Genomic DNA, 71435 nt, shown 5'->3' with positions numbered 1-71435 from the left:
TTGTGGTATAGATTGGAAAATAAAGATTGCAAAATAAATAGTAAACTAGAATTGTAGATTGGAAACTTATATGATGTAAAGTAGACCCGAGGGCCATAGGTTTCACTAGTGGCTTCTCTCAAGATAGCATGTATTACGGTGGGTGAACAAATTACCGCCGAGCAATTGATAGAAAAGTGCATAGTTATGATGATATCTAAGGCAATGATCATGAATATAGGCATCACGTCCGTGTCAAGTAGACCAAAACGATTCTGCAACTACTACTATTACTCCACACATCGACCGCTATCCAGCATGCATCTAGAGTATTAAGTTCATAAGAACGGAGTAACACATTAGGCAAGATGACATGATGTAGAGGGATAAACTCAAGCAATATGATATAAACCCCATCTTTTTATCCCCGATGGCAACAATACAATACGTGCCTTGCTGCCCCTGCTGTCACTGGGAAAGGACACTGTAAGATTGAACCCAAAGCTAAGCACTTCTCCCATTGCAAGAAAGATCAATCTAGTAGGCCAAACTAAACTAATAATTCGAAGAGACTTGCAAAGATATCAAATCATGCATATATGAATTCAGAGAAGAATCAAATAATATTCAGAGATAATCAAGTTCATAAACCCGCAATTCATTGGATCTCGGCAAACACACCGCAAAAAGAGTTACATCGAATAGATCTCCAAAGAGAGACAAGAAGCCATCTAGCTAATAACTATGGACCCGAAGGTCTGTGGTAAACTACTCACACATCATCGGAGAGGCTATGGTGTTGATGTACAAGCCCTCCGTGATCGAATCCCCCTCCGACAGATCACTGGAAAAGGCCCCAAGATGGGATCTCACGGGTACAGAAGGTTTCGGCGGTGGAAAAGGTGTTTCGTTCCTCTCCCCGAAGGTTTCAAGGTATAAGAGTATATATAGGCGAAAGAAGTAGGTCGGTGGAGCTGCGAGGGGGCCACGAGGGTGGGGGCGCGCCTGACCCCCCTGGGCGCACCCTCCTACCTCGTGGCCGCCTCTCTGCTTCCTTGACGTCCACTCCAAGTCTCCTGGATCACGTTTGTTCCAAAAAATATCCTCGCGAAGGTTTTATTCTGTTTGGATTCCATTTGATATTCCTTTTCTGCGAAAAACTGAAATAGGCAAAAAAACATCAATTTGCACTGGGCTTTCGGTTAATAGGTTAGTCCCAAAAATAATATAAAAAGGTATATTAAATCCCAAAAAACATACAAACCAGATAATATAATAGCATGGAACAATCAAAAATTATAGATACGTTGGAGACGTATCAAAGCTCGACTTGTTGCGAAAGGTTTTCGACAAGTTCAAGGAGTTGACTACGATGAGACCTTCTCACCCGTAGCGATGCTTAAGTACGTCCGAATCATCTTAGCACTTTCCACATTTTATGATTATGAAATTTGGCAAATGGATGTCAAAACGGCATTCCTTAGTGGATATCTTAAAGAAGAGTTGTATATGATGCAACCAGAAGGTTTTGTCGATCCAAAAGGTGCTAACAAAGTGTGTAAGCTCCAGCGATCCATTTATGGACTAGTGCAAGCATCTCGGAGTTGGGATATACGCTTTGATAGTGTGATCAAAGCATATGGTTTTATACAGACTTTTGGAGAAGCATGTATTTACAAGAAAGTGAGTGGGAGCTCTGTAGCATTTCTGATATTATATGTGGATGACATATTGTTGATTGGAAATGATACTGAATTTCTGAATAGCATAAAAGGATACTTGAATAAGAATTTTTCAATGAAAGACCTCGGTGAAGCTGCTTACATATTGGGCATCAAGATATATAGAGATAGATCAAGACGCTTAATTGGACTTTCACAAAGCACATACCTTGATAAAGTTTTGAAGAAGTTCAAAATGGATCAAGCAAAGAAAGGGTTCTTGCCTATGTTACAAGGTGTGAAGTTGAGTCAGACTCAATGCCCGACCACCGCAGAAGATAGAGAGAAAATGAAAGTCATTCCATATGCCTCAGCCATAGGCTCTATCATGTATGCAATGTTGTGTACTAGACTTGATGTGTGCCTTGCTATTAGTTTAGCTGGGAGGTACCAAAGTAATCCATGAGTGGATGCTACCTATTGAGCATGCGTTGGTTTTCCCTTGAAGAGGAAAGGGTGATACAGCAAAGTAGCGTAAGTATTTCCCTCAATTTTTGAGAACCAAGGTATCAATCCAGTAGGAGACAACGCACAAGTCACCTAGTACCTGCACAAACAATCAAGAACCTCGCAACCAACGTGATATAGGGTTGTCAATCCCTTCACGGTCACTTGCAAAAGTGAGATCTGATAGAGATAGTAAAATAATTTTTTTGGTATTTTTGTTATATAGATTGGAAAGTAAAGATTGCAAAATAGTAAACGAGATGCGGTGTAAATAAAAGAGATGCAATATAATAAGAAAGCGACCCGGGGGCCATAGGTTTCACTAGTGGCTTCTCTCAAGATAGCATGTATTACAGTGGGTGAACAAATTACTACCGAGCAATTGATAGAAAAGCGCATAGTTATGAAGATATCTAAGGAAATGATCATGAATATAGGCATCACGTCCGTGTCAAGTAGATCGAAACGGTTCTACATCTACTACTGTTACTCCACACATCGACCGCTATCCAGCATGCATCTAGAGTATTAAGTTCATAAGAACAGAGTAACGCTTTAAGTAAGATGATGTGATGTAGAGGGATAAACTCAAACAATATGATATAAACCCCATCTTTTTATCCTCGATGGCAACAATACAATACGTGCCTGATACGTCCATTTTGCATCATGCTTTTATATCGATATTTATTGCATTATGGGTTGTTATTTCACATTATGTCACAATACTTATGGCTATTCTCTCTTATTTTACAAGGTTTACATAAGGAGGGAGAATGCCGGCAGCTGGAATTCTGGGCTGGAAATTAAAGGAGCAAATATTAGAGACCTATTCTGCACAACTCCAAAAGTCATGAAACTCCATGGAATATCTTATAATAAATAATGAAAAATCCTCGCCAAAGATGAAGACCAGGGGGCCCACACCCTGTCCACGAGGGTGGGGGAGCCCCCCCTAGGGCGCGCCCCCTACCTCGTGGGTCCCCTGGTGGCTCTCCGATGACCATCTTCTGCTATATGAAGTCTTTCGATGAGAAAAAAACCAGAAGCAACCTTTCGGGACGAAACTCTGCCGCCACGAGGCGGAACCTTGGTGGAACCAATCTAGGGCTCCGGCAGAGCTGTTCGGCCAGGGACACTTCCTTCCCGGAGGGGGAAATCATCGCCACCGTCATCACCAATGCTCCTCTCATCGGGAGAGGGCAATCTCCATCAACATCTTCACCAGCACCATCTCATCTTAAAACCCTAGTTCATCTCTTGTATCCAATTCTTGTCTCCAAGTCCGAGATTGGTGCTAGTAGGTTGCTAGTAGTGTTGATTACTCCTTGTAGTTGATGCTAGTTGGTTTATTTGGTGGAAGATCATATGTTCAGATCCTTTATGCATATTATTACCCCTCTGATTATGAACATGAATATGCTTTGTGAGTAGTTACGTTTGTTCCTGAGGACAAGGGAGAAGTCTTGCTATTAGTAGTCATGTGAATTTGGTATTCGTTCGATATTTTGATGAGATGTATGTTGTCTAGCCTCTAGTGGTGTTATGTGAACATCGAATATATAACACTTCACCATTATTTGGGCCTAGAGGAAGGCATTGGGAAGTAATAAGTAGATGATGGGTTGCTAGAGTGACAAAAGCTTAAACCCTAGTTTATGCGTTGCTTCGTAAGGGGCTAATTTGGATCCATATGTTTCATGCTATGGTTAGGTTACCTTAATACTTTTGTTGTAGTTGCGGATGCTTGCAATAGAGGTTAATCATAAGTGGGATGCTTGTTCAAGTAAGAACATCACCCAAGCACCGGTCCACCCACATATCAAATTATCAAAGTACCAAACGCGAATCATATGAACGTGATGAAAACTAGCTTGACGATATTCCCATGTGTCCTCGGGAGCGCTTTTCCTTATATAAGAGTTTGTCCAGGCTTGTCCTTTGCTACAAAAAGGATTGGGCCACCTTGCTGCACTTTATTTACTTTTGTTACTTGTTGCTCATTACAAATTATCTTATCACAAAACTATCTGTTACCACTTATTTCAGTACTTGCAGAGAATACCTTGCTGAAAACCGCTTATCATTTTCTTCTGCTCCTCGTTGGGTTCGACACTCTTACTTATCAAAAGGACTACGATAGATCCCCTATATTTGTGGGTCATCAAGACTCTTTTCTGGAGCCGTTGCCGGGGAGCAAAGCGCCTTTGGCAGGTGGAATTTGGTAAGGAAAATTTTATATAGTGTGCTGAAATTTACTGTCACTTGTTACTATGGAAAGTAATCCTCTGAGGGGCTTGTTCGGGGTATCTTCACCCTGACCAGTAGAGCAAAGAGTTGCTCCTCAACCTACTGAACCTATTGAAAATGAAATTCCTTTTGAGTTTCCTTTGGGTATGATAGAAAAACTGCTAGCTAATACTTTTAGAGGAGATGGAACAAAGCATCCTGATGAACACCTAATATATGTGGATGAAGTTTGTGGATTATTTAAGCTTGCAGGTATACCCGATGATGTTGCTAAGAAGAAGGTCTTCCCTTTATCTTTGAAGGGAGACGCATTGACATGGTATAGGCTATGTGATGATACGAGATCATGGAACTATAGAAGATTGAAATTGGAATTTCATCCAAAGTATTACCCTATGCATCTTGTTCATCGTGATCGCAATTATATATATAATTTTTGGCCTCGCGAAGGAGAAAGCACCGCTCAATCTTGGGGAGGCTTAAATCAATGTTATATTCATGCCCCAATCATGAGCTCCCAAGAGAAACAATTATTCAAAACTTGTATGCTCGGCTTTCTGAAAACAATCGCACCATGCTCGATACTTCTTGTGCTGGCTCTTTTATGATGAAGACTATTGAATTGAAATGGGATTTATTGGATAGAATTAAACGCAAATCTGAAGATTGGGATCTCGACGAAGGTAAGGAGTCAGGTATGACACCTAAGTTTGATTGTGTTAAATGTTTTATGGATACCGATATTTTCCGTAAGTTTAGCACTAAATATGGACTTGACTCTGAGATAGTATCTTCTTTCTGTGAATCTTTTGCTACTTATGTTGATCTCCCCAAGGAGAAGTGGTTTAAATATCATCCTCCCATGGAAGTAAAAGTATCTGCACCTATTAAAGTTGAAGAAAAGACTATCACTTATAATGATCCTATTGTTCCTACTTCTTATGTTGAGAAACCACCTTTCCCTGTTAGAATAAAGGATCATGCTAAAGCTTTAACTGTGGTTCATAAAAGCAATATTAGAACTTATACACCTCCTGAGCAAGTTAAAGTAGAACCTAATATTGTTATTGTTAAAGATCTCTTGTCTGATGATACGTCTCCAACATATCTATAATTTTTGATTGCTCCATGCTAAATTATCTACTGTTTTGGACTATATTGGGCTTTATTTTCCACTTTTATATTATTTTTGGGACTAACCTATTAACCAGAGGCCCAGCCCAGAATTGCTGTTTTTTGCCTATTTCAGTGTTTCGGAGAAACAAAATATCAATCGGAGTCCAAACGAAATGAAATCTTCGGAAACGTGATTTTCTCATCAGATAAGATCCAGGAGACTTGGACCCCCTGTCAAGAAAGCCATGAGGTGGTCACGAGGGTGGGGGGCGCCCCCCCCAGGGTGCGCCCCCTACCTCGTGGGCCCCTCGAAGCTCCACCGACGTACTTCTTCCTCCTATATATACCTACGTACCCCCAAACGATCGGGGACGGGGCCAAAAACCTAATTCCACCGCTGCAACTTTTTGTATCCATGAGATCCCATCTTGGGGCCTGTTCCGGAGCTCCGCCAGAAGGGGAATCGATCACGGAGGGCTTCTACATCATCATCCAAGCCTCTTCGATGAAGTGTGAGTAGTTTACTTCAGACCTACGGGTCCATAGTTAGTAGCTAGATGGCTTCTTCTCTATTTTTGGATCTCAATACAATGTTCTCCCCCTCTCTTGTGGAGATCTATTCGATGTAATCTTCTTTTTGCTGTGTGTTTGTTGAGACCGATGAATTATGGGTTTATGATCCAGTTTATGTATGAATAATATTTGAATCTTCTCTGAATTCTTTTATGTATGATTGGTTATCTTTGCAAGTCTCTTCGAATTATCAGTTTGGTTTGGCCTACTAGATTGGTTTTTCTTGCCATGGGAGAAGTGCTTAGCTTTGGGTTCGATCTTGCGGTGTCCTTTCCCAGTGACAGAAGGGGCAGCAAGGCACGTATTGTATTGTTGCCATTGAGGATAACAAGATGGTTTTTTTTATCATATTGCATGAAATTATCCCTCTACATCATGTCATCTTGCTTAAGGTGTTACTCTGTTTTTAACTTAATACGCTAGATGTATGCTGGATAGCAGTCGATGAGTGGAGTAATAGTAGTAGATGCAGGCACGAGTCGGTCTACTTGTCTCGGACGTGATGCCTATATACATGATCATACCTAGATATTCTCATAACTATGCTCAATTCTGTCAATTGCTCAACAGTAATTTGTTCACCCACCGTAGAATATTTATGCTCTTGAGAGAAGCCACTAGTGAAACCTATGGCCCCCGGGTCTCTTTCTCATCACATCAATCTCCATCACTTTATTATTGCTTTGCTTTTACTTTGCCTTTTACTTTTCACTTTGCATCTCTATACCAAAAATACCAAAAATATTATCTATCATCTCTATCAGATCTCACTTTCGTAAGTGATCGTGAAGGGATTGACAACCCCTAAGCGCGTTGGTTGCGTTGAGCTATTGTTTTTGTGTAGGTACAAGGGACTCGAGCGCAGCCTCCTACTGGATTGATACCTTGGTTCTCAAAAACTAAGGGAAATACTTATGCTACTTTGCTGCATCATCCTCTCCTCTTCGGGGAAATCCAACGCAGTGCTCAAGAGGTAGCAAGAAGAATTTCTGGCGCCGTTGCCGGGGAGGTCTACGCAAAAGTCAACATACCAAGTACCCATCACAATCCCTATCTCCCGCAGTACATTATTTGCCATTTGTCTCTCATTTTCCTCTCCCCCACTTCACCCTTGCCATTTTATCTGCCCTCTCTCTCTCTATCCTCCCTCTCTTTCTCTATTTGCCTCTTTTGCCCGTTTCTTGTTTTCTCGTATGGTTGGAATAGTTGTTTATTTATTACTAACCAGAGAACCTAAGACCTATGGATCCTCATCCACTTGCTAATCTTTTTAAGAAATCCAATTATGATGAACCAATTACTAGTGAGTTTTGTGCACTAGATTATCTTTATGAGGTTTTGCTTGAAATTCGTGAATCTAAAAAGTGTGATGAATTACTTTATGAAGCAAATCACGATAGATCTTTGAATAAAAAGAATTATTGCAATGATTTTATTATAAATTATATTTATGCAAATTGTGCTAAAAATATGCAAAACCCTAAGCTTGGGGATGCTAGTTTTGCTATGTCCTCTACTTGTTGCACTGATCATGATTGGGGTGATTCTTCTTTTGATCTTGAAAATTTATTTACTCCCCATGATGATTATGAGATTGATAATAGTGTTTGCAATAATATTGATAATGGGTTTGGAAGAGTGTCAACTTAGATCCCACATATTTGAATAATGTTCAATCTTATGAAGTTCTCGATAAAAGTGGGTTTGAAAAGGTCATGACTTTAGTTAATATTAATCCCACTATTTTGGAAGAGTGTCAACTTTGCATGCATGTGGATCATGTTGAAAATATTTTATGTGATAGCTATTTTGTTGAGTTTGCTTATGATCCTACATGTAATTATTATGAGAGAAGAAAATATGGTGGTAGAAATTTTCATGTTACTAAATTACCTCTCGTTATGTTGAGATTGCTATTGTTTCTTTCCGCTTCCTTGCATAGGCTAGTTTTTGCTTGCATTGATAATTTGTTTGCCTATAAGATGCCTATGCATAGGAAGTATGTTAGACTTAGATGTGTTTGTCACGTGTTTTATGATGCTCTCTTTGTGCTTCAGTTCTTGTCTTTCATGTGAGCATCATTAAAATTATCAATGCCTAGCTGTTATTCAATAAATAATTTATCTAGCCTCTGTTTTGGTTGTGTTTTTTTGTTTAATTAGTGTTTGTGCCAAGTAGAACCGTTGGGAAGACTTGGGGAAAGTCTTGTTGAACTTGCTGTAAAAAACAGAAACTTTAGCGCTCACGAGAACTGCTGTCATTTTTATTTGGAAAGTGATATTTAATTAATTATTTTTTAAGATGTTTAATAAATAAATTCCTCACGTCCAGAAATTTATTTTAGAATTTTTGGGGTTCCAGATCCTGCGCTAGCTACATATTACTACAGACTGTTCTGTTTTTTACAGATTCTGTTTTTCGTGTGTTGTTTGCTTATTTTGATGAATCTATGGCTAGTAAAATAGTTTATAATCCATAGAGAAGTTGGAATACAGTAGGTATAACACCAATATAAATAAAGAATGAGTTCATTACAGTACCTTGAAGTGGTCTTTTGTTTTCTTTCGCTAACGGAGCTCATGAGATTTTCTACTTTAAGTTTTGTGTTGTGAAGTTTTCAAGTTTTGGGCAAAGATTTGATGGATTATGGAACAAGGAGTGGCAAGAGCCTAAGCTTGGGGATTCCCATGGAACCCCCAATATAATCTAATGACACCTAAAAGCCAAAGCTTGGGGATGCCCCGGAAGGCATCCCCTCTTTCGTCTACTTCTATCGGTAACTTTACTTGGAGCTATATTTTTATTCACCACATGATATGTGTTTTGCTTGGAGCGTCTTTTATAATTTGAGTCTTTGCTTGTTAGTCTACCACAATCATCCTTGCTGTACACACCTTTTTAGAGAGTCATACATGATTTGGAATTTGATAGAATACTCTATGTGCTTCACTTATATCTTTTAAGCTTTATAGTTTTGCTCTATGTGCTTCACTTATATCTTTTGAGCTCTATAATTTTGCTCTAGTGCTTCACTTATATATTTTAGAGCACGGTGGTGGATTTGTTTTATAGAAACTATTGATCTCTCATGCTTCACTTAGATTATTTTGAGAGTCTTAATAGCATGGTAATTTGCTTAAAATCTTAATATGCTTGGTATGCAAGATTAATAATAAAACTTTCTTATGAGTGTGTTGAATACTAAGAAAAGTTTGATGCTTGATGATTGTTTTGATATATGGAGGTAATAATATCAAAGTCATGCTAGTTGAGTAGTTGCGAAATTGATAAATACTTGTGTTGAAGTTTGCAAGTCCCGTAGCATGCACGTATGGTAAACGTTATCCAACAAATTTGAAACATGAGGTGTTATTTGATTGTCTTCCTTATGAGTGGCGGTCGGGGATGAGCGATGGTCTTTTCCTACCAATCTATCCCTCTAGGAGCATGCGCGTAGTGCCGAGGTTTTTGATGACTTGTAGATTTTTGCAATAAGTAAGTGAGTTCTTTATGACTAATGTTGAGTCCATGGATTATACACACTCTCACCCTTCCATCCTTGCTAGCCTCTTCAGTACCGTGCATTGCCCTTTCTCACATTGAGAGTTGGCGCAAACTTCGCCGGTGCATCCAAACCCCATGATATGATACGCTCTTTCACACATAAACCTCCTTATATCTTCCTCAAAACAGCCACCATACCTACCTATCATGGCATTTCCATAGCCATTCTGACATATATTGCCATGCAACTTTCCACCGTTCCGTTTATTATGACACGCATCATCATTGTCATATTGCTTTGCATGATCATGTAGTTGACATCGTATTTGTGGCAAAGCCACCATTCATAATTCTTTCATACATGTCACTCTTGATTCATTGCATATCCCGGTACACCGCCGGAGGCATTCTTATAGAGTCATCTTTGTTCTAGTATCGAGTTGTAATAATTGAGTTGTAAATAAATAGAAGTGTGATCATCATTATTAGAGCATTGTCCCAAGTGAGGAATAAATAAATAAATAAAATAGAGAGAAAGGCCATAAAAAAGAGAAGGCCCCCAAAAAAGGCCATAAAAAAGAAAAGGCCAAAAAAATGAGAGAAAAAGAGAGAAGGGACAATGTTACTATCCTTTTACCACACTTGTGCTTCAAAGTAGCACCATGATCTTCATAGTAGAGAGTCTCTCATGTTATCACTTTCATATACTAGCGGGAATCTTTCATTATAGAACTTGGCTTGTATATTCCAACAATGGGCCTCCTCAAGTGCCCTAGGTCTTCGTGAGCAAGCAAGTTGGATGCACACCCACTAGTTTCTTTTGTTGAGCTTTCATACATTTATAGCTCTAGTGCATCTGTTGCATGGCAATCCCTACTCCTTGCATTGACATCAATCGGTGGGCATCTCCATAGCCCATTGATTAGCCTCGTTAATGTGAGACTTTCTCCTTTTTTGTCTTCTCCACATAACCCCCTTCATTATATTCTATTCCACCCATAGTGCTATATCCATGGCTCGCGCTCATGTGTTGCGTGAAAGTTTATAGGTTTGAGATTACTAAAGTATGAAATAATTGCTTGGCTTGTTATCGGGGTTGTGCATGATGAGAGCATTCTTGGGTGACGAAAATGAAACATGACTAAACTATATGATTTTGTAGGAATGAACTTTCTTTGGCCATGTTATTTTGAGAAGACATAATTGCTTAGTTAGTATGCTTGAAGTATTATCATTTTTATGTCAATATGAACTTTTGTCTTGAATCTTTTAGATCTGAATATTCATACCACAATTAAGAAGAATTACATTAAAATTATGCCAAGTAGCACTCCGCATCAAAAATTCTCTTTTTATCATTTACCTACTCGAGGACGAGCAGGAATTAAGCTTGGGGATGCTTGATACGTCTCCAACGTATCTATAATTTTTGATTGCTCCATGCTATATTATCTACTGTTTTGGACTATATTGGGCTTTATTTTCCACTTTTATATTATTTTTGGGACTAACCTATTAACCGGAGGCCCAGCCCAGAATTGTTGTTTTTTTTGCCTATTTCAGTGTTTCGGAGAAACAGAATATCAAACGGAGTCCAAACGGAATGAAATCTTCGGAAACGTGATTTTCTCATCAGATAAGATCTAGGAGACTTGGACCCCCTGTCAAGAAAGCCATGAGGTGGTCACGAGGGTGGGGGGCGCCCCCCCCCCAGGGCGCGCCCCCTACCTCGTGGGCCCCTCGAAGCTCCACCGACGTACTTCTTCCTCCTATATATACCTACGTACCCCCAAACGATCGGGGACGGAGCCAAAAACCTAATTCCACCGCCGCAACTTTCTGTATCCACGAGATCCCATCTTGGGGCCTGTTCCGGAGCTCCGTCGGAAGGGGAATCGATCACGGAGGGCTTCTACATCATCATCCAAGCCTCTCCGATGAAGTGTGAGTAGTTTACTTCAGACCTACGGGTCCATAGTTAGTAGCTAGATGGCTTCTTCTCTCTTTTTGGATCTCAATACAATGTTCTCCCCCTCTCTTGTGGAGATCTATTCGATGTAATATTCTTTTTGCGGTGTGTTTGTTGAGACCGATGAATTGTGGGTTTATGATCCAGTTTATCTATGAATAATATTTGAATATTCTCTGAATTCTTTTATGTATGATTGGTTATCTTTGCAAGTCTCTTCGAATTATCGGTTTGGTTTGGCCTACTAGATTGGTTTTTCTTGCCATGGGAGAAGTGCTTAGCTTTGGGTTCGATCTTGCGGTGTCCTTTCCCAGTGACAGAAGGGGCAGCAAGGCACGTATTGTATTGTTTCCATCGAGGATAACAAGATGGTTTTTTTATCATATTGCATGAAACTATCCCTCTACATCATGTCATCTTGCTTAAGGCATTACTCTGTTTTTAACTTAATACTCTAGATGCATGCTGGATAGCGGTCGATGAGTGGAGTAATAGTAGTAGATGCAGGCAGGAGTCGGCCTACTTGTCTCGGACGTGATGCCTATATACATGATCATACCTAGATATTCTCATAACTATGCTCAATTCTGTCAATTGCTCAACAGTAATTTGTTCACCCACCGTAGAATATTTATGCTCTTGAGAGAAGCCACTAGTGAAACCTATGGCCCCCGGGTCTCTTTCTCATCATATCAATCTCCATCACTTTATTATTGCTTTGCTTTTACTTTGCCTTTTACTTTTCACTTTGCATCTCTATACCAAAAATACCAAAAATATTATCTATCATCTCTATCAGATCTCACTTTCGTAAGTCACCGTGAAGGGATTGACAACCCCTAAGCACGTTGGTTGCGTTGAGCTATTGTTTTTGTGTAGGTACAAGGGACTCGAGCGTAGCCTCCTACTAGATTGATACCCTGGTTCTCAAAAACTGAGGGAAATACTTACGCTACTTTGCTACATCACCCTCTCCTCTTCGGGGAAATCCAACGCAGTGCTCAAGAGGTAGCATCTGATAATATTGATGGGCATGTTATTCAGTTCTGCAGTGAAACTGCTAGAATTGCTAAACCTGGAGCTAAAGATAAACATAGACCTGTGGTAGGTGTGCCTGTTATTTCTGTTAAAATAGGAGATCATTGTTATCATGTCTTATGTGATATGGGTGCTAGTGTTATACCTTATGACTTGTATAAAGAAATCAAGCATGAAATTGCACCTGCTGAGTTAGAAGATATTGATGTCACAATTAAACTTGCCAATAGAGATACTATTTCAGCAGTGGGAATTGTTAGAGATGTTGAAGTCTTATGCGGGAAAACTACATATCCTGCTGATTTTCTTGTTCTTAGTTCCCCACAAGATAGCTTTTGTCCCATCATATTTGGTAGACCCTTCTTGAACACTGTTATTGCTAAGATAGACTGCGAAAAGAATGTTGTTACTATTGGCTTGGATGATATGATTCATGAGTTTAATTTCTCTAAATTTAGTAAACAACACCGTGAAGAAGAATTGCCTAGTAAGGATGAAATTATTGGTCTTGCTTCTATTGTCATACCTCCTAGTGATCCTTTAGAACAATATTTGCTAGACCATGAGAATGATATGTTTATGAATGAAAGAAGGGAAATAGATGAAGTATTCTTTAAACAGGAACCTATTCTGAAACACAATTTGCCTGTTGAAATCCTACGGGATCCCCCTCCACCTAAGGGTGATCCCGTGTTTGAGCTTAAACCGTTGCCTAATAATCTTAAATATGCTTATCTTGATGAAAAGAAGATATATCCTGATATTATTAGGGCTAACCTTTCAGAGCATGAAGAAGAAAGATTATTAAAAACTCTGAAGAAGCACCGTGCTGCTATTGGATATACTCTTGATGATCTTAAGGGCATTAGTCCCACTCTATGTCAACATAAAATAAATTTGGAAGCAGATGCCAAACCAGTTCGTGATCCTCAACGACGTCTGAATCCTAAAATGAAAGAAGTGGTAAGAAAAGAAATACTAAAGCTTCTGGAGGCAGGTATACTTTATCCCGTTGCTGATAGTCAGTGGGTAAGTCATGTTCACTGTGTCCCTAAGAAGGGAGGTATTACTGTTGTTCCTAATGATAAAGATGAATTGATTCCACAAAGAATTATTACAGGTTATAGGATGGTAATTGATTTCCGCAAATTAAATAAGGCTACTAAGAAATATCATTACCCCTTACCTTTTATCGATCAAATGCTAGAAAGATTATGCAAACATACACATTATTGCTTTCTAGATGGTTATTCTGGTTTCTCTCAAATACCTGTGTCGGCTAAAGATCAATCAAAGACTAATTTTACATGCCCTTTTGGTACGTTTTCTTATAGACGTATGCCTTTTGGTTTATGTAATGCACCTGCTACCTTTCAAAGATGCATGATGGCTATATTCTCTGACTTTTGTGAAAAGATTTGTGAGGTTTTCATGAACGACTTTTCTGTCTATGGATCTTCTTTTGATGATTGCTTGAGCAATCTTGATTGAGTTTTGCAGAGATGTGAAGAAACTAATCTTGTCTTGAATTGGGAAAAGTGCCACTTTATGGTTAATGAAGGTATTGTCTTGGGGCATCAAGTTTCTGAAAGAGGTATTGAAGTTGATAAAGCCAAGGTTGATGCTATTGAAAAGATGCCATGTCCCAAGGACATCAAAGGTATAATAAGTTTCCTTGGTCACGGCAGATTTTATAGGAGGTTCATTAAGGACTTCTAAAAAATTTCTCGGCCTCTGACTAATTTATGACAAAAAGATATACCATTTGTCTTTGATGATGATTGCGTAGAAGCATTTGAAATACTTAAGAAAGCATTAGTCTCTGCACCTGTTGTTCAGCCACCTGATTGGAATTTACCCTTTGAAATTATGTGTGATGCTAGCGATTATGTTGTAGGTGTTGTTCTATGGCAAAGAGTTGATAAGAAATTAAATTTTATCCATTATGCTAGTAAGACTCTAGACAATGCTCAAAGAAATTATGCTACTACTGAAAAAGAACTTTTAGCAGTTGTATTTGCTTGTGATAAGTTCAGACCTTATATTGTTGATTCTAAAGTAACTATCCACACTGATCATGCTGCTATTAAATATCTTATGGAGAAGAAAGATGCTAAACCTAGACTTATTAGATGGGCTCTCTTGCTACAAGAATTTGATTTGCATATTGTTGATAGAAAAGGAGCTGAGAACCCCGTTGCAGACAACTTATCTAGGTTAGAGAATGTTCTTGATGACATACTACCTATTGATGATAGCTTTCCTGATGAACAATTAAATGTCATAAGTACTTCTTGTAGTACTCCTTGGTATGCTGATTATGCTAATTACATTATTGCTAAATTCATACCACCTAGCTTCACATACCAACAAAAGAAAAAGGTTTTCTATGATTTGAGACATTACTTTTGGGATGACTCGCATCTTTATAAAGAAGGAGTAGATGGTGTTATTAGACGTTGTGTACCTGAGCATGAACAGGAACAGATCCTATGCAAGTGCTACTCCGAAGCTTATGGAGGACACCATGCGGGAGATATAACTGCACATAAGGTATTGCAATCCGGTTTTTATTGGGCTACTCTCTTCAAGGATGCCCGTAAGTTTTTCCTATCTTGTGATGAATGTCAAAGAATTGGTAATATTAGTAGACGTCAAGAAATGCCTATGAATTATTCACTTGTTATTGAACCATTTGATGTTTGGGGCTTTGATTATATGGGACCTTTTCCTGCCTCTAATGGATATACACATATTTTAGTTGTTGTTGATTACGTTACTAAGTGGGTAGAAGCTATTCCAACTAGTAGTGTTGATCATAAAACTTCTATTAAAATGCTTAAAGAAGTTATTTTTCCGAGGTTTGGAGTCCCTAGATATTTAATGACTGATGGTGGTTCACATTTTATTCATGGTGCTTTCCGTAAAATGCTTGCTAAATATGACGTCAATCATAGAATTGCATCTCCGTATCACCCACAGTCTAGTGGTCAAGTAGAATTGAGTAATAGAGAACTCAAATTAATTTTGCAAAAGACGGTTAATAGGTCTAGAAAGAATTGGTCCAAGAAACTTGATGATGCATTATGGGCCTATAAAACCGCATATAAAAATCCTATGGGTATGTCTCCGTATAAAATGGTATATGGAAAAGCATGTAACTTACCTCTCGAACTAGAACATAAGGCATATTGGGCTATTAAAGAGCTCAACTATGATTTCAAACTTGCCGGTGAGAAGAGGTTATTTGATATTAGCTCACTTCATGAATGGAGAACCCAAGCTTATGAAAATGCCAAGTTGTTTAAAGAAAAAGTTAAAAGATGGCATGACAAAAGGATACAAAAGCGTTAGTTTAATGTAGGTGATTATGTATTGCTATAAAACTCTCGTTTAAGATTTTTTGCAGGAAAACTTCTCTCTAAATGGGAAGGCCCCTATGTTATCGAGTAGGTCTATCGTTCCGGTGCCATAAAAATCAACAACTTCGAAGGCACAAATCCGAAGGTGGTAAACGGTCAAAGAATCAAACATTATATCTCAGGTAATCCCATAAATATTGAAACCAATATTATTGAAACCGTAACCCCGGAGGAATACATAAGGGACACTTTACAGAACGTTTCAGACTCCGAAAAGGAGTAGGTATGTGGTACGGTAAGTAAACCGATTCCAAAACAGTTTTTAAGGCAATATTTCTCCGTTTTGGAATATTTAGAAAAATAGAAAAATAAGTAGCAGTCCGGGAAGGACATGAGGGTGGAGGGCACGCCCCCTACCTCGTGAGCACCTCGTGTGCCTTCCGGACTCCGTTTTCTTGCACGATACGTATTTTGGTCGGTAAAAATTCACTATATATTCTCCCGAAGGTTTTGACTCCCGTATCACGCAAATATCCTCTGTTTTTGTTTTGAGTTGTTGCTGCTGCAGATTAGAGCAAGATGTCTTCTCAAGAGTCAGTCGGGGAGAGCCGGGTATCTAATCCAGCACCGGAACCAAGGGCAAACAGCGACTCTGACCACTTTGGGCCAGCAACGGAGGAAGAGATGGATGCTGACTTAATGAGGGTAGATGCCATGGAGGATCAAGAAGTCACCTCTCACTTCCGAGCTGGGTTCACGATGGGGGAACTACAGAGCTCAGCTATTCCAATCTCGGTTATCCCTTCCAATGTTAGATTTCTTTCTTATGAAAATATGAAGAGGAGTATCACTTGTTCTCCCGCAGCTATGAAACACCCTTGGGTGCAAGGAGCTTTAGCCGTTACAGGAAAGCTTCGTAAGGAAACAATGGACCTCAAGCAGCAAGTCAACAAGCTCGAGGAGGAGAATCGTATCCTGAGAGGAATCATCGCCAAGAATATTACACCAACAACAAAGAAGGAAATATAATCACATGGGTATGGGCACTCCCCTTGGCAGCTGCCAAGCTTGGGGGAGGTGCCCCGGTATCGTATCACAATCACAACTCCTATCTTTACCATTTTCCTTAGTTCGATCCTATTAGTAGTATTTTGATCTAGTAGAATAAAGTTTATGGCATGATCTAGTTTTGAGTTTTGCCTTATGATCTCTCTATGTAATCGAGTCCGTGAGCTATATAATAAAGATTAGTGTTGAGTGAAGGGCTTGATTTTCTTGCTATGATCTTGGGTGAATAAAAGAAAAGAGAAAAAGAATAAGAAGAAACAAAAGTTCATATTGATCTTATTGAGAGTAATGACTTCACATAGGAAGAGTATGCTGATTTAAAAGTTGTTGGGAGTTGGCAGACATAGCTTTGGTCATCGTTGCAATTAATAGGAAGTAATAAGGAAAGAGAGGTTTCACATATAAATATATTATCATTGACATCTTTTATGATTGGGAGCGCTCATTAAAATATGACATGCTAAAGAGTTGATACTGGACAAGGAAGACAACGTGATGAGTTATGTTTTCTTATATCTGAGATAAAGTATGTTGTCATGGATCCTCCAATATGTTGAGCTTGCCTTCCCCCCTCTTGCTAGCCAAATTCTCAGCACCAAGTAGACACACTACTTGTGCTTCCAAATACCCTTAAACCAGTTTTGCCATGAGAGTCCACCATATCTACCTATGGATTGAGTAAGATCCTTCAAGTAAGTTGTCATCGGTGCAAAGCAATAAAATTTGCTCTAAATATGTATGATTGATTGGTGTGGGATAAATAAGCTTTATACGATCTTGTGATGTGGAAGTAATAAAAGCGACGGACTGCATAATAAAGGTTCATATCACAAGGGGCAATATAAAGTGACGTTCTTTCGCATTAAGATTTTGTGCATTCAACCATAAAAGCGCATGGCAACCTCTGCTTCCCTCTGCGAAGGGCCTAGCTTTTATTATTATATTCTACCTTATGTAAGAGTCATGGTGATCTTCACCTTTCCTTTTTCATTTTATCCTTTGGCAAGCCCAGCATGTTGGAAAGAACCTGATATATATATATATCCAATTGGATGTAGGGGGCATGAGTTATTATTGTTGACATTACCCTCGAGGTAAAAGGTTGTGGGGCGAAACTATAAGCCCCTATCTTTCTCTGTGTCCGATTAAAACTCCGTAACCACAAGTATTGCGTGAGTGTTAGCAATTATGAAGGACTAGATGATAGTTGAGTATGTGGACTTGTTTTTTAGCTCTGACATAGACTCTTTCTGATGTTATAATAAATTGCAATTGCTTCAATGACTGAGGTTATAGTTTGTTGGTTCTCAATAAGGTTTCTGATTCATACTTTTGCATTGTGAATAGATCATCACTTGAACATAAGTAATCATATGACAATATCTATATATGTTGCTGTTATGAGAATAATCATGATGCCTTCATGTCCGTATTTTATTTTTATCGACGCCTCTACCTCTAAACATGGGGACATATTTATTGTTATCGGCTTTCGCTTGAGGACAAGCGAGGTCTAAGCTTGGGGGAATTGATACGTCCATTTTGCATCATGCTTTTATATCGATATTTATTGCATTATGGGCTGTTATTTCACATTATGTCACAATACTTATGGCTATTCTCTCTTATTTTACAAGGTTTACATAAGGAGGGAGAATGCCGGCAGCTGGAATTCTGGGCTGGAAAAGGAGCAAATATTAGAGACCTATTCTACACAACTCCAAAAGTCCTGAAACTCGACGGAATATCTTATAATAAATAATGAAAAATCCTCGCCAAAGATGAAGACCAGGGGGCCCACACCCTATCCACGAGGGTGGGGGCGCCCCCCCTAGGGCGTGCCCCCTACCTCGTGGGCCCCCTGGTGGCTCTCCGATGACCATCTTCTGCTATATGAAGTCTTTCGATGAGAAAAAACTAGAAGCAACCTTTCGGGACGAAACTCCGCCGCCATGAGGCGGAACCTTGGCGGAACCAATCTAGGGCTCCGACAGAGCTGTTCTGTCGGGGACACTTCCTTCCCGGAGGGGGAAATCATCACAATCGTCATCACCAACGCTCCTCTCATCGGGAGAGGACAATCTCCATCAACATCTTCACCAGCACCATCTCATCTTAAAACCCAAGTTCATCTCTTGTATCCAATTCTTGTCTCCAAGTCCGGGATTGGTGCTAGTAGGTTGCTAATAGTGTTGATTACTCCTTGTAGTTGATGCTAGTTGGTTTATTTGGTGGAAGATCATATGTTAAGATCCTTTATGCATATTATTACCCCTCTGATTATGAACATGAATATGCTTTGTGAGTAGTTACGTTTGTTCCTGAGGACAAGGGAGAAGTCTTGCTATTAGTAGTCATGTGAATTTGGTATTCGTTCGATATTTTGATGAGATGTATGTTGTCTAGCCTCTAGTGGTGTTATGTGAACGTCGACTACATAACACTTCACCATTATTTGGGCCTAGAGGAAGGCATTGGGAAGTAATAAGTAGATGATGGGTTGCTAGAGTGACAGAAGGTTAAACCCTAGTTTATGCGTTGCTTCGTAAGGGGCTGATTTGGATCCATATGTTTCATGCTATGGTTAGGTTTACCTTAATACTTTTGTTGTAGTTGCGGATGCTTGCAATAGAGGTTAATCATAAGTGGGATGCTTATTCAAGTAAGAACAACACCCAAGCACCGGTCCACCCACATATCAAATTATCAAAGTACCGAACGCAAATCATATGAACGTGATGAAAACTAGCTTGACGATATTCCCATGTGTCCTCGGGAGCGCTTTTCCTTATATAAGAGTTTGTCCAGGCTTGTCCTTTGCTACAAAAAGGATTGGGCCACCTTGTTGCACTTTATTTACTTTTGTTACTTGTTTCTCGTTACAAATTATCTTATCACAAAACTATCTGTTACCACTTATTTCAGTACTTGCAGAGAATACCTTGCTGAAAACCGCTTATCATTTCCTTCTGCTCCTATTTGGGTTCGACACTCTTACTTATCGAAAGGACTATGATAGATCCCCTATACTTGTGGGTCATCAGTGCCTTGCTGCCCCTACTGTCACTGGGAAAGGACACCGCAAGATTGAACCCAAATCTAAGCACTTCTCCCATTGCAAGAAAGATCAATCTAGTTGGCCAAACTAAACCGATAATTCGAAGAGACTTGCAAAGATATCAAATCATGCATATAAGAATTCAGAGAAGAACCAAATAATATTCATAGATAATTTTGTTCATAAACCCACATTCATCGGATCTCGGCAAACTCACGGCAAAACAGTATTACATTGAATAGATCTCCAAGAACATCGAGGAGAACTTTGTAGTGAGAATCAAAGAGAGAGAAGAAGCCATCTAGCTAATAACTATGGACCCGAAGGTCTATGGTAAACTAATCACGCTTCATTGGAGAGGCTATGGTGTTGATCTAGAAGCCCTCTGTGATCGATTCCCCCTCCGGTAGATCGCCAAAAAAGGCCCCAAGATGGGATCTCACGGGTACAGAAGGTTACATCGGTGGAAAAGTGGTTTTGTGGCTCTCTGCGATCGATCTAGGGTATAAGAGTATATATAGGCGAAAGAAGTACGTCGGTGGAGCTACGTGGGGCCCACGAGGGTGGGGGGCACCTTCCCCTGGGCGCGCCCTCCTGCCTCGTAGCCACCTCACGGAGTTCCAGACTTCAAGTCCAAGTCTTCTGGTTTGCTTTCGGTTCAAGAAAGATCATCGCGAAGGTTTCATTCCGTTTGGATTACATTTGGTATTCCTTTTCTGCGAAACTCTAAAATACGCAAAAAAACAGAAACTGGCATTGGGCCCTCGGTTAATAGGTTAGTCCCAAAAATAATATAAAAGAGCATATTAAAGCCCATTAAACATCCAAAACAGATAGTATAATAGCATGGAACAATAAAAAATTATAGATACGTTGGAGACGTATCAACCATCCCCAAGCTTAATTCTTGCTCGTCCTCAAGTAGGTAAATGATAAAAACATAATTTTTGATGTGGAATGCTACCTAACATAGTTATCAATGTAATTTTCTTTATTGTGGCATGAATGTTCATATCCGAAAGATTCAAGACAAAAGTTTAATATTGACATAAAAATAATAATACTTCAAGCATACTAACAAAGTAATCATGTCTTCTCAAAATAACATGGCCAAAGAAAGTTCATCCCTACAAAATCATATAGTTTGGCTATGCTCCATCTTCATCACACAAAGTACTCAAATCATGCACAACCCCGATGACAAGACAAGAAATTGTTTCATACTTTGGTATTCTCAAACTTTTTCAACTTTCACGCAATACATGAGCGTGAGCCATGGGCATAGCACTATAGGTGGAATAGAATGGTGGTTGTGGAGAAGACAAAAAGGAGGAAGATAGTCTCACATCAACTAGGCGTATTAATGGGCTATGGAGATGTCCATCAATAGATATCAATGTGAGTGAGTAGGGATTGCCATGCAACGGATGCACTAGAGCTATAAATGTATGAAAGCTCAACAAAAGAAACTAAGTGGGTGTGCATCCAACTTGCTTGCTCACGAATACCTAGGGCATTTTGAGGAACCCCATTGTTGGAATATACAAGCCAAGTTCTATAATGAAAATTCCCACTAGTATATGAAAGTGACAAAATAAGAGACTCTCTATCATGAAGATCATGGTGCTACTTTGAAGCACAAGTGTGGAAAAAGGATAGTAGCATTGTCCCTTCTCTCTTTTTCTCCCTTCTCTTTTTGTGGGGCCTTCTATTTTTTTGGCCTTTCTATTTTTTTCCTCACGTGGGACAATGCTCTAATAATGAAGATCATCACACTTTTATTACTTACAACTCAAGAATTACAACTCGATACTTAGAACAAAATATGACTCTATATGAATGCCTCCGGCGGTGTACCGGGATGTGCAATGTATCAAGAGTGACATTTATGAAAAAATTATGAATGGTGGCTTTGCCACAAATACTATGTCAACTACATGATCATGCAAGGCTATATGTCAATGATGAAGCGTGTCATAATAAACGAAACGGTGGAAAGTTGCATGGCAATATATCTCGGGATGGCTATGGAAATGCCATAATAGATAGTTATGGTGGTTGTTTTGAGTAAGGTAAATGGTGGATTTATGGTACCGACGAAAGTTGCGCGGTACTAGAGAGGCTAGCAATGGTGGAAGGGTGAGAGTGCGTATAATCCATGGACTCAACATTAGTCATAAAGAACTCACATACTCATTGCAAAAGTCTACAAGTCATCAAAACCAAGCACTACGCGCATGCTCCTAGGGGGATAGATTGGTAGGAAAAGACCATCGCTCATCCCCAGCCGCCACTCATAAGGAAGACAATCAAAGAAACACCTCATGCTTCAAATTTGTTACACAACAGTTACCATACATGCATGCTACGAGACTTGCAAACCTCTACACATGTATTTCTCAATTTCACAACTTCTCGACTAGCATGACTCTAATATCACCATCCTCATGTCGCAAAACAATCATCAAGCATCAAACTTCTCATAGTATTCAACGCACTTTATATGAAAGTGTTTATTATACCCATCTTGGATGCCCATCATATTATGACTAGTTTTATAGCCAAAGAAAATTACCATGCTGTTCTAAAAGACTCTCAAAATAATATAAGTGAAGCATGAGAGATCAATAATTTCTATAAAATAAAACCACCACCATGCTCTAAAAAGATATAGCTGAAGCACTAGAGCAAAATTATCTAGCTCAAAAGATATAAGTGAAGCACATAGAGTATTCTAATAAATTCTAATTCATGCGTGTCTCTCCAAAAAGGTGTGTACAGCAAGGATGATTGTGGTAAACTAAAAAGCAAAGACTCGTATCATACAAGATGCTCCAAGCAAAACACATATCATGTGGTGAATAAAAATATAGCCTCAAGTAAAGTTACCAATAGACGAAGACGAAAGAGGGGATGCCTTCCGGGGCATCCCCAAGATTAGGCTTCTGGTTGTCCTTGAATTTTACCTTGGGGTGTTTTGGTCATCCCCAAGCTTAGGCTCTTGCCACTCCTTATTCCAAAATCTATCAAATCTTTACCCAAAAACTTGAAAACTTCACAACACAAAACTCAACAGAAAATCTCATGAGCTCCGTTAGTATAAGAAAATAAACTACCACTTTAAGGTACTGTAATGAACTCATTCTTTATTTATATTGGTGCTAAACCTACTGTATTCCAACTTCTCTGTGGTTCATACCCCCCCCCCCCCGATACTAGCCATAGATGCATCAAAATAAGCAAACAACACACGAAAAACAGAATCTGTCAAAAACAGAACAGTCTGTAGCAATCTGGAGATTTCGAATACTTATGTAACTCCAAAAATTCTGAAATATTAGGACGACCAGGATAAAAAGTATATTTATCTACTGCAGTTGGAATTGGTATTTTATCGCTCTCTGGTAAAAAATGAAAATTATTTTCGTGAGCGCATACTTTCTGTTTTTACCATCAAGATCAAACAACAATCACCCAAGAAGATCCTAAAGGCTTTACTTGGCACAAACACTAACTGAAACATAAAAAACACAATCATAACAGAAGCTAGATGAATTATTTATTACTAAACAGGAACAAAACGTAAAGAACAAAAATAAAATTGGGTTGCCTCCCAACAAGTGCTATTGTTTAACGCCCTTAGCTAGGCATTGATAATTTTAATGATGCTCACATGAAACATAGCAATTGAAACACAAAGAGAGCATCATATAGCATGTGAAAACACATCTAAGTCTAACATACTTCCTATGCATAGGCATCTTGTAGGCAAACACCAAGCAAAAACTAGCATATGCAAGGAAGAGGAAAGAAACAATAGCAATCTCAACATAACGAGAGGTAATTTAGCAACATGAAACTTTCTATATTTCCCTCTCTATAATAATTACATGTAGGATCATAATCAATTTCAACAATATAGCTATCACATAACATATTCTCAACACAATCCACATGTATGCGAAGTTGACATTCTTCCAAAATAGTGGGATTAATATTAACTAAAGTCATGACCTCTCCAAACCCACTTTTATCAAAAATCTCATAAGATTGAACATTCTCCCAATATGTTGGATCTAAAACTGACACTCTTCCAAACCCACTTTCAATATTATTGCAAACACTATTATCAATCTCAGATTCATCATGGGGCTTCAATAAATTTTCAAGATCATAAGAAGAGTCACCCCAATCATGATCATTGCAACAAGTAGTAGACATAGCAAAATTAGCATCCCCAAGCTTAGGGTTTTGCATCTCATTAACACAATTGACATTAATAGAATTTATAATAACATCATTGCAATCATGCTTTTCATTCAAGGAACTATCGTGAATCTCTTCATAATTTTCTTCTTTCAGCACTTCATCACAATTTTTAGATTCACGAATTTTAAGCAAAACCTCATAAAGATAATCTAGTGCACTCAAATCACTAGAAATTGGTTCATCATAATTGGATCTCTTAAAAATATTAGCAAGTGGATGCGGATCCATAAACTTTTAGCAAGCGAAGATGCAAGCAATAAGGAGGCACATGGTAACACAAGCAAACAAAAGATCAAACGGAAGAAGGGCGAAGGAAAACACGAATTGTGAAGTGGGGGAGAGGAAAACGAGAGGCAAATAGCAAATAATGTAATGCGAGGGAGAAGAGTTTATGATGGGTACTTGGTATGTCTTTACTTGGCATAGATCTCCCCGGCAACGGCGCCAGAAATCCTTCTTGCTACCTCTTGAGCATGTGTTGGTTTTCCCTTGAAGAGGAAAGGGTGATGCAGCAAAGTAGTGTAAGTATTTCCCTCAGTTTTTAAGAACCAAGGTATCAATCCAGTAGGAGACAACGCACAAGTCACCTAGTACCTGCACAAACAGTCAAGAACCTCGCAACCAACGCGATAAAGGGGTTGTCAATCCCTTCACGGACACTTGCAAAAGTGAGATCTGATAGAGATAGTAAAATAAATATTTTTGATATTTTTGTTATATAGATTGAAAAGTAAAGATTGCAAAATAGTAAAACGAGATGCTATGTAAATAAAAGAGATGCAATATAATAAGAAAGAGACACGGGGGCCATAGGTTTCACTAGTGGCTTCTCTCAAGATAGCATGTATTACGGTGGGTGAACAAATTACTGCCGAGCAATTGATAGAAAAGTGCATAGTTATGAAGATATCTAAGGCAATGATCATGAATATAGGCATCACGTCTGTGTCAAGTAGATCGAAACAGTTCTGCATCTACTACTATTACTCCACACATCGACCGCTATCCAGCATGCATCTAGGGTATTAAGTTCATAAGAACAGAGTAACGCTTTAAGCAAGATGACATGATGTAGAGGTATAAACTCAAACAATATGATATAAACCCCATATTTTTATCCTCGATGGCAACAATACAATATGTGCCTTGTTGCCCCTACTATCACTGGGAAAGGACACCGCAAGATTGAACCCAAAGCTAAGCACTTCTCCCATTGCAAGAAAGATCAATCTAGTAGGCCAAACTAAACCTATAATTCAAAGAGACTTGCAAAGATATCAAATCATGCATATAAGAATTCAGAGAAGAACCAAATAATATTCATAGATAATCTTGTTCATAAACCCACAATTCATCGGATCTCGGCAAACACATCGCAAAAGAGTATTACATCGAATAGATCTCCAAGAACATCGAGGAGAACTTTGTATTGAGAATCAAAGAGAGAGAAGAAGCCATCTAGCTAATAACTATGGAACTGAAGGTCTGTGGTAAACTACTCACGCTTCATCGGAGAGGCTATGGTGTTGATGTAGAAGCCCTCCGTGATCGATTCCCCCTCCGGTAGATCGCCAGAAAAGGCCCCAAGATGGGATCTCACGGGTACAGAAGGTTGCAGCGGTGGAAAAGTGGTTTTGTGGCTCTCTGCGATCGATCTAGGGTATAAGAGTATATATAGGCGAAAGAAGTACGTCGGTGGAGCTACGTGGGGACCATGAGGGTGGGGGGGGGGCGGGCCTACCCCCTGGGCACGCCCTCCTGCCTCGTGGTCGCCTTGTGGAGTTCCAGACTTCAACTCCAAGTCTCCTGGTTTTCTTTCGGTCCAAGAAAGATCATCATGAAGGTTTCATTCCGTTTGGATTCCGTTTGGTATTCATTTTCTACGAAACTCTAAAATAGGCAAAAAAAATAGAAACGGGCACTGGGCCTTCGGTTAATAGGTTAGTCCCAAAAATAATATAAAAGAGCATATTAAAGCCCATTAAACATCCAAAACAGATAATATAATAGCATCGAACAATAAAAAATTATAGATACATTAGAGACGTATCAGTGGATCACTGGACAGCGGTCAAGAACATTTTGAAATACCTGAAAAGGACTAAGGATATATTTCTCGTTTATGGAGGTGACAAAGAGCTCGTCGTAAACAGTTACGTCAATGTGAGCTTTGACACTGATCCGGATGGCTCTAAGTCACAAACCGGATACATATTTTTATTAAATGGTGGAGCTGTCAGTTGGTGCAGTTCTAAGCAGAGCGTCGTGGCGGGATCTACATGTGAAGCGGAATACATAGCTTCTTCGGAAGTAGCAATGAAGGAGTCTGGATGAAGGAGTTCATATCTGATCTAGGTGTAATACCTAGTGCATCGGGTCCAATGAAAATCTTTTGTGACAATACTGGTGCAATTGCCTTGGCAAAGGAATCCAGATTTCATAAGAGAACCAAGCACATCAAGAGACGCTTCAATTCCATTCGCGATCAAGTCAAGGAAGGAGACAGAGATTTGCAAGATACATACGAATCTGAATGTTGCAGACCCGTTGACTAAGCCTCTCTCATGAGCAAATCATGATCAGCACCTAGACTCCATGGGTGTTAGAATCATTACTGTGTAATCTAGATTATTGACTCTAGTGCAAGTGGGAGACTAAAGGAAATATGCCCTAGAGGCGATAATAAAGTTGTTATTTATATTTCCTTATATCATGATAAATGTGTATTATTCATGCTAGAATTTTATTAACCGGAAACTTAGTACATGTCTAAATACATAGACAAACAGAGTGTCCCTAGTATGCCTCTACTAGACTAGCTTGTTAATCAAAGATGGTTAAGTTTCCTAGCCATAGACATGTGTTGTCATTTGATGAATGGGATCACATCATTAGAGAATGATGTGATGGACTAGACCCATTCGTTAGCTTAGCACTATGATCATTTAGTTTATTGCTATTGCTTTCTCCATAACTTATACACGTTCCTATGACTATGAGATTATGCAACTCCCGAATACCGGAGGAACACTTAGTGTGCTATCAAACGTCACACGTAACTGGGTCATTTTAAAGATGCTCTACAGGTGTCTGTGATGGTGTTTGTTGAGTTGGCATAGATCGAGATTAGGATTTGTCACTCCAATTGCCGGAGAGGTATCTCTGGGTCCTCTCGGTAATGCACATCACTATGAGCCTTGCAAGCAATGTGACTAATGAGTTAGTTATCGGATGATGCATTACGGAACGAGTAAAGAGACTTGCCAGTGACGAGATTGAACTAGGTATGATGATTACGATGATCGAATCTCGGGCAAGTAACATACCGATGACAAAGGGAACAACGTATGTTGTTATGCGGTTTGACCAACAAAGATCTTCATAGAATATGTAGGAACCAATATGAGCATCCAGGTTCCGTTATTGGTTATTGACCGGAGATGAGTCTCGGCCATGTCTACATAGTTTGCACTTTTGCTTGCACTTTTGCTTGCTTACTCTTGTTCCTCATTGTTGTCTGCTACCTTTCTTGTACTATAATTTACTTACTACAAGATATTTACCAATACTCACTTTTGAATCACCAGTCTCCCTATCAAGACATACCCTTTTTTCTTATTAAAATTAAATGGCAGCATATTCTACATATGTGTGTTTTTATCATAGTGAGCTTTTGGACGTTATTATGCTGTTCACTTCTGAAGTACATCTTACATGCTTGTTTAATCCTCTGTTTTTTCTCTAGTTTATTGGGAGAATGGATTTTAAATGGCGCACTGCCTATCTTTAATATTCCGTCTGATCTTTTTTAGTCAGCATATAAGTTTTGTCTAAAGTCAAAACATCTCTACTTTGACGAAACTTATAGAAAAAAAGTATCAATATTTACAGTGCCAAATCAATATTGTTAAATTCATTACGAAATGTAGTTTCATGGAATATATATTCGATATGGGAGATGTTGATATTTTTAATATATATTTCGTCAAACTTTGCAAAGTTTGACTTGATCCAAATCTAATACGGAGTACATGGAGTATAAAGGACGGGAGGAAGTATATGATACACATGCTTGTACGTATTGGAGAAAAAAAGATGACGTACAATGTTTAGCCAGTTCTTGTCGAGCTTCCATTCTGGACACTAGGGTTAGGATTTTGGAAAAAGGTCATGTGTTGACTAAATTGAACCCAAGGGACAAGTTAGTGTATCCCTAAAATGTACTCCCTCCGTCCCGAAAAACATGTCGCAAGCATAGTGTAATGTAAAATTTGCACAAAAACCCCTTGTATCTTCGAATCTTTTACAAACAAGTCCTTCTGTCTTCCTCCGCCCGATCTAGCTCCCGTGCATCGGGCCAAGGCCGTCGTCGGCCGATTCGTCGCCTGCGCCGCCCGGGGCCAGCTCCTCCGCCGCCCGGTACCTGCTCCTCCGCCGCCCAGTACCTGCGCCACCGCCGCCCAGGACCTAAGCTGCCGTAATCCACTCCCGCCGCGATCCCCTCCGCCGCTGCCGTGCAGGACCTGCGCCACCAAGATCCGGTGGATCTCGTCCTCCTCAAGCTCCTGAGCGCGTCTGGACCTCAAGCTCATCCTCCTGCTTATCCTGTTCCGCCAGACTCGGGCTACTGCTCCCTTGCTCGAGCTGTCGCCGGAGCTCCCCTGCTGCCCACCTGAGCGATGGTCACCGGTAATTTCCGCCGCCCATCCCCGCCGACGCCCACCAAATCGACGGTCCCTAGACTTTCCCCCGCCCACGCCTAAGCTCCGGTCGCCTGTTCTACTCCTCCATGCCCAGCACCTCCTCTCCACGACTAGGCACCGCTCCTCCTCCAAGCCCACGCGCTTCTCCTCCTCCACGCCCAGCACCTCACTGCTCGCCCAGCAGTAGATCCTCTACTTCTCACCTGCAGATCAAGAGATCAGCTAAGCAGAGTATCAGCCGCAGATCAATTGATCAACAGAGAGGACTATCATCTGTAGCAGTAGTATCTGTAGGAGCAGTATCTTCTGTAGCAGCAAATGATCGATATCAGCAGTATCTGTAGCAAGATCAAAGATCAAACTTTTTTTACATCAGATCAAAGATCAAACTTGCCCGGCGCCTCTGCTCTTCAGGTACAACGATTTTATGACGTTTTAAAACATGAGCAAACTGAACATCATAACATGTTTCAGTTAGGATGACCAATACTGTAAATTTCAGAAACTAAATTAGAACATGTTTTCCAAGATGTAGATATGCACAATACAGTCTGATCTGTATTTGAAATTAGAACTAGAAAACAAGATTAAAATTAGGAAACACCCATATACTGTCAAGTTATGTCGATGCTCCACTTGAGGCAGGGAACTGCACCCATTTTCACTACTACAATATGATAGCCAATGGACAAAAATGTGACATGGGCAACTTTTTGAAATCAAAACAAAAATGGCCAGTAAACTGATAATGACAGTAAACTGTAATTTGTTACAGAGATTTTCCTATTGAAAATATAACTGAATGGACAAAAAAATGGGTGAAAAGATAATTGAAGGCTAGGCTAAAATGGACAGTAAACTGATAATGACTATTGCCAACAAGAGTAGGAAAATGCAAGCTTCTGAGATTTGTTACATAAATTTTCCTATTGAAAAGATAACTGAATTTTGTGTACTGAAAGTTTACAGTGTCCAGTGTAGGAAAGTTTACTGAAATTTGTGGAGTACTCAAAGTGCTTTGAACTAAAAAAATCATCAAAGTTCAAAGCCTAGCTGATTTGAACGGCTCATTCTCTGGGATCATCAATGTGCATTCAGGCTAATTCTTTGAACTTTGATCATCAATCCAAAGAATATATTTATTTGATTTTTAAATTTATTTGGAATTATTTGGATTTATTTAGATTTATTTGAATTGTTTAAATTAATCTGAATAATTTAGTCAAGGCCTTTGGATTAATTTTAATTTATTTGAATCTCACAATTTGGTCTAACTTAGATGATCTTGTCTACTTGGAGTACATAATCTACCGAGTAGTCATGTCCCAGTCATGCATCCATGCATCCAGTAGAAACATCTTGCATACATGATCAGGTGTCAAACTTTTAATCAAAATCTACTGAGTAATTATTGTGCTCATCCAGTAGCAACATCTTGCATACATGATCAGTAGTCATGTCGCAGATTTCTATTTACACTGAATTTGTATATCACCAAGAGCTCTACTAGTTCTAGATTAGATTTACAATGAATTATTTGACCAGTAGTCATGTGAACTCTTTGAATTTGTAAACACTTCCAGACTTGAGCATTCAGAGTTTGCAATTGCAAAAAAAAGGTCCCTTGTTCATGAACTTGTACTGTACACCATGCATTCAAGCAGAAAGAAACAAACAAGGTCTGAAGAAGAATGAATCCCTTCTCCATTAATTTTATTCAACATGATAAGTTCAGGTCATAAAAATCCATGATGTTGCATGAATAATTAGACAGTACACAGGGACAATTAACAGGACTACTCACGGAGACAATCACACATGATCAATTAACAGGATTAGTCCATGATATTCCTTACAGCTCCACAATTTAGATATCAATTAACAGTATGTACACACAACAAATAGCAGCAGATGGATTGGAATTCTTTCTGAAGTAAAATTAACAGGAGCTGGACCACAAACAGCAGCAGATAAATTAACAGGATTACTCCATGATGCTTCACCAACAGAGGAGGGATGTGGACGGCTGACCTCCTGTAATTCCTCAATTTCACCACCGTAGTCGTCCTGGTGCCAGCTGTTGCCGCCAGCCAGGCAGGCCAGCACGGTGGACGCGAAGGCGCCCTTGTAGTTGTGGCCGCTCGCTCCAGTAGACGAGGCGGCGGACGCGTTGGTCGGCTTCGACGCGCTGGCATACGCGACGCCGACGAGCTCCGCCGCAGACGCCTCTCCAGTGACCGTGCCGTGCATCGCCACCACCCGCTGCCACTCGTCTGGTCCCTTTTTCTCCTCCTGCTCTCCCCTATCTTGCCGGCGCCAGTGACCTTTTCCTCCATGGTGGCCGGGATTGGTGGTGGTAGTGGAGAATCGACGGGCAGCAAGCGCCGATTTTCCGGAAGGGGATGGGAGAAAGCTTGGAAATTTAGGGATGTGGGTAAGGGGAGCGGGGGAGCTGTGCGGGGGAGCGGTGGAGCTACACGGGGTAGAGGTGGATCCGCGCGGGGTTGCGGTGGAGCTGCGCGGCGGCGCGGTGTGCTTGAGCTACGCGAGGTCGCCGGCGTTGCGGGGGAGCTAGTGGAACTGAGCGAGCTGGCGGAGGAGACGATTGGACCGTGGGTTCGGTCAGATAAACTTGAAGGACTTTTTCAAAAAAATACCGCTGCGACATGTTTTTTGGGACAGAGGGAGTAATTATTTTCCTTGTATTCTTCTACGGGAATAGTGCGTGCTTGTTCTGGTTAACATTATTCGGACTTGTGAATTTTGGTTGCATTTGGTCAATCCGATTGAAAGCTCTATCTTTGTCTTGATACCTAGCAAAACCATTTCAGTCCGCCAGCCAACCAACGGCGACTTGCCGGCCGCCGCCGCCGCCATGCTCCAGCTCCAGATGCACCCTCTCCTGCTGCCCTGCGCCGGCCCCCACCCTACCACGGCCACGCTCTCCTACTCTCTCCACCGCCGCCTCGCTCTCTCCGCCTCCACCACCCCATTCTCAACGGAGGAGTACCTCATCGTCACCTGCGGTCTCACCCGAGCCCAGGCGCTCAAGGCGTCCAAGAAGCTCTGCCACCTCAAGTCCGCCTCCAACCCAGACGCCGTGCTCGCCCTCCTCTCCGGCGTTGGCCTCTCCCGCCCCGACATCGCCGCCGTCGTCGCAGCCGACCCGCTGCTCCTCCGCTCCAGGGTGGACAACGTCGCCCCCCGCCTCTCTGCCCTCCGCGACCGCCTCGGCCTCTCGGCGCCCGAGATCGCCAGCTTCCTCCTGGTGGGCGCCACGGCCCTCCGGTCATGCGACATCACTCCCAAGCTCGAGTTCTGGATCCCCTTCTTTGGCTCCTTCGGCAAGCTCCTCCAGACCATGAAGAGGAACAGGTCCATCCTGACCACCGATCTGGAGAAGGTCGCCAAGCCCAACATAGCGCTGCTGGAGCAGTGCGGGCTAAGTGTTTGTGATATTGTCAAGCTGTCGACGCCCTGCTCTAGGCTGCTGGTGTTCAACCCAGAGCGGGTGAAGGCGTTTGTGCTGCGCGCCGAGAAGCTTGGCGTGCCCCGCTCCTCGTACATATTCAAGTACGCGGTGGGTGTCGCATGTTCTATCACGGAAGACAAGGTCGCCGCAAGGATGGAGTTCTTGAGGAGCACTCTTGGTTGCTCCATGGACAAGGTGCGTGTTGCGGTTCGCAACAAGCCACACATTCTAGGAATATCCGAGGAGAAACTCCGTCTCAAGATAGAGTTCATGGTCAATGAGGTTGGATTGGATCCAGAGTACATTGTTGAGAGGCCCATGCTGTTTACCTACAGCCTGGAGAAGCGGATGAAACCCCGGTATTATGTCGCAAAGATCCTGCAGGCTAAGGGACTGATGAAGAAAAGTGTCGGCTTCCGGCGATTAGTTGGCTATGGTGAGGATAATTTCATTGCGACATACATGGACAGTCATCAGGACACTGTTCCTGGGCTTGCAGATGCTTATGCAGCAGCTCGGGCTGGGGAAATGCTTCTGATGTCCAGCTTTGAAAGCAGACATTGAAGGTTCATCATATATCTTAGGCTCATAGCTAGCATGGAACATTGTGCCCTGTTCGAAGCATGATTGTAGAAATCATGATTTTAGCCGCAGAACTATGGCAATCTGATTGCTCGTGATGCTATCCATGTTTCAGTTGTGAATTTCTGTGAAGCAACTTCATTGTCTCAGTTTTGCTGCCCTACAACTAATGTATCGTAGCTTCCTGTAATTCAGAAAGTGATGTTTTCACAGCTACATATTCGCTCCCTTGTGCCTTACATTCTGTTGCAGCTTTCAGGTTTCAGCTGACTTTTGTGTTTGCTTATAGGGGTAATTAAGTTCACATTTTTGTTGCAGTCAAATCATTTTTTGCTAAATATGCACGTTTGTTATTGTAGTTCAAATGGAACGGAGGGAGTACTAAATTTTCATTTTGATGAAATGGACAAATTCACCTGAGAAATGGAACTTTGCATCAAAACCTCATGTTAATCTTTTGTGTATAGTTAATCGTTAAACAGCAATGCAAAAACTATGCTTGTTAAAAGATTGATGTAGTGATAGAATTTTCAAAGGTTTGGATCTCATATGTGCCGATGTTCATGTTGACAATGACCTGGGACATGGTCGCCAGGCTTCTATGGCAACGATGATGGTGGGAGCGATGTCGGCGACATGGCAATGGTTGCGGTAGTCGGCTCTTCTCCGGCGTGTTCGCGGTATTGCCTCGGTTTGTTTGTTGCTGTGGAGTCGAAGCTACGGTGGTGGGGCCCTGTGGCATACGATGACTGGCTGCAAGTGGCCCGTTCGGCGATCTTCCGTGGCGCCAGCTTTCGCCTGGTTTTGTTCTTCCGAGTTCTTCATCAGAGTCGGAGCTGCGTTTGTCTAGCTGCAGGTCGACATGTTGTCGATGAGGTTGGGCTTTGCCCTGTGTGTGTCAGTGTTTGGGAGTGGGTTTGGTCCTTGTTATTCCGGTTTTCCGTAATAAACTGGGCAATTCTATTTTACTTAATTAATAGACGAGGCAATCTTTGCTTCCGTTTCAAAAAAAAAGAGTACATTTTTTCATGTAAAATGGAGCATACCTGTTAAGTCTAGCAACTTCAGTCATCAGCGCAGTATTTCGTTTATTTTGTACCAACGTAAACCCATAGGTACAAATCACCCGGAATCAATCTGTGGTTGAGTTGGTTAGGTGGACAGTGGTATCCCCAATCCATCAGGGTTCAAATCCTGGTGCTCGCATTATTCCTGGATTTATTTCAGGATGTCCGGCGATACGCTTTCAGTGGGAGGAGACGTTCCCATCGACGACGAGGCGCCTACGGTGACTTCGTAAATCTCAAGATGATATGCCGGCTCAGTCTCTCGAAGGTGCTCATAGGGGTAGGGTGTGTGTGTGTGCGTTCATAGGGATGAGTGTATGCGCGTGTGTATGAGCGCTTGTGTCTGTACTGATGCTCAAAAAAAAACCAATCAAACAGGGCATGCGAATGACATGGATAACTTTGCGGAAAAAAAACATGTTCAAATTCTATTGTTTTTGACCACACTTGCCCCCGTTGAAGTAATCAAATGGTTTCACCATTTATTTACTCATTTTTTTATCTCTTAGCTACATTAAATTTTCCTCAGGAAACCTGAACGAAAAAACTTTGCAAATTCTATCATTAAATCTTCACCATTTATTTTTTGTGTGCACATAATTGAGTACACCTAAATCGCCGTACTTGGTATGATGGTAGGTCAAAAGTGAAACAACCTAAATCGCTAGCCTAAATTCAGAAGGAACTGCTGGCAGCCAACTTATACACTTTGAAATCATCATGCCACGTTGAAATTGCTAAGGTTTTTTCGAGGGAGGCATGCTTAAGGCAACCAAGCAAAAACGATCTGTTCGCATCCAATCAGCATAGCCCACTGTGCAAGGCAAATACATTGTCCGCAAGGCGTGGATAAGCATCACCAAAGTTTACTTGCCAGAGAGTACAATACGACACAAGTTTTGAGTACTAGATCCATGAACCTATCTAAACAAAACTCACAAGTCCAACAGAGAAATCAGTGTAGCTCGGATACTGAGTACAGGAAATAAGCGTATGCCAACTGAACGCAAGTCACATAAGCAATTGTGCACTGGGTTCATCAGAATGGGACAGAGGGACGCGCACGATTCGATCCTAGTAAACAAAATCCAGCAACCACATGGTACCACATTCATCGACATCGCCTGCGAGTAAGCAACCAGGAAATAATAGACTAGCCGAACTTTTGCTAGAAACTGAAACCTGTATAAATAATAAAAGATGCAAGTGATAAGCACATGTGACACCTTCTAAAGAAATGATACAAGGCTACACGAAGAAATGGGGAGATGCAATCACATAGAAGAGGGGAGCTGAAATGCACACAATATCATATACAAAATTCAGTTGGATGATTGGGCCCACATAAACATTGAGCTAGCTATGTGAATGCTAAACGAATGCGCTATTGGCTGACCACTGCCCTTGTACTCAGGGCACCTCCAAGCCAAAAAAACTGTTCCATTGTGAGGATATAATAGGTCCAAGCATTTAGTGCATAACTGATTGCTAGTTTTGCTAATCAAACATTATTTCTCACAACAACTTAGACATGCTACTAACTACTAAGACCAACAAGCACCTTTTGCAGCTCTAGTTGTTGCTGCCCAAGAGATGAGGTCATAAAGGTTGAGTATTCATGATAAGTATAGCACCAATGGTGCATTAAGCCCAAATGTCGCTCATGTTTAGCTTTAGATATTCACTCCAATATGTTATGTGGATGTTATGTAACAGTCCAATAGGAAAAAAAATCAATTCTAGCTTCACCAAATGATCGAATGACTACTTTTTCAAAAAATTTAAAAATGCAATTTTTAACATTTTCATTGTCAAAATTAATCAAATACTCCCTCTGTAAATAAATATAAGAGTGTCTTCCCCCCACAGGTAATCTAAAGGTACATATGCAGATTACAGAAACACTGTACTAGTGAAATATGTCAATAGTTACTTACGCCCAAGGTCATAACTGTAAACATTCTGTTCAATGCTAATGTGATCCGTGGGTACTCCATAGGTACTAAGAATCTTTACAATTTGGTGAATTATCCCGTCTTCTTTGCAGCATTTGATTTCAACTATCTTGAGATGCTCGATACCAAGAATTGTGTCCTTGGGTTATACTTCCTCTATCCCATAATATAAGAACGTTTTTGACACACACTAGTGTCAAAAACGTTTTTATATTATGTGACGGAGGTAGTAGCATTTTTTTGTTTCAGTCACGTACTCTTCCGATAGAAAACAAAAAAACATTTTACTCAAATTAATCAGAAGCAAATGCTAATAACTTTAAAGACAAAATCTATGATATGTTCACAAGTTTAAAAAAATATTCATGATTTCACAAAATTGAGAGTGATAGCGTATCTCGGTGGTGCAGCAAAATGTGATCCTTTTTCCTAGTGTATATGTATAGCGATTGTTGGATTTAAATTTTCAGTGATAGGTAAAATGCGTATTTTACACTCGCCTCCTTTTAATCCCGTGAGGCCGGGACCCCGCAAGCAAACCAAGCTAGCTTCTCCCTCGAAGGTCCTGCGAATCTTCCATGTCGCAAACGCATTTCTCCAACTCCTCAACCCGGATGGTCTCCATGGCGCTCGGTTGCTCGTATCAGTAGCGACCTTCGCGTCGTTGGTCGGCCTCTGTACGTTGAGCATCGCGTCGGTCGCTCGTATCAGTTGCCATTCTTCTCTTCCACCCTCGGCTCAGGCGGGAAAGCTGCCGGCGGCGAGGTGCGGCGGCGACCCCGGCGCTTCCTGCATCTGTCTCCCCTCTTTGCCACCACGCCGGCATTCCGTGATCGTGTCTTGCACAGCTGTACGGTTGTGCCGCAGCTTCGGCGCCTGCCACCTGTTCGACGGAATGCCTCGGCCGCAAGAAGGCAACAAGAGGGCCGCTCTGGCCCGCGGCGAGGGCATCATCGGCGCCCTACCGGACGATCTCCTGCAGCACGTGCTCTCCTTCCTCCCGGCGCAGCAGGCCGTGCGGACCTGCGTGCTCGCCCGGCGCTGGCGCGGCCTCTGGAAATCCGCCACAAGCCTGCGCATCACCGGTGTCCATGAGTCGGAGGTGACGCCCGTCCAGGAGCTCCGCGAGTTTGTGAACCACCTTCTGCTCCTTCGCTGTCGAGCGCCGATCGACACGTGCGAGCTCAGGTTCGCCGTGGTCTCCGACGACGACGTGCCCCGTGTGAGCCTCTGGATCCGGCACATTATGCTCTGCCAAGTTCGGCTGCTCCGGCTCGATATCTCTCGGGACGGCTATGGTGTTTACTTTTACGTAGACAACCTGCCTCTTGCCTCTCAGCATCTGACGAGGCTAGAGCTCATTGACACAGGGTTAAACGACAGCTTCCTCGATTTTGCCGGCTGTCCGGTGCTGGAAGATCTAGTAATCATCAATGGCTGTTTCGTCCATGTCAGGAGGATCTCTTCAAAGTCTCTAAAACGCCTGGCCATTGCTGATAGCAGTTTCAATCAGCATGCCCGTACTCGTATTTACGCTCCAAGTCTCGTTTCTCTACGACTCGAGGACAACTGGGACAGGACTCCTGTGCTTGACAGCATGCCGTCGTTGAAGGCTGCATTCGTCAGATTTATCAAAGAATCTGTGGACAGGTGTTTTTATTCCGACTCTTGGGATTGCCACAACGAGGACTGTCAAGGTTGTTACGATCTACAGGCTGTTAACTCTCATGACTCGGTGCTTCTCAAAGGTTTATCAGAGGCTGAGAATTTGACATTGATAGATGAACATGACACGGTATGTATGTTTTAACCCCATTTACATTTGCGGTCCTATTATATATCTGTTGCAATATCTATGACCATCTAAATGATGCTTCTTAGAAAGTCATAAACAATGCAACCAGCTAGTAGAGCTTTTACATTATTCCCCACGCTCAAAACAATCATCATGTAATCTTGAGATAAAAAAAACAATCATCATGTTCGCAGTGACGATTAATTTGTTCTCTCTGGTTTGCAATTTCTGCAGTTTATTTTCAGAAGGGATTTGATATGGTGCCCTACATTTAGTAAGTTAAAGACCTTGTTACTCAATGAATACTGGTGCGTGCCTGACGACTTCCGCGCACTAGCTTTTATTCTTGAACACTCACCATTTCTGGAGATTCTCACTCTTCAGTTCTTTTCCAAGGTATATATACTTTGTCAAAATGGGAATTCTTTAACTTGCACTGTAAAGCTACACTATCTATTATCTGATCGGTTTTGATTCAATCTTTTTTGCCTGCAGGGACCTAATCATAAAGTGGAAATAAAAGGAGGTTACAATGCAGTGGAGACCTCAGCTGCAATATCAAAACATCTTAAGGCAGTCGAAGTCAAATGTAACTCGGTTGATGCGGAGGTTCTCAAAATTTTGAAGTTCCTTGGTACACTTAACATATGTAAGCTAACTATCAACAGCACCCCACGCTTTCTACATTTCTGCAGTTTGCCTTCATTTTGAAGTTCCTAGTTTAGTAGAAAGAGTGAATGTTATACCAGTAATGAGAAGCCTGCTCTGCATTTGGTGGGTGGAAAATAACTCAATGTGCTGTTTGGAAGTGTTAACTACAATGGTGTTTAGATTGAAATGCACTGCACAAATGGTAGCACGGCATGTTGATTTTGTTGAACAGTTCTGACATTTTGTGGCTCCTATTCCAGTTGCAATTCAGTTTGTTTACTTATTGGCTTACAATGTCAACATTATGGTCTATAATTATTTGCTAGGGCCATCTGATTCTTCATAATTAGACAGATTGTCTGAAAATCTTGACATGAGTATTTGTTATTAAACCACTGGATGCCATTGCTAGAAAGCTAATCCTAACAGTTAAATCAAGATCTCAACTCTAACCAGATGTTGAAACGTGCAAACTTTTGAGTAATTAGATTATTCTGCAGTTTGACATGTGAAAATATGAAAAATTATGGACTGAATCTTGTGGCCCATTGATTCCTTGTCAAGGAGCTGAAATTCCTTGTTTCCCAAGTGACACCCCCGCAAGCTTCTCATCCTTCCATACATGTACAGGTTTCTAGGGAGAGAAGACCTTGGCTGAAGACATATGGCCTATTTCATCTTAATTACTGTATTAAGGAACGAATGCAGTTTGCAGCAGTGACGAGGATGCGATCTTTTGTTGGACATTCATGTTGGTTCGACTCGGTGAAGCAGCTTAGAAAAAGTAGTGACATGTACTATTTTTTTAATCGCCCTCCCTTGACTGATTTATCTCGCTGAAGATGTATTTTGACTTCTGTTGTTGTATTAATGTGTCGGAACCTTGCGCCATATCTCATACTCGCTCCTTCCCGAATAAGGATGGCAATGGGTCGGGTTTGGATCGGGTAGGACAATATCAAATCCATATCCATATCCATGAAGACAGTCTTTGCCCGCTCATGAAAAAATCCATGGGTGAAAAATTGTATCCATGTCCAAATCTGATGGATATCCATACCCATTGGATATCCATTGGATCCTCTCGAGACATATAAATAAGACATAACACAATATTAACATAAACTCTTCCATTCTTCACCTCATGGCAGGCTAGGCTTCACTTATGGTAAATTAACATCCACTAACAACCTAAGATCATTTAGTATTTTTCTAACAGATGAGAATGACGAGTCATTTAAGGAGGTAAAAATAAGGAGAGGGGTGTTGGAGTATGTTACGGAGGGGATTGAATGTCAACTAAAAAAAGTTACGATGAGGATTGTGTAATTTCTTATGCATGTTTTAGATAAAAAAAATTGTAAAATTGTTGTGGGACATATGACCGTGGGGCAGGGATAGCATATTTCCCCCCATTAAGTCATACTATCGGGTCGGTTTTGGGTATATCCATGGGTACAAGATTATATCTATGCCCTATCCACAAACAATCGGGTCGGGTTTGGGCACCGCCCATGGACACAAAAGCATATCCAAACCCTATCCATTCGGGTCGGATATCCATGGATATCCATGTCCATGGATAAAATTGCCATCTTTATTCCCGAACTATTGTTAGGTATCTATATATATATATGTAAGACGACTAATTTGTGACGGAGGTAATATTTGTTAGTGTATTTATTGTTCATACGGCACTATTTTGTTCCACTAGTGAAACTCTTCAGATTTAAATGATCTGAAACACTTTCTGACTTTGATTCAAATGAAGGATAAATACATGGTTATGGACATAACTGTTATGTGCGAAGTATATACAAATGTGTTGGTTTTGAATTGCTAGAACTCCAAAGCAAGCAAAACCATTCTTGAGGCATCTTTTGGGGCTACCTGATAAGATAAGGGCATCTCTAACACCGATCCTCAAACCATCTCACACAGCCATCTTTTGGGTTCAGATGGAAAAAAGAACAAAAAACCGTGTCTGTTTGGGTCGCCGCCGCGTTGGTATTGGCCTCGGCACGCTCACTTGGAGGTGGAGGCGATGGAGGTGATTCCGTTCAAAAATGAAAAAGTTTACGACCTGTAGAACCGCAAGGACTGGAGTATACAGTAGTACGTACTCTGCAAAACTGCAAGGCAAAGCTGCGGCGGGCGTATATAATAGTCCCATCAAAAATGCTACACTCACGGGCTACTTTTTACTTAATCAACGGACTTTCCTTTTCTCCCTCACTAATCTCACCCCTCCCCCCCTGATTTTCAGGGTGGGCCCGCGTCACCTAACGCCCAATTAGCGCAACCCACGTCCGCTTAGCCCCGTAAAACGCTCGTAAAGCCCCCGTGAATGTAGCATTGCTGTAGTCCCATCAGCCATCACACAAGCAGCGGTAGCCCGTGAGGTTTTGCAATCAAGACACTCCACAACTCTAGTACGGATAGAGATCCAGTGACTTGCCTCTAGCAAGTCATGTTGTAACTGGCTCCCTCTCATCAGCCCTCCAAACAACATCTAACGGACAGCAGTGACCCAAAGCAAAAAAAAAGGCCTCCACACTACACCTGGGCATCCATCCAACACAGCTTAACAAAGAAAATGCTTCAGCCTTGGCCGTTCAGTCAACAGTTTTATGTCAGCTAACAATACAAATGTAACAATACTAACAGCTTATATATGTACTGAATAAAAGAATATGATAGAGATACGAGAACAGTTTTTTTGCAGAGGTAAGCTAAAGTTCCTTTTGGGTCAACATTTTCTGTCTTTATATGGTTCACTCATAGCACTAGTGGCTGCATTGAGTAAATCCTCAATGCATGGAGCAACGGAATCAAGTGCACTTCCATTGCGTGCTTCTCTAGTCCATCTCTTTAAGATATAATGTTTTGGCAATGTCTTTATGTTTCATCAAGTCAAGAACTTTTAGACCATGTCCACACAATATCCCTACCCTATTGAACATTCCACAACTACAAGAAACCTTTTGGGTCAAAGGATCACCTATCACTATGTGCTCCTCCTCAAACAGCAAATCACCATGCAAACTCCCAATGGTAATAGCAAATTTGTTATTTCCATCCAATACTCTACAACATGCAACCAACAAGTGGCGTGTTTGTGGCAATTGAAGATAGTGGTTGTGTTTCAGTTCAACATCAGTAACTTCATAATTTTCTGCAGCTCGATCCAATCTAATAACCATCTGAACTCTACAATTAGTTCTTGTTTCAGCTCTAAAATGTTTTGGCTCACGGTCGGTTTGTCCCTTCCTTCTAATGCCTTCATTGGAACAAACAAATCTGCATGAAGTCGCCTTTCCATCAAATTTGTTTAAGTTGGTGCATCTTTTTCTCACATCAAAACCTATGTGACCCCCATATTCTACCCAAAACATCCAGGCCTCATGTGAATCTCTGAATCTCATACCAACTTGAGGTATCCTTTTGCTGATTTCTGTCATTGCACAACCCAAATTCTGCCAAAAACCAAAAAGACACGTACAATTAGTGGCGGACCGATCTGGTGACTAAGCAATGCAACAAGACAAGCTCATATGCAAAAAAACATTGGTTGTTATTCACAGTACATATACATGATTTGGTTGTTATGCACAGTACATGTCAATTTCCATCAGAGAAATTTAAAAGCTACTTCACATTGCTACTTATAAATTTCCATCAATACATACTTCAGATTTGCTACTTGCCAATGTCAATTTCCATGCTTTCACGGTACTTGTCATTGAAATTCAAAACAATACACAGTATATGTCAATTTCCATCAGTATAATTCAAAAACTACTTGTCATTGCATCAAACAATATTTCCATGCTTTCACTGTACAGTTTTCTTCAGATCTTCTATTAAGAGACACATCAAGCACAGTACTGAATTTCAATGGAAAAATTCTTAGTACAGTTCAATTTAAGGGAATCCACTCAAATCCACTATCTGCACAACCGGTGGCGCTCCAGAAGAACCACGCCGTCGGGGAATTGCTGGTGGGACGAGATGGGATTGCGGTAGGGGCGCCTCACTCACCTGGTAGCTAGAGGGCCGGCGTCGGGGAGGGACGGGCGGGTCCGAGCGACGTGAGCAAGGAGGTCGGCCAGCGTAGCTGATCTACGGCGGCGCTCCTCCCTGGCCCGCGCGGGCGGCGCTCCTCCTCAATCTGCGGCGGCGCTCCTGCTCGATCTGCGGCGGACCTCCTCCCCAGCTCACGCGGCGCTTGCAGCAGCAGCTTCCCGGCCCGTCGGGGCACTCCTCCCTTGCCCTCACGGCCGCGCGACGCTGCCTACCCTCCGCGGCGACGGCACTCGGCTGCTCTGAGCTGGCTCTTCGCGCCAAAGCCATCCTTGTCCTCCTTTTCCCCGCCACAAATCTGTGCTGGATGGGTGCCTGGACATAAGTGTGAGCCTTTTTTGCTTTCCTTCACTGCGGTCTCTTGGATGTGGTTTCAACGGCAGATGATTGGCGGCCAGTTACAACGTGACTTGCTGAAGACGAGTCACTGGATCTCAGTCCCTCTAGTACAGTAGGTGAGCTTCTTCCTGGTGGTAATAACTGCTCTGTGCTCTCCACCACTCCATCTCGTACCCCATCTCGTCCTTGAGCTGAGCTGAAATAGAGAGCTCTCACGCGCTTTGTCTTCTCCGTTGGGGTTGGACGATTCCTTGCATTTGCGCAGCGGCGAGTGAAGCTAAGCCTCGGTGAGGTAAGCTCGTCTTCCACCGTGTTTTTCCCCCCGCTTCTTTGCTTCATTTCGTCATTGTTTTCTTGTGACCACAGCATCGATCCAGCGCGGTGGTGCTCACTACCTGTTCGACGGTAGTCCAGCTATTTTTGCAAGGCCAGGAAAGCATCCATGCCCGGCAGCGAGGATCGGCTCAGCGCTCCTCCAGCACGCCCTTGGCTTCCTGCCGGCGAATGACGCGGTCCGGACAAGCTTGCTGGCCGGCCGCTGGCGCCACGCCTGGAGATCCATCCGCCGCCTGCACATCAGCCCCAAGGACGGGTGGGACAGGCCCCAACATCTCAAGGATTTCTTGCACGCTCTGCTGCCCCCCGGCGACCATGGCGTGCTGCAAAGGAGGTGAGCTGGGGCAGTGCTGTGGCAGCTGTGCAGAATGTACTGGTGACGATGACCATAGCGGCCGCTGCGTGCTTCTTGGAGGCTTGTCGGCTGCTGTGAATTTGGAGCTGGTAGCTCACGCTGGAATGGTATACTTACTTGGAAATCCCATCTTTACTCTCCTTCATAATGTCATCCTAGCCTTCATAATCTGGGTTTGCATGTTTAGGTTATTCCCCATCCACACTCTGCCAGTTACAAACAAGGACAAAATTTTGCAGTCGGCGCCCTCATGTTTTTTATTTCATTACAAACAAGGACAAAATTTTGACAAATCGGGCAATCCTTGGCTAGAAATTTCGGCAGCATAACAGGCAGAAAGAAATGCATGCACAGGGGCAAAGAATTGCCATTTTGTATCTCAGATGGAAGGAAAACACTACAAGCGTGCAGGTACAACGGCTAGTCCATTACATACACCAAGAAACGACCGTTGTCATGAGCAGCGCCAGGTCCCATGTCCCTTGTTCTCAACAGCCTAGTTGCTTGGTCTGCCTCGAGTCCGAAAACAAACCTTTCTCTTCGCGCGCCACCAAAGCTAAAAGCTTAAACGGATTCGGACGACCATCTTCTTTTGCCTCTCATAGCTAGAAGCTCTTCGTCACAGCAAAAACAAAGAAAAGAATTGCCAACACATATGAGTTTAAAGCAAGAAACTACAAGCAATGTCCAGTAGGCTGAGACTAAGCTAAAAAAGTGCAATGTGTGTTCCATAATCTGCACACAACAAAACATATAACTTTCAGTCAGCCATCTAAGGACCCCCTCCTAGTTTGCGTTGTTTCCAACAACAAAACCCATCAAAAGTAAGATCAATCAACTCAGTCCGTTAAACTGCAGAGTTTTCTTAGTAAATTATCAAGAGTAAATAAGAGTTCCTCGAGTAATCATTAGTCACAGGGCATGCTAGCTATCAACGAGACTGAAGGGTTCCGATCAAGCAGCAATAAAAAGACAGCAATGTCCTAGTCAATCTTTAGCTACAAGTGTGCAACAAAAAAAGAAACAAACTTCCTTGTTTCACAAGGGCCGGAATTTTCACAGGCTGAGAAATATGACGAAAACTTGGCAATTAGTCAAACATACATGATCTAAAACAAAATTCTGCTTCGTCATGAACTAGAAAATGGCCACGACTTTTCATTCTCAACACCTAGAACCAGCCCAAGCTCGCTAATATATGCCTCCATGATCCCTTTATCTATCTATGTTCCTACAAGATAACTATTCCCTCCGTAAATAAATATAAGACGTTTTAGAGACTCGACACAAGTCCATAAAACGTCTTATATTTGTTTACAGAGGTTGTACTTTACAAGCAAAAATAATACTAGGCACATCTATGACTAAACTCTAAATAGATAGACCCCAGCAAAAACAATACTATGCCCAACAGATCGCTATCAAACACTAGCATAGTTTATATGTATAGCATATCTAACCTCAAGTAATAATCTGGAAGGGTGAGTGAACATTTCTACAACCAACTGCCACAATCTGAGTTGGTTAATTGGTCTGGAATTTGAATGCAGCAAACTGAGATGGCTTGACCTAAATGTTTGCCTTCTCATCGTGTGCTCTGAGAAGGACAAGAGGATCACATACGCTTACTCCATTAAAAATGGATTGTGTGACTCAAGGTAATTGTGATGAGTCGTTTGCACCACCAGTTGGGTGAGCAATTTAAGGAGAAATGTGCGCCTGAACGGTGCTATCGAACAAACAATTCAAAAAACTACAATTTCAAAATGGGACTTGGCCACACCTATGTCTAGAAAGTGATTCCCCCTTGTACTACCTTCATGAGATTTTGACTTCTTATCCTGACTCAAATCATGACATGCAGATTCTGGGTTCAAACCCCCAATACTACTCTTTACCTATAGAATATAAAAAGTGAAATGGCGAAAATCAAACTGAGAGTCTGCAATTCAAGCACATCACAGTGCAACTTTCTGTCAACTGTCAGACATGGCCATCAAGGCATCATTTACCAAAAACCTAAACAGTTGTGGCTCGATGATCACGTGCCCAGAGCAAGGGGGGGAAGAGAAGGCGGGAGGTCTCACCTTTAATGTTTGTAGCCATCGTTGACATTGGAGAGCTGGACGAAGACGATGAGACCAAGCTGAAGATATTCAAAAGGCGGCCGCCGCATGCGCAAGACCTTGCTGGTTTGGGATCTTTACGTATGTCATATATTTGGGCAGAGAGGAGCTCCAAGTTGATACTTTTGGTTCGCAAGCCCCTGCAAAAAGGTTTTCTTCCAGTTCTAATCAATCAATCATCAATGAAGGAGTGTATATCAACTCAACCAAGAAATTTTGATTAATTATGCATGTGCGCTTCCCTGTCATGCTCCAGCTTTTACTAGTAAAACCAGTTCTGCATCCAACCATACGTACATACATGGTATTGAGGAAATTTTCACATCACGCCCATGTATGCTATGCTATGCTATGCTATTCTATTGAAGTGAAGTATGGATGATTCCAAGCCTTAAGACAAAGACACACCGGCATTGGGTGGCTGGCTGCCATTTGATTTGATTTTGATTATTTGGCTCTAACTAATTAGTCTAGTCCAAGTAAATACACCTTGTTCCTCAATCAAATTTGCTTGGTTTCTCCTAAAGAAAGAAAGAAAGAAATAAACTGCAGACGAGTACATCCATCCATCCAGTTGGAATGCCAAAGTTGCGAACTACTAGTACCCAATTTTCTTGCGTGTGCACACAAATTAATAGTAGTCTGAAATCTGCAGAAACGAGCACCATCTACCACTTAATTGCAGAGCAGATTTGCTACTATCGATATGTTCATTAGGGAAAGATAGCAACTCTACCTTGCTGTAAAAACTCCATTAATCAATAAATCCAGCAATACAAGACCTCACTAGGAGCTTGGCGGAGTCACCAGCACCACCAGCTAGTTAAAACTAACATCCCACCTACACCCCAACAACTCTAGCACCACAACCAACCCCTCAAGCTTGAGATTGTGAGCCATATAAAGGCAATGTTCCAATTTTCAGAAAAATAAAGGAAGATCGGGGTAGCATCTCTTCTTCTCAGATTTAGAGGAAATCCTCAGCAGAGACAAGGAAATAGCACATGGTCAAAGATAAGTACTAGACGCCTGTACGTCACACACAAGAACACGCCACAAAAACTCATGACCTGCTACTCTATGCAGAACACAAGCACTGCACAAACAATTGGTACTCACCATTGGCATAGGTGTAAATCACGCTACATAAGGAAGACCCAAACATGCACATGACACAGTGATACCATGTACTATAACCAGAATCTACAGTGAGAACCAGTACCTACCTATTTAGTGAATCAATTGATATTCACAACATCAAGGAAAGCATACAATTGCAGACTAAGGCATAGCCTAGTGGTGGGAAGGGGCTGATGCCTTCCCACCCACCCAGCTTCAAGGCACAGTACTTGCAATTTGGGTTTGTTGCACCAATTATACTGTAGGGGGTTCCGTTACAGTCTTTCTATAAAAAAAACATGATAGAAGAAGTACACCTAGAAGATCAGAGTTAATTAGCAAGCCAGAGGACCTAATTAGCTCATGTAGCAAGCCTTAACATTCTAAGGCACAATACCTGCTTCATCATTATGCAAGGAGACCAAACCCTGACCAGACATGGCCATGAACGCAGCGCGACCACCATAGCCATGGCTCGATGGCCATGAACGCAGCACGACCACCATAGCCGTGGCTCGACGGCCATGAACTCGACCACCATAGCTGTTTTGTAGCTGATGCCGAACAAAACCGCCTCTGTCGCACAGCAGCAGGACCAACGGAAGACGCCATGGCCGGAGACCGAGCCTACCACCATGAACCTTGCTTGGCACGATGAACCCCTTATCTCCTTTGCATCGGTACTGGCCGAGGAGGAGGTGGTCCATTGAGCCATAGTAGCTGGACCTGGAGGTTATGACACAGCTGGACATGGTAACCACAAAAACAAGTCAAAGATTATCAACAATTCTGTTAAAGAAACATAAAATTTATATTATGATTCAATTAGAAGGGACAGGGTTGCCCAAGAAACTCATAATGCACTGATTGTTTTTAAGGCGTCCTGCCTTAGGCGCTTAGGTAATAAGACGCCCTGGCAGCGCCTTACAAATATGTCCGCCTTAGACGCTTAGGCGTTGCCTAGGCGCTAGAGCGGGTGGTGCTCGCCTTAGGTCGCTTTGCCGCCTTATAAACAATGAATGTACTCATAGATATAGTAGAGCCATAGATTATCTATCAAACATTCAATTGGCTGAGAAACTCGTAATTAACATCTTGATACCAGGCCGTCTACAAAAATTTATTGTCTTGTTAACAAATGCAATCAGCCAATAAAGGACCAAACTGGACCAGCCCCACACACAACCATAAAGGACCAAACTGGGCCTAGAACCAGCTATACAAGTAATGAACTGAAATGAAAGCCGCGACAATATACATATATAAAAATCGATCCCATGCACGTTCACAAATCTGTGTACTCATGCATGTTGCTAATCAAAGAAAATGGCAAGAGTAAGATACACACATTCAGGATGGATTTAAGCTTCACAAATCCATGATTTGCTACACATGGAGATTTGACCATTCCAAACATGAGGCATAGTTAGGAACTCTTCAATTGAACATGACATGCATCAAACATCCAAATAAAAGCTATGTGCAAGTGCAGCATAATGATTCTTACTACAAAAAGGGGAGAAAACATGCAGAATGATTTACTACATATGATATATGAAGCTGGATCAGTACCCAGACACCATTAGAGAGGATAATGCACCACATTTAGTTACAACAAGCATCAGCCGCATACTATAAGGTACCAGCAAGCAAAGACCAAATTAACAATTCTCGCCATAATGGCACGACAGGAGTAGGTACCATACAAATCAACCAAGTATATGGGATCCAATAGAGGCAAGAAAGGTCACCTTTGCCAAAAACGGACTTCCTAGGTGGTCATGTTGAGCACCTTGGTGGGCATCCTCAAAGGGCCCTCCGCCAGCAGTTGCTTGTCCTAGGCACCCTTTAAGGTCACCTTGACCTATCCATGGCGATCCAGGTGATCTGCTTGATGTCATCCGAGGAGCTGGTGAGGTCGATCACCTTCTTATGCACCCGCATCTTGATCTTGTCCCAGGTGTTGGTACCTGATTAACAAGCAAGACATCCTTTTTAGACCAAGTTTTGTTTTCAATATATGATAAAAACTTCAGCGGAAGCGCAGAAATTGCAGCACATGGAGATGCATAACAGTCATAAATTGTTTTCCAATGTCAGGCATCCAAGCATCACAATCCTCTTCTAGAAACATCACTACCTAGTGCCACTATATATAACAAGCACATACATCATCACAAGAGACCAAAATTAAGCATACGCAAACAGGGAGAAATTTTAGTTTATTTACTTTAACCAAAAAGGGTTGTTGCATATTCATCGAAACTGAACATTCTAAAGGGATGGATGGTCCAGTTTTACTCAAAGTTTAACCATGATCACCACTAACACATCAGCATATATACTCATGCTTTCATCCTAGATTATTTCATCATTATACACGGTAGATGTGATAAGGTTAGATAAACAGTGGAGTGGGAACACCACAATCAAGTACACTACCTCTTTGTTCCTATACAGTCCTACATAGACTGGGGCAAAGATAAGAAATATGCTGCTTTTAGAATGGGGGATTCTTTCAGCTTGATTTGAAAGCAGTTCAAGATAACAGTCAGATCAGAAAATGACAGTCTACTATTTAATACAATGATAACAAGCGACCATGTCAACAACAAGAAGAAAATGAGGCTGGGTAAACCAGCACACGACCAAAACAGACCACCCACGGCCTGAAGCACCAATCACAAACAGCAGCACACAAACATGGACAAGGAAAACACTCCAGCACACACAACAAACCAAAAAGCTCAAAAGAAAATCATGGTTAGAAGAAGAAGCTCCAGTGGTGAGTAACAACAGCAAGTAGCCACTATCTGAACATATCAATCAACAGAATCAAAAGAATCACAGAAAAATCATAAATCTTCTCTAGAGCAAAGAACAGTCAACCATGGCCAACAAAAACAGATCTTAGCCACTGGACACAATTAATACTACATGAGCAAACTGACTAATTCGACCAAGGAACATATGTTCACCCGGCATCGCTCACCAGCACCAAGTAAGTAGCGAGCAAACAGCGATTGATCTCCGAGCAGCACAACAACTCCGATGCTATGAGAAACTGAGGTGTAAGGTAACCTGTCATTTTTGTTGGCTAAAACTCCCACTAACCAAGAACACAACTTCGATTGCAGGCTCACGTAAGATCATTTCCCCCTGAGGGGCCAGCAAGCAAAAAGCTGTTCAGTTTACATGTAACAAAGAAGACCAAATGAATAATAAATCCAAACTAGAAAAGGGGGGAATAGAAAGGAAAATAAGCTACTTTATTCGAATTCAATAACAAGAAAGGTTGTCTCAACACCAATCGACAAAAATGGGACATATTTTATGCAGATTCTGAACAATGAGAATACAGAGGTGCAACCATACAAGCATAACTGACCGTCCATGTGCAAATTCAGGCCGGAGGAAGGAGACGAACCGAGTGTAAGGGGAGACGAGAGAAATACTTACATGTGTCCATCCATGGCGTCGGAGCAGCAGGAGAGCGGCGTCCCAGGAGGGAAAGAAGGAAGCACACGGACCACCTGCACGCGCGCACATCAGGGAGGGGAGCGGCTCCAATCGAAACCTGTTCAGATAGCATAGCAACACACACAGTGGTTAGTGGAGACGGTAGAAAAGTTAAACAACAGACATACGGATTGCTGTGGAAATTTGCAGGAGAATCATTGTATGTCGCATACATGGCTAGAATAATTTTCAGGTGCATATACTGCGGCACCCTTTCGAAAAAACACATGTTAAATATGCACCTTTTGAGAACATTTTCATTTGTGGTTCTATATTAGCTGCTGATACAGGTAAAGAAGTGTATCATATATGATGTTAGTCTGAAACCACCATCGCCCATTATGAAAAAAAATAGCTTGAGAGGTGATAAAGAATTATTTCAAGAGTTATTACATGGTCTGGGAATGCAACCGTCTCAGATTTGAATGTGTCTAGAAGATGAATGTATCATCATCATCTTAGAGTTAGCAAAACATCACCATCGTGGTGGTGGGTTGTCAGGTTAGCAACGCTGCACTTTATTAGAATATAAAGAAGGGTATGTTTCTAAAATGCTTAAAATATGGATGTCAGCTGCCCTTAGCTTTGCTTCCAACAGTTTGAATGGAGGAAATGTGAAGTAGTAACCCCACCTTACTAGCGCACATAGCAAGGCCCAAAGTCAGGCGGAGAATGCAGTGCAAGTTACAGAGGTGTATTAGGTGTTGACAATTAAGGCCAACTGTAGGACACATTCAATTTGGCAGTGTCTTGAGCATACATAACACAAATACACATGCTGACGATGTATTTGAAGAAAGCAAGACTACAAATTGTCAGTCAAACAGAGTTCAACAAGTCGTCAGTATACTTCCCTTTTATCCCAAAAAGAAGACTACAAGTTGAAACAAGATAGATTCGTAGGTCACATGCGCATGAGCAGATAGATGCACTCTAGCAAGCTAATGTGGTGCGGTTTTCAGTTTTCTTCTCTCCTCCCGTCTCTGAACGAAGAAAGTTTCAGTTTTCTTTTCTTCTCAGACCTCGGCTAATGTGGTGCCATGCAGCAAGAAAATTCAATGGCACCCACAGCAGAGCATGAGAGGGAGAGGGAGCAGAGAGATACCTTCCATGGCGTCGGCCGGCACTAGGGTCGGAGCAGCGGCGACACCTCCATGGAGAAGAAGCAGACCGTCTTGTAGGTGGTGCAACTGCCTGCGCGCATAAGGGAGGGAGGCAGGGGAGCTGCCAAACCGCATCAGGCTCCAGGCCTTCCATGGCGGGATCTCCATGTCCATGGAGAAGAAGCTGACGGACCAAGACACCTGACCTTCCATGGCTGCCGGGCCGGTGCGTGGTTGTGTCCGGCGCCGTGGTCGTTCACTGGGAATGGGAGCAGCTTGAGCAGAGGAAGGGCGGCGTCCCGAGAAAGATAAGGTTGCCGCCCCCACACTCCTGATCTCCCGGAGCAGAGGAGCTCGCCGACGACGGGTCTGGGCGTGCCGCCTGACCTGACCGGTCGTGGTGGATCTCCCTCCCTCTTCTCCTATCTTGCCTTCTCTTCTCCCGGTCGGGGAGGAGGAGAGGGTGAGGGAGGCCATGGCCGGCGGTGAGGTGGGTGTGAGCGGTGGGTGGTGGCGGCGGTTCCTCGGGAGCGGGATGGGGGGCTGTGTGTTAAGTGTGATCCGTGCGTTGTGGGGTAGGTGGGGGCGTCTCCTTCCCTTTTCAATGGGTGGGAAGGGAAGGGTTCTCCTCAATCTTGATTGGTCGCTGGTGTTTTACCCACGGATCGATCTCATCTTTTTTCATATTCTAATTGGATATGCATATCGGACGGTGATCTGAATAGATGGATGGTGGATACTGTGTTTCCCCTCTTGATTGGCCGGTTCACCTCACCACGGATCGATGACGTGGGAGGAAGTCTACTGCTGTTGTGTTGGCTGGGGGTTTGCGAAACAAATCAAGTTAGTCTACTGCTGTTATGGGGCTTATACCTAGGAGGGAGGGCGTGGATTGTTGCTATGCTCTGATTGGTTGTTCCATGCATCACACGGATCGATCCTTTGGTTTACTCCATGGGTAGCACTGTTTCACATGGATCGTCAGCATCACTCGGGTGTCATCGGTGTGATTGATTAGTGGGGTTGGCTGCTCCATGATTTGTCCTATCCCCATCACCCCACGGATCGATGTCCTGTTCGGCCGATCTCATCCGTCCGTGCTATCCGACGGATCCAATATAACTGTTCATCCACATCTGACAGCGCGCGGATGTCATGGATGGACCGAGTCATGACTCCACCAGGCATAATATTTTCAAGGTTTGTATGAGAGCGGGACCGGGACTGGGACCTGGAATATTTCCGCAATAAATTTTGGCGTGATCTGAAATATTTTGACAGGAATATCTAGCTTAGTCGCACAAACTTGGGAAATATTCTGATTATGATTGAACCAAAGATTCATTTTACATGTGCCTTCTTTATTTTCAAACTTTCCATCCAAACCACATAAACATCCTTTTGTCATCTGTGATAGTATATATCGAGTCACTGATGTTACGTGCAGTTCGGTTTTTATTATCCTGTTAGGAAAAGGTTTGTATGAGAGCGGGACCGGGACTGGGACCTGGAATGTTTCCGCAATAAATTTTGGCGTGATCTGAAATATTTTGGCAGGAATATCTAGCTTAGTCGCACAACACTTGGGAAATATTCTGATTATGGTTGAACCAAAGATTCATTTTACATGTGCCTTCTTTATTTTCAACCTTTCCATCCAAACCACATAAACATCCTTTTGTCATCTGTGATAGTATATACCGAGTCACTGATGTTACGTGCAGTTCGGTTTTTATTATCCTGTTAAGAAAAGGTTTGTATGAGAGCGGGACTGGGACCTGGAATATTTCCGCAATAAATTTTGGCGTGATCTGAAATATTTTGGCAGGAATATCTAGCTTAGTCGCACAACACTTGGGAAATATTCTGATTATGGTTGAACCAAAGATTCATTTTACATGTGCCTTCTTTATTTTCAACCTTTCCATCCAAACCACATAAACATCCTTTTGTCATCTGTGATAGTATATACCGAGTCACTGATGTTACGTGCAGTTCGGTTTTTATTATCCTGTTAAGAAAAGGTTTGTATGAGAGCGGGACTGGGACCTGGAATATTTCCGCAATAAATTTTGGCGTGATCTGAAATATTTTGGCAGGAATATCTAGCTTAGTCGCACAACACTTGGGAAATATTCTGATTATGGTTGAACCAAAGATTCATTTTACATGTGCCTTCTTTATTTTCAACCTTTCCATCCAAACCACATAAACATCCTTTTGTCATCTGTGATAGTATATACCGAGTCACTGATGTTACGTGCGGTTCGGTTTTTATTATCCTGTTAGGAAACTTGCAAGGCTTTCATTATAATAATCCTTGAATGTGCTCATATAAGAACGCTCCATCCATTGAGAAAGGGCAGTGATAGGCGCCGGTGCACCGGCCCAACTTTCATCCGGTCGCTTGGCAGCCATCTGATCTGGCAACTCCAAAGAAGCAGATTCGCCCGTGTCTAGCCAAAAAAACCACCGTCTTGAAGCACTCGTAGATCTGCCGTCGCGTCCGTCGCTGTAGCTCTCCGGCGTCCGCCACGTCCGTCACCGCAGCTCGCCGGCGTCCCCCACGTTCTGTCGCCGCAGCTCGCTACCCCTCACCACAGCTCGCCGCCCCTTGCCGTAGCTCACCGTCGCCGTCGTCACATGCCCTTCCAATCTCACCGTCATTCCCAAAGCCTAATGGCGCTTGCGGCCAAAGCCGGTTCCAGTAGCTCGCACATCCCATTCGAAGCACGACGTCGCCGCCTCCGGCTCACCGTCGTTGTCGATTTTGCAACACTATATTTCAGCAAAAAAAAACAATCTCAGCAACTACGAAAAACAAAAATAGTCAATTGAAGCAAAATTTTAGCCAGTTCCAGCAAAAAAAATTGTCGGTTCCAGCAAAACCATGGGCCTTCGTCGCCGGAATGTAGCAAAAATTTTGGCCGGTCGTAGCAAAAATAAAAGACAGTTCCGGCAATTTACTAGGTTCCAGCAAATAAAGCTCCAGTTTCAGCAAAAAAATCAACAGGAAAAAAGAGCTCCAGTGATTGTAGCAAAAATAATACAAGGTTCCAGCAAAAAAAACACCGGTTCCAACAAAAATCAAATTCAGTAGGGGAGAGCTCCAGGGGTCGATGTAGCAAAAAATATAGCTAGTTCCAGCAAAAAAGAATGCCAGTTCCAACAAAAACACCTCGCAGGCAAATGTCGGCTGACAGTTCCAGCACCATATCAAGCACCGGCGAACCCGCAGGTGGAGCTTTGCACCGCTGGATGCAGCTTGCCAAACGTGTGTTGCAGCTCCACCACCGATGGCTGCAGCTCCCATAGCAGCCGGTTGTAGCTCGCGCCGGTCGGCATGACGCCGTCAGATGCAACTCAAACAAACATCGGTTGCAGCTCCGCCTACCCGATGTTGTAGCTTCCCATACCCGCGGTTGCAGCTCTGCTCCAGCGCTGGTGGTCGCTGTTTCTGCTACCGGTGGTGGTCGTGTAGCACTCCGGTGTCAGCTAAAGAAGTGGATGGGAGAGAAAAATGGTGGGGCGTGTTGAGGAAAGGAATGGCTGAGCTGAGCACCTCCCGTGAAAGAGATAAGGATGGATGCGGAGAAAAGCGGTGCGTGGGACCCATGGCTACAGGAGGGGCGTTGGGTTTGTTTTTATCTCACGAGGCGTGTGTGACCGGTCAAATCTTCGGCCGGCGCGCCATCTGGAAACGTTTACCATTGAGAAATCATCCAGCTAGTTGCGACATGGGTCACAACAACATGATCGGATTGCACATAAAATAATAAAGCATGGCATTTTCATTTTAACTCGCGAATAGGGAGTGGGCCTGAAATATTTCAGGAGTCTGGGCCTGAACGTGGTAGTGGGACTCCGTGTCACATCCCTAGTTCTGGTATGATCCTAGGCTTGCTTTGTGCATCATGTTTAAATTTCAAATGAATTTGAAATGGGGAAAGTTGCAAACCCTAGCACCAAAGTTTTTTCCAATAGGTTCAACTTTAAAATGGATTTTCAATGAACCCAAAATGCTCTCCAAAAATGTTCATGCTCTTTGGATAATATTCGGAACAACAACCAGAGGTGATGCACATTTTTGCTACACATTTTGGATTTTTGAATCAATGCATAAAAATTTGATTTGGAGCTGTTAAATTATATAAATATTTTATTGGCTCCAAAAATGTTGGGAATTGGTGAGGGCCTCTGGAATATTATATCTAGATGCCACAAATATTTTCAGCATTTATGGAAGTGTTTTAACATTTCTTTTGGTTCCAAAACAAATGTTAGAAATAGAAAAAGAAAACAGGAAATAAGAAAAACACCTACCCAGGCCACTTACCTGGCGGCCCACTGGCCGGCCCAGCCCACCTGGCGGCTTGCCAGTCATCTTCAACCTCTGCCAGTAGGCAGAGGGAGAGACCTCGCACGCGGCCGAGCGCGCCACCTCCTGCTTCGCGCTGGCTATCCTTCCCCGAGTCCACCTGCACGCCCAGGAGATGAGGACGACCCCCTCTCACTTTCCCCTCCTTCCTCTGCTTCATCCCCTTCCTCTGGCCCCTCTTCCTCGCGCCGCCGAGCACACCCGGGACCGCCGCTCGCCGTAGACATGGCCACAGGCCACCCCACTACCTGCCGATGAGACCTCGAGCTCCGCACCGTCGTCTTCTTCATCCACGCCGAGCCAAGCAACCGGGGAAGCACCACAACATCGTCCCCGACGTCTTCTTCAACCTCGGTGCCCGGAGATCCTCGGCGTCGATTCGCTGCCCATCGGCCGTCCCCGCGCCCGCCGACCCCTCTGGTAGCCTCTCCGTGAGCTTTCGCGTCGAACCCGTCTCCTCTCTCTCTCTCGTTTATGCTCGCTAGCTCCGGTCCCCACCATGCCGTGAGCTCACCGTCGGCGTCCTCTTCGCCGCCGTCGCTTTAGTTCGCGGTAGTCGCACCCGAGCGCACGGTCGTGCTCCTGGTTACGCCAGGAAGCCGTAGACAACCCCAGTCGGGCTCCTCGTGCTCCGTAGCCCCGTGCCTGTGCACCACCGAACTCCGGCCGCCGCCTCCATGGTCGTGGGCGTCGTTTCCGGTGACCCCGCGGCCACCCGAGCAGCAAGCTAGATGCGGGCGTGTGCCGGCTATCTTCTGGTGGCCTTCACGCGTCCACCCCCCGCCTGTAGCGCATTCCGGTGAAGCACCGCCGCGCGGTTTGGTCGTCGCCGGCCGAACTCCGGCGACTGCCGACGTGGCCTGGTCATTAGGACTAATCCCGCAGCCTAATCCCCCCCTGAGACTGACAGTGGGCCCCAGAGCCAAGTCAAACCCTGGTCAGTGCGGGTTTGACCCAGGGTTAACCCCAATGTCACTAACGTGTGGTCCCCACACGTCAGGTTTGACCTGGTCAGCCCTGCTGACGCCTCTGTGACGTCACACTGATGCAATAAACTATTTTCTGGATTTAAAATAAATTAGGAAATTTCAGAAAATAGTTAAAACTTCTAAAATTCATAGAAATTAAACCGTAGCTCAGAATGAAATAAATTATATATGAAAAATCATCAGAAAAATGCAAGGAATCCATTTATGCTAGTTTTCATGCATGAAAAACCAACTTATACTTGCTGTATAAGTGAAAACGTAATAATGGCATGATATATACTTAATTTGGGGTTTGCATATGAACCCTTGATTATATGGACTTCAACCAAATTGATGCTACATGCATTAGGGCAAATCATAGCATCTTTGAAATGTCACTTCATGCATCATATTGTTGCATATGGTTGTTTATTGATTGCCGGCGCCGTTCCCTCTCGATAGGTTCTACTCCGGAAGGTGTCCCGAGTACCTGTCCGAGGAGCAGTGCTTCTTCGTGGATCTATCAGGCAAGCAAACCCCCTTGAGCATCTCGATAAATCCCACTCTCTCGCTCCTGCTCCTTTTACTGCATTAGGACAACAACGATTCAAACTGCTATTTTCTGCTGCGGTAGCTGAACCCATTCCTCTGCATGACCTGTCATTGCCACAGTAAATAGTTGAAACCCACTAGCATGAGTAAGAGTTGCTTGAGCCTTGATGTGCCTGCTCATCCATGCTTGTTTTTCTTTATGCCAGCTATGCTTAGAGTTGTGTCAGGTCTGATTCATCGGGAATGAATCGGAGTGGTGAACATGTCCTACCGATAATGGCTAAGTGTGTGAACACGTTTTGGTAAAGGTAGCGATGAGAGGCCATGTAGGAGTACATGGTGGGTTGTCTCACTGGAACCGTCCTTAAGCACTGAGTTCTGTGTATGTTATCCAAGTCCAGTTACTACCACACATTGGGTTCCGGTTATCCGGCCCCTCTCGGCTTATTAATCCGCTTGATCTCTGTCCAGGAGTTGCAACTAGTTTCCGGCGTTTGTAGGTAGTGCTACTTGTCTACCAGGTGGTGTCCAACGGGACGGGCTTGGGACAGGCTAGGCACCGTGGCACGGTGTACCAAGTGGCACCCGGATGGTGGGCTTGGGAACCCTGCACACATCGTTTGGGGCCGTGAGCGACACCCCGGCCGGATCTCCTTGCGGATGGAACCCGAATAGGCGATAAACCTGGACGAGAGACTTATGTGGTTAGTCAGGTCGTGGCCGACACCCTCGCCCGGCTTCCGCTTGAAGGTTGTCGAGGTACATGATGTGTACATGGCTATAAGTGGCGAGAGCGTGTGTGAAGAAGTACACCCCTGCAGGGTCAATATTATCTATTCGAATAGACGTTTCCTCGGATATGGAAACTTGGAGGACTTATGTAGTACATAGACAACTTGAAGTGGATACTCTAAAATACGCAAGATATGCGTAAGTGCTATGGATGGCCTTCTCGTAGGAAGACGGGAACGGATCCATAGTGGAGTATTGATATGGTGAACATGTGGACTCGTGTGCGTCTTATTACCTCAAAGAAGTTTCTGATACTCGTAGTATAGGTTAGCCACTGAGTCAAAGCTGGCTTGCTGCTGTTAAAACTCCACCACCCCCCTTTTGTTGATAATGTTGCATATGTAGATAGTTCTGATGTAAGACTTGCTGAGTACCTTTGTACTCATGTTTGCTTATTTATGTTTTGCAGTTGGTTACACTAGTGACTTCGACGAGTAGCTTGTATCCCAGCTACAATCTTGTACCCTTGGGAGGGTCGTGTTTACTCAGGCTTCCTAGTCTTTTCCTTTTGTAGTTGTCTGTACTCAGACATGTAATGCTTCCGTTGCTTGTATGCTCTGAATGATGGGTCATGAGACCCCTGTTTGTATTGATGCTATGTGGCTCTTCTGGGCCTTTATCTATATGAGTTTGAGTTATGTTGTGATGCCATGTTGTACAGCACATACTTGCATGTTATGCGTACGTGTAACGTGTATTGCTATGTGTGGGATCCGACAACCTAGTGGTTTACCTCTGGTAGCCTCTCTTATGGGGAAATGTAGTCTTGTGCTTCCATGAGCCATAGTAGTCCGCTACAGCCCGGTTCACCGGAGTCCTGCTAGCCCAGCACTACTGCTCCGGAACACTTGACTGGCCGGCATGTGATTCACTTCGTTCCTGTGTCTGTCCCTTCGGGGAAATGTCACGCGGTGACATCTGGAGTCCTGTCTAGCCTGCTACAGCCCGGGTTCCCAGAGTCCTGTTAGCCCAGTGCTACAGCCCGGATTCATACGCTGTTGACCGACATGCTCGAGGTTGATTCATGTATGCCTGTCCCTGTAAGTTAGTGCTACTTTGGGTTCACGACTAGTCATGTCGGCCCAGGTTCTCTGTCATATAGATGCTAGCGACACTATCATATACGTGAGCCAAAAGGCGCAAACGGTCCCGGGCCAGGTAAGGTGGCACCCGTGGGAATACCGTCCGTGAGGCCGCAAAGTGATATGAAGTGTAAGGTCATATTTATTCCTAAGTGTTTTGGTGATTGATGACAATGCATTTGCGGACTAATCGTGTGCCATGAGCTTTCCAGACTCTTCTCTGCTAGGCACAAGACGATTGGGTGCCCCTCGAAGACTGACGAAGATGGCGTCTTTTCTACGTTTCTTTTTGGTGGATTTGAGTCGTAGGAAAGCCGTACTATTAAGAGGGGGTCCGCGTTGGAAAGGTTTGGGTGGAATCATCACATTCACGTCTCCTTTTATCCCCTCCTTCTTCCTTGGAGCTTCCTCCGTTTTCCTGCCATAGTTGACTGACTGCTTGTTTGGTTGCGGTAGTACCGCTCCAAGATTAACGGTAGTACCGTGGGCATCCACGGTAGTACCGCGCAGTGGCACGGTAGTACCGCTGGTGCTCGCGGTAGTACCGCTCCCCCGGAGCCTTACTACCGCTGCCCCACCCAGCTAGTGCCGCCCGGTTGCGGTAGTAGGAGCGGATGTAATTTTTTACATCCGCACCTGCCGCGGTAGTACCGCTTTCGCCGTGCGGTAGTACCGCGCTAGGCGGTCAGGCAGTAGTACCGCCCCTCGGTAGTACTACTGTGTCAAGTTTTTGCTACTTCCGTTCTTTTGCGAAAGTATGCACGGAAGTTCCCCTCCCCCCTATCGGGACTTTTTGCCTCACGGTAGTACCGCCCTGATGGCACGATAGTACCGCGCGGGTGGAAGTACCGCCCTAGCTTGCGTCTGTTTCCCTGGCTGGGGGTCGCGGCAGTACCGTAGGGTGGTACGGTAGTACCGCTTGGTTGCAAGCAGTACTATCGCGCGGCCTTGCGGTAGTACCGCTAGCCATGCGCGGTAGTACCGCTGGCCGCGGGCTGGTAGGTGGGTAACGGTTGGATCTTTTCCACACACTATATAAAGGGTCTCCTTCTTCCCCGTTGACTCACCTCTTCCACCATTAAAGCTCCATTATTGCTCCAAGCTCCATTTTCGCCCGATCTCACTCCCTAGCCAACCAAACTTGTTGATTTGCTCGGGAGTGGTTGAGAAGGCCCCGATCTACACTTCCATCGAGAGATATTTGATTCCCCCTACTAATCCCTTGCGGATCTTGTTACTCTTGGGTGTTTGAGCATCCTAGACGGTTGAGGTCACCGCGAAGCCATAGTCCATTGTGGTGAAGCTTCGTGGTGTCGTTGGGAGCCTCCAATTGAGTTGTGGAGATTGCCCCAACCTCGTTTGTAAAGGTTCGGTCGCCGCCTCCAAGGGCACCAATAGTGGAATCATGGCATCTCGCATTGTGTGAGGGCGTGAGGAGATTACGGTGGCCCTAGTGGATTCTTGGGGAGCATTGTGCCTCCACACCGCTCCAACGGAGACGTACTTCCTCTCAAAGGGAAGGAACTTCGGAAACACATCCTCGTCTCCACCGTCTCCACTTTTGGTTATCTCGTGCCTTTACTTGTGTAGCTTATTTGTTTCAGATATCTTGCTTGCTTGTGTTCCTATTCGTGTTGCATCATATAGGTTGCTCATCTAGTTGCATGTCTAGACAACCTATTTTGATGCAAAGTTTAAATTGCTAAAGAAAAGCTAAAAATTGTTAGTTGCCTATTCACCCCCCCTCTAGTCAACCATATCGATCCTTTCAATTGGTATCAGAGCCTCGTCTCTTTATTAAGGACTTTACTGTCTGAAGAGTATGGTTGATACCGTAGACGGAGCGGAGGAACACTCCGGTGTGAATCCTATCTCGTCTACGGGCGATGGGGGAACTTCGGTCTCTCGTGAGGAGTTCAATGTAGCCTTGGAGACATTGAAAACCTCCATGACGACCGAAGTTGAAAGCATGTTTACTAAATTTCTTGAGGGGCTTAAACTATCAACCGCACCGTTGAAAGTGGGGGATCCCGCCAACAAGGTGTCGGATGCTATCCCTGAGAAGGGGGAAGCTAGTAGTGAAAAGGCTCCTTCTTCTAGTGGCAAGAATGGCACCAACATCTTTGCCCATGTGGAACCACCACTTGTTTATGGTGGACCGATTCCTTCCACTCATTTGAATCATGCCGGTCCTCCCCCTAAGATTGTGAAAAATGAGGATTTTGATTCATGGGTTTACCGCTTTAAACGTCATTTAAATCATGTGAACACTAACCTTTGGAGAATCATTGAAGAAGGTTTCTATCCACATGATCCAAGCAACTTCACTCCTCGAGAAGCCGCGGACAATCAATTCAATGAGAATGCTCTCTTCATCATTCAAGATGCATTTCCACCCGAAGACCTACCTCATCTTCTAAGGTATTGGGACTTGGCAAGGTTGTCATCTCTCATGATCTCACGATCGAGAAGGTCATGCTTGTTGAGTCCCTTGCATACAATTTACTTTCCGTTCGTCAACTTGCAATCATGGGCTTTGCCACTTTCTTTGATATCGATACCGTGGCCCTCTTGTGGAGCAAGACTCTTAAAGTAGCCTTTGTTGGGCATGTCGAGAACGGTCTATATGTGATTAACTTTTCGGAGCGACCCACTAAGACCGCGACATGCCTAATGGCTAAAGTTGATGTGGGATGGCTTTGGCATCGCCGTTTAGCCCATGTCAATATGAGATCTTTGCAAAGTCTCCTAAAGGGGGACCATGTCCGTGGACTAACGAATGTTAGTTTTGCTAAATATCGTGCTTGCAGTGCCTGTATCGAAGGAAAGCTACATGAGAAGGCTCACCCTCCCTCGACTATCATTTATTCAAAGAGGCCTTTGGAGCTCCTTCACATGGATCTCTTTGGGCCTCCATCCTTCGATAGTCTTGGAGGTAGGAAGTATTGTTTGGTGATTGTGGATGACTACTCAAGGTACACGTGGGTGTATTTCTTCAAGAGGAAGAGCGAGACCCAACAAACCGTCATTGACTTTGCAAATGAAGCACAACGTCAACACAATGCAAAGATCTTGACAATAAGAAGTGACAACGCACCGAGTTCAAGAACTACACCTTGGATGAATTTCTTAGTGATGAGGGAATCAAGCATCAATATTCCGCACCATACACCCCTTAACAAAACAGTGTTGCGGAGAGGAAGAATCGGACGTTGATGGACGCGACAAGGACCATGATGGCGGAGTTCAAGTCTCCGTACAACTTTTGGGCCGAAGCCATCAACACCGCGTGTCATGCATCCAATCGGCTCTACCTCCGCAAGGGCTTGAACAAGACTCCATATGAGATACTCACCGGTAACAAGCCCAACCTCAAGTACTTCCGGGTATTCGGGTGTAAGTGTTTCATTCTCAAGAAAGGTGTTCGGTTGTCTAAATTCGAGGCTAGAGCTTATGAGGGCATATTTGTTGGTTATGCTACAAACTCTCATGCTTACCGTGTCCTCAATAAATCCACGGGACTTATTGAGGAGACGTGTAACATGGAGTTTGATGAGAATAACGGCTCCCAAGTGGAGCAAAGTGGCACTTGTGATGTAGGTGATGAAATTCCTCCTCAAGCCATAAGAAGAATGGGTGTTGGTTTCATCCTACCCATTGAGGAACCCCTTGTGGCCGAAGGAGAAGGACAATGCTCCACTCAAGTGGAGCCATCACCAACCCAAGGCCCACACGCTTCCGAAGAACAAAGTGAAGGCCCTCAACCTCATGAACAAGACCAAGGGCTAGATCATACTCAAGACGGTGTGGACACACCAAGTGATGCCCAAGGTCAAGTTCTCTCCCCCGAGCAAGTTCAAGATCAAGAACAAGTTCATGACGGTGCTCAAGATGATCAAGTAACCGCTCCTCAACTCACCACCGAGGAGGAATTAGAGCGTCGTGGCGCCAAGGTTGCTTCCAAGCTCTCCACCAAGGATCATCTCATGACGAATGTGCTTGGAATCTTAAGAAAGGGGGTAAGCACTTGTAGACAATTAGCAAATTATTGTGAGCATCACGCGTTTGTCTCTTGTGTGGAACCCCACAAGGTCTATGAGGCGCTAGAAGATCCGAATTGGCTCAATGCCATCCATGAAGAACTCAACAACTTCAAGCGCAACAAAGTGTGGAGATTGGTACCAAGGCCAACGGGGAACCACAATGTCATTGGAACCAAGTGGATATTCAAGAACAAGCAAGATGCCCATGGGATTATCATTCGCAACAAGGCTCGTTTGGTAGCACAAGGCTACTCCCAAGTAGAGGGTATCGACTACGGTGAAACCTTTGCTCCCGTTGCTCGTCTTGAATCCTTCGCATGTTGATTGCATATGCTTGTCATCATAACTTTAAGTTACATCAAATGGATGTGAAGAGTGCTTTTCTTAATGGTCCCATTAATGAATTGGTGTACGTCAAGCAACCCCCCGGGTTCGAGGATCCCTACTTTCCCGATCATGTGTATCAACTCGATAAGGCACTCTATGGCCTTAAACAAGCCCCACGTGCGTGGTATGACCACCTTACCGAGTTGTTACAAGACCGTGGCTTTGAAGTTGGGATAATCGACCCCACTCTTTTTACTAAGAAGGTCAAAGGGGAGTTGTTTGTGTGCCAATTATATGTTGATGATATTATCTTTGGTTCTCCTAACAAAGCTTTCAATGAGGAATTTGCCGCTCTCATGACCTCAAAGTTCGAGATGTCCTCCATGGGAGAGTTGAAGTTCTTTCTAGGGTTCGAAGTGAAGCAAAGAAGAGAAGGAACCTTCATCAATTAATCCAAATACACTCAAGACATGCTCAAGAGATTCAAGCTAAGTGACGTCAAGCCAGCTTCCACTCCAATGCCCACCAAGTGCCAACTTGACTTAGATCCCAATGGTAAAGTGGTGGATCAAAAGGTATATCGTTCCATGATTGGATCCTTGCTTTACCTTTGTGCATCTAGACCGGACATCATGTTGAGTGTGGGAATTTGTGCACGGTTTCAAGCCGCACCTAAGGAAAGTCACTATGTGGCGGTCAAACGAATCTTTCGATATTTGGCTCATACCCCAAACTTTGGCTTATGGTACCCAAGAGGATCAAACTTCAAGCTTGTAGGGTACTCGGATTCCGATTGGGCGGGAGACAAAGTGGATAGGAAGTCCACTTCCGGAGGGTGCCAATTCCTTGGTTGCTCTTTGGTAAGTTGGTCTTCCAAAAAGCAAAGTTGTGTGTCTCTCTCGTCCACCGAAGCGGAGTATGTTGCGGCTGGTAGTTGTTGTGCACAACTCTTATGGATGAGGAAAACTTTAAAGGATTATGGTGTCACTTGTGACAAAGTGCCTCTTTGGTGTGACAATGAAAGTGCCATCAAAATCTCTCTCAACCCGGTGCAACACTTCAAGACGAAGCATATTGAGATCCGGTATCACTTCATCCGGGATCACATTAGGCGAGGAGAGATCGAGCTCAACTATGTCAACACTCATGATAACCTTACAGATATCTTCACGAAGCCTTTGGATGAAGCAAGATTTCGCGAGTTAAGGCATGAGCTAAATATCATCGATTCGAGCAATGTTGCGTGAACCCTTGCACACCCCACCATACTCAACGTGTTGTCCTATTTAGATGTAGGCATGGACATAGGGGGAGTGATGTTCTCTCAATGAACTCTCCCTCCCCCCATTATGTATAAATCAATCAAGTCTTTCACATTAGCCATTTTTGATGGTACTTGTGCTTCAAAGACGAGTTTTGGTCATGGACCCAAGGATAATTCTTCGCGGTGCCATACCAATTGACTCAAACATAGGTGGCTACGGCCACCGCCCTCTCTTTTGGAGAGGTGGTGTCTCGTGGTTGGTTCGTTTGTCGTGTGCCTTTCTAGTTTTGTGTGTTGCGTGGTCTTGTGGTGTTGTGTTGGCCCGGAGTTATTTTGTGCAAAGATCCAGTTTTTCGGGCTCAAAACATGCATCTTCTTGAGCCCACGGTACTACCGCGTCTGGGCGCGGTACTACCGCTTGGGAGGCACGGTACTACCGCACCACAGCACGGTACTACCGCACCACGCGGTACTACCGTGTCTGGGCACGGTACTACCGCGCCGTCAAGGGCGCGTGGGGGGTTATGACTCGGGCAGGGGAGTTCCAACTCCCCATACCCATTCATTGTCTCTCTCTCCACGTCTCTCCCTCTCAAGAACGGCGCCGGATGCCCTCGCCGGATCTCCGTCTCCGGCCACTCTCCTCGGATTCTGACCGGTGGGATCGTTCCCCACCACTTCCTCTTGCCATGGACCAAGGTTTTTCCCCAAATCCCTCTCTTTCTTGGTTGTTTTCTTGCTTCTAGGCTTTTGGGGAGAAACTTGTTTTTCTTGAGATTTTAGGCCAAATCTATGCAAGAGTAGGATGTAGGAGAGTCATGATGCGTAGGAAACATACTTGATATGCTATCTTGTGGTAGTTTTGTCCAACCGTAGTACTGCCGTGTTTTCGCGGGCTTTCTCAGATTTGAACCAGTTCAGATCTGACGCGGTGCGATACTACTGTGCCCGATGTGCGGTACTACCGCTCTTGCGGTACTACCGCTCGTCAGGTGCGGTACTATCGTACAGTGCAGTACTACCGATCCGCAGACGCGGTACTACCGCGCCGGCCGCGGTGCTAAGGTCGTACTACCGCTCCTACACCCGGTACTACTGTGATCTTGCACGGTACTACCGCATCTAAGAGCCGTACTACTCTCTTAGCTCCGCAGCTCTTGGCAGTACTACCGTAGGGATCAAATCTCTCTCTAGGCATGTATCATGTGTGCCTTCTACTTGTTTCACTTGCTTTGTTGTGGTCTTTGCATTAATCTCTCTTGGCCGTTGTGGGTGTTTTTGCGTTCTGTGTCTCAGGTGGTGGCTCTCGCCGTTCCAATCCCAATCGTGACACTGGCTCCAAGCGTCTGCGCAACCCCCAAGATGAAGCTCCAGAGGGCTCCAATGCCCCCAAGCGCAATGTCAAGACCACTGCCAGCATGCACAAGGAACCGACTAAGGGCATGGACGAGATTTCAACCACTGAGTATGTCGAGCGCCGAAAGATCAATCCCTATGTGAATCCTCGGGCTATCCTCAGAGGCACCGAGTTGTTCTGGACCAAGCAACAGGCTCTCATCTATCTAGATGTGATCAAGAACAAGCAGAATACCTACATGGATGTTAAGTGGATAGACATGCATCACCTGCGGAAAGACAAGTTTCGTGACTATTTTGGAGAGGCTCTGGACTTGGTGGAGCAGTTTGCTATTGAGCCGATGATCTCCTTTCACCTTGACTATGACCCTGAGCTTATCTGTCAGTTCTTTGCCTCAGTGTACTTTCATCCTGGGGAGGAGCGGAGGATGACTTGGATGACCAATGGGCGTCAGCTGTCTGCTACATGGAAAGAGTTCATGGATCTGCTGCACATTCCTGATGATGGGCTTCACACCCCCGTTGGCGTCCGCCCCCATGCCAACTCTGAGTCTGCCAACAAGAACCAGCTTCAGCCCTTCCTTGTTGAGAAGGTACTCCCCAATGGGAAGTCATCTTGGGTGTTGAACTCCTTTCTGGATATCATGCATCGCATCTTCCGCAACACTCTGTTCCCACGCATTGGCGACAAGGACAAGGTTCATGCATATCTAGTGGACATGTTGCTCTTGTGTGCAGAGGCACGTTCTTCTCAGACTCAGCCGCTTGATGTCTCTCACATCATGTGGTGTGAGCTTCGGTTTGTGGTGTTCACTCGCAAGGTACCTATCTATGGACCGTAACTGTTTCTGCTGCTCTCCTCCACTTGGGAGAAGACGTATCCAGGTGATGAGTTCCTTGCTCCATACTGAATTCGCCATGAGTCCATCAGCCTCCGCGTCAAGCCCAACTAGGCCAACACCACTACTCGTGCTGAGGCATCTTCTGCTAGGAGGGCTGCTGGTCTGGGGGAGGCTACTGAGGACCGTGCTGAGGACCGTGCTGAGGACCGTGCTGCCAGGTCCACCACTTCTTCCTCTGAGCCATCATGGGCCAAGAAGCTGAAGAACAAGATGAAGACTCTCTTCTACATGCAGGCAAAGGGACAATACAGGGCTCACGTGTCTGACAAGGAGAGTCACCGCTGTGACAAGAAGGTGATGAGGCTCTATGGAGAGGATGTGTCTGGCGGGTCTGAGGACGTCATCACTCCTGAGGCTGCCTGGATGTCTAAGCAGGGCTACAAGTGGACCAGTTCAGAGGATGACATGGAGGAGACTATCCCCGCCGCTGAGTCTGACGAGGAGCACGAGGAGCAGTGAGACGACTTCTCTGCCTGAGCCACCCCATGTCTGTAGGTGTCCTCTCTGCCTTTTTGGCGTCTCGATGCCAAAGGGGGAGAGAGTGTAGGGATTTGCGTTGTGTTTGGTGTGTTTGTTTGCTTTGTCGTTTGGACCTCGTTTGCTTTAGTTCGGTTTGTGCTTCCGAGACCTTTCCTCCATATGGTGTAAGACATATGCACTTTATCTATCGTAGTTAACTTATGTATGGTATACCTTGTCTAGTGATAGATATGCCTTGTCTCTATAATATAGGGGGAGCTTTGATCCTAGTATTCGTGTGTCGTGCAGTTCAAAGCACTCATCTAGGTAGCACACATCTAGGGGGAGCCCGTCTATATTATAGAGAGGAGGGGTTTGCATTTACTTAATATTATTTTCTTTGTGCAAATCCCGTATTGTCATCAATCCACCAAAAAGGGGGAGATTGTAAGGTCATATTTATCCCTAAGTGTTTTGGTGATTGATGACAATGCATTTGCGGACTAATCGTGTGCCATGAGCTTTCCAGACTCTTCTCTGCTAGGCACAAGACGATTGGGTGCCCCTCGAAGACTGACGAAGACGGCGTCTTTTCTACGTTTCTTTTTGGTGGATTTGAGTCGTAGGAAAGCCGTACTACTAAGAGGGGGTCCGCGTTGGAAAGGTTTGGGTGGAATCATCACGTTCACGTCTCCTTTTATCCCCTCCTTCTTCCTTGGAGCTTCCTCCGTTTTCCTGCCATAGTTGACTGACTGCTTGTGTGGTTGCGGTAGTACCGCTCCAGGATTAACGGTAGTACCGTGGGTATCCACGGTAGTACCGCTGGTGCTCACGATAGTACCGTTCCCCCGGAGCCTTACTACCGCTGCCCCACCCGGCTAGTGTCGCCCGGTTGCGGTAGTAGGAGCGGATGTAATTTTTTACATCCGCACCTGCCGCGGTAGTATCGCTTTCGCCGTGCGGTAGTACCGCGCTAGGCGGTCAGGCAGTAGTACCGCACCTCGGCAGTACTACTGTGTCGAGTTTTTGCTACTTCCATTCTTTTGCGGAAGTATGCACGGAAGTTCCCCTCCCCCCTATCGAGACTGTTTGCCTCACGGTAGTACCGCCCTGATGGCGCGGTAGTACCGCGCGGGCGGAAGTACCGCCCCAGCTTGCGTCTATTTCCCTGGCTGGGGGTCGCGGTATTACCGTAGGGTGGTATGGTAGTACCGCACTACCGTGCGGCAGTACCGCTTGGTTGCAAGCAGTACTACCGCGCGGCCTTGCGGTAGTACAGCTGGCCATGCGCGGTAGTACCGCTGGCCGCGGGCTGGTAGGTGGGTAACGGTTGGATCTTTTCCACACACTATATAAAGGGTCTCCTTCTTCCTCGTTGACTCACCTCTTCCACCATTAAAGCTCCATTATTGCTCCAAGCTCCATTTTCGTCCGATCTCACTCCCTAGCCAACCAAACTTGTTGATTTGCTCGGGAGTGGTTGAGAAGGCCCCGATCTACACTTCCACCGAGAGATATTTGATTCCCCCTACTAATCCCTTGCGGATCTTGTTACTCTTGGGTGTTTGAGCATCCTAGACGGTTGAGGTCACCGCGAAGCCATAGTCCATTGTGGTGAAGCTTCGTGGTGTCGTTGGGAGCCTCCAATTGAGTTGTGGAGATTGCCCCAACCTCGTTTGTAAAGGTTCGGTCACCGCCTCCAAGGGCACCAATAGTGGAATCACGGCATCTCGCATTGTGTGAGGGCGTGAGGAGATTACGGTGGCCCTAGTGGCTTCTTGGGGAGCATTGTGCCTCCACACCGCTCCAACGGAGACGTACTTCCTCTCAAAGGGAAGGAACTTCGGCAACACATCCTCGTCTCCACCGTCTCCACTTTTGGTTATCTCGTGCCTTTACTTGTGTAGCTTATTTGTTTCATATATCTTGCTTGCTTGTGTTCCTATTCGTGTTGCATCATATAGGTTGCTCATCTAGTTGCATGTTTAGACAACCTATTTTGATGCAAAGTTTAAATTGCTAAAGAAAAGCTAAAAATTGTTAGTTGCCTATTCACCCCCCCTCTAGTCAACCATATTGATCCTTTCATGAAGTGTTACATGCTAGATCGGTGTGACCTAGGATCGGGGTCCCGACAGCGTTGGTATCAGAGCCTGACTGACTGTAGGATTACCAAGCCAAACTGGTCGAAGTTGAGTCTAGAAATGCTTTAGTTATATAAGGGAATTGATTGTGGAAGGGAACGTAAGGATCTTTTTACTCCTTTACCTCATGTCATTCTTTCTGAGTTAGCCTCTTCTTTTCTACGAGGGTTAAGGCCTATGCTTCTCCTCTATCTCTCAGGATGACGTGTTACTAAATCGTAAAGTCTTAGGATTGTTGGGTTGTGTCTCCTTACAGTTCTACTACTTCCGTATGTCCTCAGTTTGACCCAAAACCTTGATGTTATGATGCTGATTGATTATGCTATTCCTTTGATGAATGTCTCAAAAATCCTTTTGAGCATTTACAACCGTTATGCTGTCGAAATTGTCCCAGGATTTCAAGAATTTCCAATGCTTTTGCATTACATTCCGCATCCCTATGTCGATGCTAATTCCATCCTTATTTCCTTGGTTTCTATGCCAGGATGTCGTCTGCTAACCGAGGTTCAGTTGCTCATAGCAAGAATCACGGAGATGGTAGGGACGAGGATCCTCCTGACCAGCCTTTGATGGCAGAGTTCTTGTTAGCATCCGAGAGGAACAAGCGTGAGACTGACCGCTTGCTGGCATAGATTGAGCAGAACACCGCACATCAGCGTAAGAAGTTGGTTTCCATCACCGACTTCATTGGTCTGAAACCACCCACCTTCCATCATTCCATTGAGCCACTCGATGCAGATTACTGGCTCCGGAGCATCACTCACAAGTTGCATTCTGCGAGCGTAGCTGAAGGTGACAAGGTCACCTATGCTACCTATCACCTGGAAGGTCCTGCTAGTATTTGGTGGCAGAGCTATGAGGCTATGCTTCCAGCTGGTCAGATTCCTACCTGGAGGGATTTCACCGAGGCTTTTCGTGAGCACCACATTCCTCAGGCTCTCATTGACCGCAAGAAGGAAGAGTTCTATAGTTTTGCCCAGGGTAAGCTGCCTGTTGATGCTTACAGTAGAGAGTTTGGAAGCCTCGCCCGCTATGCTACAGAAGAAGTGTCCACGGACGCTAAGAAGCAGGCTAGGTTTCGGAAGGGTCTCAACCCTAAGTTGCGTCGTGATCTCCACTTGCATCATTGTGATACTTTCCAGGCTCTTGTGAACAAGGCCATTAATGCAGAGACCGCTCAGCTCACTTACGAGGAGTCTCGTAAGCACAACCATGATCTGGGTTCTTCCTCCTGCTCTGGCTCTCAGAAGCGACGGATTTGGATTCCGAACTCGGCTCTTCCACCTGGATATGCACCAAGGCCATCCGATGTGGCGCCTCACCCAACTCAGCAACGTGCTCCACCCAGGCCTATTAGTGGACCACTTGCCAATGTAGGTCCACGTCCTACCTCAGGAACTTGCTTCACCTGCAGAGAACCGGGACACTACTCACGTGACTGTCCTCAGTCTAGTTTTACTCCACCCCAGTCTGAGAGGTCTGTTGGCCGTGAAAAGCCATCAGGCAAGATGATCAGTACCAAGCCAGCCTCCATTGAATGAGCATGTGTGCACCATGTCTCAGCTACAGAAGCTCAAGATGATCCCGACGTCGTACTGGGTACGCTTCT

General features: G+C 43.8%; 4 protein-coding genes and 1 long non-coding RNA gene across 11 annotated transcripts; 3 read left to right on the top strand and 2 right to left on the bottom strand.

Annotated features, from left to right (window-relative positions):
- Positions 1–31828: 31828 nt before the first annotated feature.
- On the top strand, positions 31829–33350 carry LOC125550880 (transcription termination factor MTERF8, chloroplastic-like). Its single transcript, XM_048713991.2, has one exon. It carries the CDS (start codon positions 31933–31935, stop codon positions 33091–33093), a length of 1161 nt encoding a protein of 386 aa, XP_048569948.1. The 5' UTR covers positions 31829–31932; the 3' UTR covers positions 33094–33350.
- A 3261-nt stretch (positions 33351–36611) lies between these two features.
- LOC125553629 (F-box protein At4g22280-like) lies at positions 36612–39472 on the top strand. Of its 2 annotated transcripts, XM_048717389.2 has the most exons (4): positions 36615–37928; positions 38163–38324; positions 38424–38577; positions 39210–39472. In XM_048717389.2, exons 1-4 carry the CDS (start codon positions 36615–36617, stop codon positions 39215–39217), a joined length of 1638 nt encoding a protein of 545 aa, XP_048573346.2. In that variant the 3' UTR covers positions 39218–39472. The 2 variants fall into 2 exon arrangements, with proteins under 2 accessions (XP_087374001.1, XP_048573346.2); XM_087517875.1 differs by lacking the exon at positions 39210–39472 and having other exon boundaries at positions 36612–37928; positions 38424–39192.
- Positions 39473–41739: 2267 nt separating this feature from the next.
- LOC147974960 (uncharacterized) lies at positions 41740–42952 on the bottom strand. Its single transcript, XR_015600437.1, has 2 exons — positions 42621–42952; positions 41740–42055 (listed from the first exon to the last, which is right to left on the bottom strand). It is a non-coding gene; the product is annotated as an uncharacterized LOC147974960 (long non-coding RNA).
- Positions 42953–42977: 25 nt separating this feature from the next.
- On the top strand, positions 42978–51553 carry LOC147974959 (uncharacterized). 3 transcript variants are annotated; one of them, XM_087517879.1, is made up of 3 exons: positions 42978–43288; positions 43368–43799; positions 50345–51553. In XM_087517879.1, the coding sequence occupies exons 2-3, from the start codon at positions 43506–43508 to the stop codon at positions 50732–50734; spliced, it is 684 nt and encodes a 227-aa protein (XP_087374005.1). In that variant the 5' UTR covers positions 42978–43288; positions 43368–43505; the 3' UTR covers positions 50735–51553. The 3 variants fall into 3 exon arrangements, with proteins under 3 accessions (XP_087374005.1, XP_087374004.1, XP_087374003.1); XM_087517877.1 differs by having other exon boundaries at positions 42979–43293; XM_087517878.1 differs by having other exon boundaries at positions 42978–43799.
- LOC125550881 (uncharacterized) lies at positions 43997–52150 on the bottom strand. Of its 4 annotated transcripts, none has more exons than XM_087517881.1 (6): positions 51562–52150; positions 50397–50514; positions 48689–48907; positions 47335–47681; positions 45780–45958; positions 43997–44427 (listed from the first exon to the last, which is right to left on the bottom strand). In XM_087517881.1, the coding sequence occupies exons 1-2, from the start codon at positions 52034–52036 to the stop codon at positions 50486–50488; spliced, it is 504 nt and encodes a 167-aa protein (XP_087374007.1). In that variant the 5' UTR covers positions 52037–52150; the 3' UTR covers positions 43997–44427; positions 45780–45958; positions 47335–47681; positions 48689–48907; positions 50397–50485. The 4 variants fall into 4 exon arrangements, with proteins under 4 accessions (XP_087374007.1, XP_087374008.1, XP_087374009.1 ...); XM_087517882.1 differs by having other exon boundaries at positions 43997–44306; XM_087517883.1 differs by having other exon boundaries at positions 43997–44297.
- Between the last annotated feature and the right edge of the window lie 19285 nt (positions 52151–71435).

This window comes from Triticum urartu, chromosome 4A (assembly GCF_056163025.1).
Source record: "Triticum urartu cultivar PI428250 chromosome 4A, HENAU_Tu73, whole genome shotgun sequence".
Taxonomy (NCBI): Eukaryota; Viridiplantae; Streptophyta; class Magnoliopsida; order Poales; family Poaceae; genus Triticum; species Triticum urartu.
The sequence above is the reverse complement of the archived record's forward strand: the minus strand, read 5'-3'. Positions and strand labels throughout refer to the sequence as shown.

Excerpts from the sequence above, each read along its gene's own strand:
- LOC125550880 (XM_048713991.2), top strand. The coding sequence starts at position 31,933 with ATGCTCCAGCTCCAGATGCACCCTCTCCTGCTGCCCTGCGCCGGCCCC.
- LOC125553629 (XM_087517875.1), top strand. The coding sequence starts at position 36,615 with ATGCGTATTTTACACTCGCCTCCTTTTAATCCCGTGAGGCCGGGACCC. Across the intron at positions 37,929-38,162 it reads TGATAGATGAACATGACACG|TTTATTTTCAGAAGGGATTT; the intron begins GTATGTATGTTT and ends CAATTTCTGCAG. Across the intron at positions 38,325-38,423 it reads CTCTTCAGTTCTTTTCCAAG|GGACCTAATCATAAAGTGGA; the intron begins GTATATATACTT and ends TTTTGCCTGCAG.
- LOC147974959 (XM_087517879.1), top strand. The coding sequence starts at position 43,506 with ATGACGCGGTCCGGACAAGCTTGCTGGCCGGCCGCTGGCGCCACGCCT. Across the intron at positions 43,800-50,344 it reads TGGTAGCTCACGCTGGAATG|GCCGGAGGAAGGAGACGAAC; the intron begins GTATACTTACTT and ends GTGCAAATTCAG.
- LOC125550881 (XM_087517880.1), bottom strand. The coding sequence starts at position 52,036 with ATGGCCTCCCTCACCCTCTCCTCCTCCCCGACCGGGAGAAGAGAAGGC. Across the intron at positions 50,515-51,561 it reads GCCGGCCGACGCCATGGAAG|GTTTCGATTGGAGCCGCTCC; the intron begins GTATCTCTCTGC and ends CTATCTGAACAG.